The sequence below is a fragment of the Phaseolus vulgaris genome, chromosome 7 (genome assembly GCF_000499845.2).
Source record: "Phaseolus vulgaris cultivar G19833 chromosome 7, P. vulgaris v2.0, whole genome shotgun sequence".
NCBI classification, from domain to species: Eukaryota; Viridiplantae; Streptophyta; class Magnoliopsida; order Fabales; family Fabaceae; genus Phaseolus; species Phaseolus vulgaris.
In genome coordinates, this window is record NC_023753.2 from 23,917,114 (window position 1) to 23,989,202 (window position 72,089).

Below are 72,089 nucleotides of genomic sequence, written 5' to 3' on the forward strand. Positions count from 1 at the left end.
TCACTAATAATCAATGGTTAGGGCAAATTTATCATGCATCATAATGGAAATGGGGTGGAAGTGAAAGAAAAAAAGAAAAGAATAATATAAGAAAGGTGAAATTTATTAAATTAAGTATACATTCGTTTTAGCGGAAGAATTTTGAAAGTTTTTGTTTGAATAAATATAAATACTCAATAAGTGTCTTATAACGTAAGTGTAAAAATTTATGCTTTTATTAAATATTTTTTTTGTTTAATTACACGCTAAAGGAATATATTATATTAATTATTTATGTAGTTTTATTTCATAATTTTAAAACATAATGTTAATTATAATTATAAGTCAGATGTTAGTCATATTTAAACAATTAGTTTGGTTGTTAAAAGAAAATTGTAGAAACAATTAGTTTGGTTGTTAAAAGAAAATTGTAGAAACAATATTTTATTTTAGAATTCTCCTTTTTAAAAGACGCATATAAATAAATGAGTAATTAATAATTATTGATGTTAGACGAAATGTATATCAGTTCCATATTATTATTATGAGATTATTAGGTGCATTTATTTAATATAATTATTATTAAAGTTTGATTTCAAAATTGTTGTAAAACGGTAGATAATACTTTGTTAACTTTTAAATTTTGATTATTAAATTTTATAAATTCGATTTTCTTAAATAATTTTAAATTGAAATATCTGAATAATAACAAATTTTACAATAAAAATACTTTCCCTTAATACAATTTGAATATAAATGAGTTTATACAAACTTTAATTGAAATGTTTGGATAAAAATAAATTTTACAACAAAGATACATTAACCTAATACAATTAGTATATAAATAATTTTATATAATATATCCACAATAAAGTTATGAATAATTCTTTTAGCCTCCAACTGCAATAGTTTATATTATTCTTTATATACATTATTATTTCCTGGATACGGTTTTCTTCCCTGCACATACATTTAAAAACAAAATATCAAATCATTGAATGATGTTCGTTGCTTGCATATTATTACTAAGACATCATCTGGTGCATTTATTTAATATAATTATTATTAAAGTTTGGTTTAAAATTTGTTATAAGAATATAGATGATACTTTGTTAACTTTTAAATCTTACAAATGAAAGTTTTTTTTATTTTTATATTTACTCAATAAGCAGCAACGTGTTTTTAAGATTGTTCTTCAAATGCGGTCTACACATAACAAATAATTTAAAGTTAGTATAATCCGAAAACATAGAATGGTAACTTATGAAAAATCTATGACACACTGCCTAAGAGAACTATGTCGTAATCGATGGAATACTTGTCTTAATTTCTGTGAGACAATCAGGTCTAGGATTACTTATATTTTTCGTGAAGAGAATGCGTGTGCTGATAAATTGACTAATTTAAGATTTATTTATAGAGAATCATTTCATTGGTATAATAGACTTCCATCTAGTCTGTTCTTAGAATTCTTTATGAATAAGTATAGTCTACCTATGTATCATTTTTGTTAACATATGAGTTTTAGTCTAGTCCCCCATATTTTTGTATTTTCTTTCTTTTTTCTTTGTTTTAATAATATTTTTTCATGTGATGGCAGATGATTGTTGTTACTTGAGGTGTCTGCTGAGATGTCAAGTTGCATAGTGATGCCTAACATCAAAACTTTTTATGAAAAAAAATATGAAATGTAGTCTTGAGAAAAGTTTAGATATTTAAGAAATTTTATTTATTTCAAAATTTTCATTTAAGTAGGACATTAAATAATTTAGAATTAGTATTTATTAAGATTTTGAATAATTTAAGAATTTTATTTATTTTAGATATTTTATTTAAATAGGACATTAAATATTTTATTTTAGATATTTTTCCATAAATTTTGTAAAGTCTCATTAAATATTTTCAAAAATATATCAAAAAATATATAAAATATAAAAAGATTAAGTGCAAATTAAAATAATAATATTTTTAAAAAATAATCATGTGGAGTAGTTTGTCAAACCTAAAAAATGTGGAACCTTTATGACATGAATATTTTTTTTTTCATATCTTCATCTCTTAAAAATTATAATTTTTATATTCTTTTATCATTTGATTTAATTGTTATCCCTTCTTATTATTTAATTTTTTATTTCTTTTTTGTAAAAAAATATGAATATAATAATGATAAAAATAAAAAATTGTGTTTTCACTAGTAATAATAAAGATAATAATCTATACATCTATACTGTATATATAGGAGATTCCTAATTATAACTGTTTGGTATACACAAATTTGTTCTAATTTTATCCTACTATCAATATTTTATTTTGGTTATTTTTTTATTTTATAATTACTTAAATTTAAAACTAAAAAAAGACTTAATATTAAATTGAAAGAAATGCTTTGAGAGATGTTCAGTATTATTATTTAAAAAGAATCAGTCAAATTGAATTTTGAATTCAAACTTGGTTTGATGGTAGTTATTTTAATTCTTTTAAAATATAATAGGATTTTAAGTAAGATTCTATAAATATCTAACTAATGCAATTAATTTTTTTTATAAAATTAATAAATTTAAAATTTAGAGAATTTGGATCCTATATAATACTCAAGATCCGTTAATAATATTGTATGTAAACTATATTTAAAATAAATAAAAAATATGTTAGAAAACAGTACTTTATATGGAATACATATATTTTATGTACACATAATATAAATAGAAAAAGGAGCTTTTGAGGCAATACAATGTGATGCAGGTGAGGTGTCTTCATCTTCTTCTACATGTAATAATGCTTTTTCTGGTAGTTTGGTACAAAATATTATTGCTACTGTTTAGTTAAAAAATTCTGACAAGTAAAATAGTTATGGAAATTGCAACCCTTATGTAAAAAAATTGTCTCTTTAAATTTTATAGTTTAATTGTGGTTGATTCAGTAAAAATTTTGCACAAATTGAATCATTAAAAAATTTATTAAATAACAGTTAATTTTTTGAGATAGAAATTAAATAGTTATTGTATTGATTAACTAACATACTATTTTATAAACTAAAAAAATATTGATGTGTAAAATAACTTTTATTATTAATACAAAGTATAAATTATTTTTTAAATTAATACAAAATTTTAGTTAATAACCACTTTAAATTCAGAATTAATCATTCTAAAAATTAATTTAAAATCTAAAGTAGCTAATAACTAAAATAGATATTAATTTATAAACTATTTTATAATTTTTTATTAATAATAAAATTATGTATATTCTTACAAGATTGAATATATCCTCTGAGGGCCTTCAAATTAAATATCTCATCTTGATCCATTTCAGTATAGTGAAGTTACTTGCAAAGAGACTCAACCCTTTAAGTCAAATGTAATTATACTCAATTTACAAATTTAGGGTTAAAACTTTGATTAGCTTTTATCTTGAGTTATCCCTTATGTAGAGCCCATCATACCCAATACTTAACTGCGCTCCTAGTAAGTTTTATCATATTGAGAAATCGAGTTTACTGTATAATTAACATAATTATGTTTTATCATATTGAAAAATCAGAGTTGTCGACACGGAAACCCAAGCAAATATATTGATTGCGAAACTATGTTTAAAATATCTACGGTTACTTAACAATTCGACACCTAATAATACAATATTAATAATTTTTTAATTTATAAAATAATATATAATTTAGTCAATATAATAATTAATTAATTTAGTCAATATAATTAATTTTTGTGTGTTTAAATTTAATTGCTATTTAGTTAGTGATTTGTTATAATTTTTCTGTATAAATTCTGCGTATAACGAGGGTATAAAACTATCTAATAATACATGTCTAGTTTTTCTTTTGGCGGAAAACAATTTCGAAAATTTAAGAAACACAATAATTTTTTGAGTTGTGATATGTTAACATCAGAAACAGAGGTAAATAACATTTCCTTAACAAACTAATAAAACAATATTTTAATTATAGTTAATTTATTTTTTAATTTAAAAGTTTATTATATTATGATGTCAAATGTATGTATTTATTGTATGTAGTGTCAAATAAATCTTTTCCTAATTTTTTAATTTTACAAAAAAATGCAATTTCCTATCTTATTCCTTTATTCATCTAGCACAATAAATATATATTTATTTGAATTTTAGATAACATATAAGTGTGTAATAAAAAATAATAACAGATATGTGGTTGTAATTCTAAAAGCACATATAAAAAGGAGACATTTTTTTTTTCATATTCGATACAAATAAAAAGTAAGGGAGGGAATAATTGATTACATAATTTATTTATTAGGGTATTCAATTAATTTTTAAGATATGGAAAGGTAAAGATAGTTCCTAACAAAAAACTTAAACTTGGTATTGTGAGTGTTTTATATATTGTTTTTTTAAGAACTTTTTTTATATAACTATACTATAAACACTTTCAACATCTATGTTTTCTGAAAAATTTTAAAAAGGTTAAAACTGGAGTGAATGATTTTATAATGATATGAGGCAAAATAGTTTGCTTGTGTTTTGGTGTTCAATTGTAGTTTCACCAACTAGTTGGAACTGAAAGAGATATTGAGTAGTTAGTACATGATATCAAACTTTGTCTTTTCTTCAACAACAATTATTTTATGTGTTTTATACTGCATTTTAAACTTCTTCTGTCTCATTCTAACATCCCATCCCATAAAAGATGATGCCAATTAGAATAGAAGATGGTCACAAGGAAAATCCATAACCCGGTGAAAGATAAAAACTTAATTTAAGCAGCAGTTGAATAGAACTATTATAATCAAACAAGGCGTACCAAACTAACAAAATACTCACACTCTGAATCTAAAGTACATGGATGAGCACAGAAGATGGAGCATTTTTCACCCAGAGTACTCAGGACTTGGGCTCAAGCTCCTGCTGTAACTTCTGCTCCTGCTATAACTCCTGCTTCTGCTGCGGCTTCTTGACCCATAAGGTGATCTAGAGTATGATCCATCGCTATATTTTCTGACCCTTGGTGAGATTGATCTGAATTATAATAAAAATGGTGAGTACAAACACCTTTACATCACAAATTAAACTAATTACATAAGCTAATGTAATAACAACAAAAAAACCTGTAATGTCTTCTTCGTCTTGGAGGAGGTGAATAGTCTGGACTAGGAGAATAGGTTCGAGGCGATCCCCTGTAATCATATGATCGATCCCTAGAGATTGATCAAATTAAAGAAAAAAGGAATCAAACATGGGGTGGGGTAATAATAAACAAAAGGCCTTTTCATATTGACATGAGAACATGAAAAAAAACCTGTTGTTATATAACACAACATTACAAACAACCAAGTGTCTATTTCCTTACCTCCTCCGTTCCCTTGCCCTCATTTCAGAAGGTTTCTTCCTGTTTTCTTCAGCAAACACTACAGTTAACTCGCGACCAAGAAGAATTTGACCGTCCATGTGGTGTTTTGCATCCGCAGCATCAGCTGGGTCCACATACTGGACAAACCCGAAACCTCTTGGATCCCTGTACCATAAAATTCAAAGTCATCAGATACGCTATAAGCATGGTTTAAAAAGTAAACACACCAGAATTAGAAGGAAGGTGAGTTCATTGCAGATATCCACAAATATGAACCTGACTTCGAAATATCACAAGCCACTCTCAATACTCCATAGAAATTGATAATAAAACACCACACGGATGCTAACCTTGTAGAAGCCAAAAAAATAATTGAGATTGAACTCTCTCCAAGACTTGAACTTCTTCACAATGTATTCAAACTCAACCTTCCAAACCTTCAAGGATACTTACATAACCTTGAACAGAACTCTTATTACTTCTTTCTTCTCTTCAACACAGTACTCTTTTTACTTCTTTCTTCTCTTCAACACAGTACTCTTATTACTTCATTTGTGTCTTCTACTCTTTCAATAAAACAACCAAATTCCCATAAAATAATTGGAATATTAATTGCTACTGAGAAAGAAGTGGCAAAACTAAATACTTATGTAAAAGTCACCACAATTTTCTGAAATCCCAATTAAGGCATAACTCAACATTGAAAGTTTCATAGTAGTTTAATATCACTAGCAATTTATCAAAGTGACCGCTGAGAAATCTTTCAACACATAAGGAGCCATGTTTTAGTCAATGAAAAAACACATACCCAGTATAATAATCTCGAGGCAGGTAAACGTCCTTAACAGGACCAAATTGGCCAAATGGACCATGCAGATCTTCCGCCCTGCAAAATGAATAGAAAAGTCTAGCATTAGAAGCAAACTTGCTCAGAATACTGACAAAATGCGTAACCATTATTTCTTCAAAAAATAAAATAATCCAAAGAATGCATGATTCAGCTTCCCCCCAAAAAACCGTTTTTAATAAAGCTTCATCAGGAAACTGGGAGAAAAAAATGTTCAAATTGTACATAGATGTAGTACAAGAGGCGGAAAAACATTTCCTTCCCAGTCGCCCTTTCCTTTTAGCACCTATGCTTCTTCCATTGCATACAAAAGATAAGCCAAAGTAACATGAATGCAACATGGAGAAAGGCCCAATAACCCTCATCCACATTACACACAATAACAACACTGCAACAGCAGCGATAAATAGAATACTTACTGGAAATGCAAAAATCCTTCATCGACAAACATACCTGCAATCTCTGTGAAGGTTTCGAACCAAAAGACTAGTTGGCAAATCCCTATCACGTCCTCTGTAACGGCCCCTAGGGCTGGGACTGCGCCTTCTTCGGCTATAATGCCTTGGAGGTGAAGGACTGTAACTGTAGCTTCTTCCCCTCATATTTAATGCTATTTCACCTACAACCACAGACGAAAATATAATGAAAACACACCACAACTTGAGTACGCCTTGTGTTTGTTAAAAGGTCTGAATGATGCTTATGTTACTCTTAAGACATAAGACACTAATCTTGCTAATGGAGCCTTTACCCAATATAAATCGTATTTTTTCTCTCATCATCCAACAAGAACGGCACATGATGAATAAAGGTAATGTGATGATGAATAGCAAAGCCTTGTTTAATTCTTCAGATAATCAAGGAAATTGGAAGACGTTTCGCAGCAGAAATGGTAGATCTCAAGGAAGAGGAAAAAACAAGTATCAAAACAATGGTAAACAATGCACACATTGTCATAGATTGAACCATACAGTAGAGGAATGCTACTTCAAGTATGGGTTTCCTCAGTATAAACAGAAAGGTGAAAAAAATGAGAGAGTTACAAACAATGTTGTGATGGATAGGAATATCAACGATGAAGAAGAACAAGAAGACAAGTCTGACTCATAACGGGAATCAGTTTACACAAGGACAGGTATATCAAATTATGAAACTTATCCAAGAAACGAAGAATGACTCTGCGCACAAGGTGAACAATTTTGTGAACAACACTTCAAATGAGAACACTGTGAAAGGTAAGAAAAACGAAAACTCTTGGGTCTTAGATACGGGTGCTACAGATCATGTGAATTTTTCTATAAATAATTTTGTTACTTTTCGCAGAATAGAGCCTATTCATATCAGTTTACCAAATGGTTCGCATGTCATAGCTTACTATGAAGGAACAGTAGTGTTATTTGAATTTTTTTTTCTTATATAACGTAATATATATAACATAATTTGCTTTTAATCTTGTTTTTGTGCAAAAACTGATTAAAAATCATAACTCTCACTATTACTTCTGAGTTTTGTCAGATTCAAAAATGCGGAGTCATTGAAGATGATTGGATGTGCTAGGTTGAATAGAGGACAATATCTTATAGATACACCAAAGCATGAAGTCACTGTCAACACTTCAAGAGAGTTGAAAGATCCAGGCCGAAACACTACAAAGAATATTGGGCACCTCAGACTGGGACATCCGTCTGATAAAATCTTACAGCTTGAGTAACATTTTTCCTTATATTAGTTTCTATAACAACAAACCGTGTGATGTTTGTCATTATGCTAAGCAACACAGACTTTCTTTCACTCATAATAGCACTCGTACTAAACATATATTTGATATGATTCATGTGGATATATGGGGGCCTTTTGGGACTGCTTCTATGCATGGTCACAAGTTTTTTCTTACCATAGTGGATGATCATAGTAGGTTCACTTGGGTTTATCCTATGACAACAAAATCTGAAACTAGGAATGCCTTAAGTAGATTCATTACTCTTATACATAACCAGTTTAATACTGCTATAAAAGTCATACGTTCTAATAATGGAAGTGAGTTTGTATGTGCCACATTGTATGAAAGTTTAGGCATCCTTCATCAAACCAGTTGTTTTGAAACTCCACAACAAAATTCTATTGTTGAGAGGAAGCATCAACACATTTTGAATGTTATGCGTAGTCTTTTATTTTAGTCCAATTTGTCTGTTGTTTTTTGGTCCTATGCTGTGACTTATGCCACACATCTAATAAACAGAATACCTACTGCTGTTCTAGAAAATCATACTCCTTATGATATCTTATATAAAGAACAACCTAATTTTCAAAATTTAAAGGTCTTTGGTTCTTTATGTTTTTGCTTCAAGTTTGCAAAGAAATAGATCTAAGTTAGATCCGAGAGCAAGGTAGTGTATTTTTCTTGGATATAAAATTGGTATGAAAGGTTATGTTGTGTTTGATATTCATAATAAAAAAAAATTTGTTTCAAGAAATGTAAATTTCTATGAATCTGTTTTTCCCTATTCTGAAAATAATGACTGTAACAAAGAAAAAGGTAATCAACAAATAGATGTTTTTTATTTTAATTTTGAACCAATTGATACAAATGAAAGTGATCATATTGATCAACCTGAAGGGGATATTATTGAAGAGTCACATGAAGGGAACGACTAAAGAAGGTCTGGTAGACACATGAAGTCACCCAGCTATCTAAAAGATTATCATTGTCAACTTTCTAGTCACATTGACAGTGAACGTCCAACTCATTCTGGTAATGTCATTCATTCTTTATCTCCATATCTTGATTATGACAATCTTAACTACTAAGCATCTTAACTATGTTTTAGCTATATCATCTAATGAAGAACCACATAATTACAATGAAGCCATAAGAAAACCTGAATGGTGTGAAGCCATGAAAAAGGAAATTCAAGCCTTGGAAGAAAATGAAACATGGATTTTGACCAATCTTCCCCAAGGTAAGCAACCCATTGGGTGTAAATGGGTGTACAAAATTAAATACAATGCCAAAGGTGACATAGAAAGGCACGAGACTAGGCTTGTTGCGAAAGGATATACTCAATGGAAGGAATAAATTATCTTGACACTTTTTCACCTGTGGTCAAACTCACCACTGTAAGAATGCTCCTTGCCATTGCTGCCACACAGAACTAGCACCTGAAACAACTAGATGTAAACAATGCGTTTCTACATGGGGAACTAAATGAGGAAGTTTACATGTTACCTCCACCTGGCATCAAGGTCAAAACTAGACAGGTTTGCAAGCTAGTTAAATCTTTATATGGTTTGAAATAAGCAAGCCGACAATGGTTAGCTAAACTTACTTCTTCTCTTAACAAAATTGGTTTCTCTCAATCTGTATATGATCATTCTTTATTCATAAAAAATTCTGAAAACAGTTTTACTATATTGCTAGTATATGTGGATGACATTATTCTTGCAGGAAAATCTATAGCTGACATTGAACAAGTGACACAGCACCTAGACAAAGTTTTTAAAGTAAAAGACTTGGGCGATTTGAAGTTCTTCCTAGGTCTCGAGATAGCTAGATCTAATAAAGGCATTCATGTTTCGCAAAGAAAATATGCTCTAGACATCATCAATGACGCTGGTCTCCTTGCTGCCAAGCCTTGTGCCACGCCTATGATGAAGGATACAAAAAACATGTTTCAAGAAGGAATTCCCGTAAAGGATGTTACTGCTTATCAAAGACTCATTGGGAGGCTAATATATCTTACAAACACCAGACTCGACATAAGCTATTGCGTTCAGTTTTTAAGTCAATTCCTGCGGGCACCTACTTCAGAACATCACAATGCTGCACACCGACTTCTACGTTACATTAAGGGAACTCCTGGATAAGGGCTTTTCTTCCCTACAAACTCTGATCTCCAGCTTAGAGGTTTTTGCGATTCTGATTGGGCAAGTTGTCCACAAACTAGGCAATCAACAATTGGTTTTTGTGTTTTCCTAGGGTCCTCCTTGATCAGCTAGAAATCCAAGAAGCAATCTACTGTCACGATCATCATCCGAAGCTGAATACCGTGCACTCGCTACTCTAACTTGCGAGATTCAATGGCTGAAATATCTTATCGATGAATTCAAAATAAAAATTCAAATCCCAGCTGTTGTCTACTATGCTAACCAATCAGCAAGGTATATAACTCACAATCCAAACTTCCATAAAAGAACAAAGCATATAGAAATAGATTGTCATGTTGTACGTGAAAAACTACAATCCAAACTCTTTCAGCTGTTGCCAATCTCCTCCATTCATCAAACTGCTGATGTTCTCACAAAACCACTTGACCGTGATGATTTTATTTCTGCAATTTCCAAGCTTGGGTTGATAAACATATACCGCTAAGCTTGAGGGGGAATATTAAGTTATTATTTCTGTTACTCTGTTTCTGTGTAACAGAGTCCTTTATATTGTATTCTTTTTTTTCAGATATAATAATAAAAAACAATTCTCTTCTCTTACTTTTCCACTGCTTGCACTGCTTCCACCGTTTTCTTCCATCAGCTCTCTGTCACAGAAGACTAAGCACACCCAAGAAGGTTGCAGTGGTGTGAGTTATAAGGAACACCCAATAAAATCAATCATAATTATTTTCACCCAATACAGAAATCACTTCTCATCCAAATTTCAAAAGCAGAAGATTCAACCACCTTGAGAACTGCAATTTCCAAAACAACGTTGGAGAAGAACAAGTTCAAAACATAAAAAACCTAATCATTATTAATTTGACCCAGAACCGAAATTACCTTTCACAAATTTCAAAAGATTAGAAAAAAGCAGATCCACTGTCTAGAGAACTGCAATTTCCATAACAATTTTGACAGTCAACAAGTTAAAAACAGGAAAAACTAATCATTATTGATTATCCAAATGTAATTGTTGATTACCAAAAATTAATTCAAAAATATTAGAAAAAAGACAGAGATAACCACAATTTCCAAATCAAGAAGTTCAAAACAGAGAAAATTAAATCATGATAATTTCAATTAGGAATAGAATTAGAAAAAACAAAAGATTCCAGCACCTAGAGACTATATATATTTCTCGAAATTTAATAAACTAGGAATTAGCAATTTTGTCACGAACAATGCAATGCAATGAAACGATAAACAACAAGAATCAGATAAAAAAAACTGAAACAAGAAGAATATGAGAGATTTGAAGTTTACCTGCTTCACAAATGGCGAAACAACGGAATCTGTGTTGTAGAAAGGGGAGAGAGTTTGATTCCCAAACCATAAATTCTTTGACAATATTTGTAACCTGACTCTTCTATATTCGCGAAACTTCTCCCAGTGAAAGGCCTGATCCGGTACATACGAGTGCACGGGTTACCGTGAGGTTCTCAGAATGGGCCTCATTACTTCATTGTTTCTTGACTATTTCTTCATGCACCCCACAATTTATTTTTTCTTGCACCCGATATTCTTTGAAATATCACAATTATTCTTGATAATTTTAGGTGATTTCAGAATAGGAATTGCGTAATCGAAAATAAGGGTTCTATAACACTAAAGATTTTGTTATTGTTGATACAAAGAAGAAGGAGATATAATTTATCATTCAAAATAATGAATAATTTGTTTTTTATTTTGTTATCTTTAGAAGTGTTATAGTAAATATGTTATATAAAATAAGACTAACGTGTATTTACACTTTTTTTCCTTTTTCTTTTATCTATTGAGACATCTTTAAATAAGAAAAAATTAAAATTCTAAATTTCAAAACAAATAATAATTCAATTATAACGATTAACTTTAGCAACCAAGTAACAAGTTATTATCAAGTATTTCATAACTATATCAACTTATATTTCTTTATTGAATTTACTATTTTTTAAAATTTAATTAAATTATAAAATGTGCCTACTAGTACACTTTGTAAGAAACATATGAAAAAGGCATCTTAATTCCTGTCTTAAAAATGTGTCCTATGGAATATATATTTTTTAATCTTTATATTTGTAATAATATTTGTCCATTGGTTACCGGAAATCCTGTTCTCTATTTTCAGTTTTTCAGTTTCTTCCTCAGATCTCATCTTGCACCTACTGAACCGCCCTTGTTCTCACCAACCTCCACGGCAGCTCCGGCAACCACATCTGGTTCCCTCCCTATCTCTTGCTCAGGTCCCTTCTTCATTCTCTCGATCTATTCAAATTTCAACTCAGATCTTCTCATTCCGTACCCATTTTGCGATTCTTCCTATTCATTGGATACCTTTCTCTTTTTTTGGGACAATTTCTTCACTTTACCTCCGTTACTTCATTTGCCCCCATTTGGTTTCCCAGATGCGGTTTATTTTCAAAGATAAACCATTTCACCCCAGTTTTCGTTTTTTTTACGGGGTTTGATGTTTTTAGTTTTGCGAATTGCTTGCGATTCCATGATCCATTATAGATCAGTATTTGCACGGAATCCCGTTTCGTTATCTTCAATGCTAAATTCGAGGAATATTTGTGTAAAATTTAAAACCTTTGGTGGCTGGGTTTTCACTTTTCATCAGCTTGGGAATAGGCTTTTGCCCTAGTATTATGTTTTTGTTGATGGATTTACTATTATGCATAGTGAATTGTGTTTTGAAGTTTGATGGGTTGCTTGCTTGGAAGATGTTATATATTTGTGTATTTGGTATTGAATCTTATGCTTATACTTTTGTTATTCCTTCCTTCGTTGTATTTTATTTGAGATTTTCTTTGCCTTTTCTACATTGGAAGTGACTAGTTAACAGAGGATTTAGTTTAGTATAGTTTAGAATATTAGTTTCACTTGCAAATTGTTGTTTGAAACTAACTGTTTGCATTTTGTGTGTGTTGATAGCAGGAATATGCCTTCTCAGAAGGTTGAAACGGGTCACCAAGACACTGTCCATGATGTTGCCATGGATTACTATGGTAAGAGGCTGGCAACAGCTTCATCAGATCACACAATTAAGATAATTGGAGTGAGCAACACGGCCTCTCAGCATCTAGCAACATTGACTGGTCACCAAGGACCTGTTTGGCAAGTAGTGTGGGCTCACCCAAAGTTTGGTTCTCTGCTTGCATCGTGTTCCTATGATGGCCGTGTCATTATTTGGAAGGAGGGTAACCAAAATGAATGGACTCAAGCTCATGTGTTTGATGAGCACAAATCATCTGTGAATTCTATTGCTTGGGCACCCCACGAGTTGGGTCTCTGCTTGGCTTGTGGCTCATCTGATGGGAATATATCTGTTTTCACTGCAAGAGCAGATGGTGGCTGGGACACTGCAGGGATTGATCAGGCTCACCCAGTTGGTGTCACTTCTGTGTCATGGGCACCATCAATGGCACCTGGTGCCCTTGTTGGTGCAGGGTTGCTTGATCCTGTGCAAAAGCTGTGCTCTGGTGGCTGTGATAATACTGTGAAGGTATGGAAGCTCAACAATGGACTGTGGAAGATGGACTGCTTCCCTGCTCTTCACATGCACACGGATTGGGTTAGAGATGTTGCTTGGGCACCCAATTTAGGGCTACCTAAATCTACTATTTCCAGTGCATCGCAGGATGGTAAAGTGGTTATATGGACCGTGGCAAAAGAGGGTGATCAGTGGGAAGGCAAGGTTTTGAATGATTTCAAGACACCTGTTTGGAGGGTCTCATGGTCACTGACAGGAAACATACTGGCAGTGGCTGAAGGGAACAACAACGTGACATTGTGGAAAGAAGCAGTAGACGGGGAATGGCAACAGGTGACAACAGTGGAGCCTTAGAATGTGATTTGCTGGCCTTGTTTATTACTTTGAAAATGGTTAGAATTTTGTTTTGAAATATAGTTGACATCTTGTTTCCCTGCAAATTATACAGTTGATTGATTGTGCTTCATAGTGCTAGTTCCTTGATGTTTGTGATCCATTGCATATTCTGTGATTGGAAGAATGAAGTTCATTAGTTGGAGTTATTTTGAGATTAGAACAAAGTTTTTCAAGTATATAATAAACTGTTGTATTTAATTTTGTCTGCTCATGATTAATCCTTCACCATGTGTGCATAATATCCTCCTTGAGAATTTGGTTTTTAATCAAGGCTGTGTATGGTACAAGAATGATTTAATCTTAGTAACAGACATAATCCGCAGTGATATAATTAAATTTTGTCATATATCTCTCAAGCAACAAAATCTATATCTGTTGCTTGCTCAAGGTTTAATATGATTGTTTAGGCTTAGATTCTTTGGATTTCTCTATGCAGTAGAAGAAAAATTCCCGTTTCCCGTTTTGTTTTTGTTTAGTTAGATGGTGCAGCATTCACATTAAAAATTGATATGAAAATTTAAGAAATAAGCTTTCAAAGCAAAATTCCATTTAGATTCTCTCCTTAAAATTTTAGGGAAATACTCTCTCCTGTAAAAACGAGTGATGAATTCACATGTTTCAGTTTCATAGAAAAGTAAGTATTACGCATTTTTAACACCATGTTTTGTATAATATGAATATATGATGGTAATTACGAATTCATGTTGGTTTTTACCAAATTTTTAGTGAGTTATATATATATTAGACAATTTTTTAACAAAAAATTAAGATGGATTTCATTTGTTTCTTCTTTTAATTGATATAATCACAGAAATGTGGGTTTCTGTTTATTTATTTTTGAAATTTAAAATAAAAATGATATTATTATAAATAGTTAATTAAAACTACCAATAAATAGAACCAAAATTATTTATAGAATGTAACTTTTCGTGATATGATTGTTGATTTGTAACTAAATATTATTTTGATTGTGTGTCAAATAAAAAAAAACAGTAAATGGTAAACAAACTAATTTTTTTTTATATATATTCTAATAACTATATATTACGTGAGTTTTGATGAATATACATGAAGTATTAAAGTATCAAATAATTTTAGATGGATATAATTTTTCGCAATACTTAAGTGATATAAACTTTCATATTTAAAAAAAAAATACATTTTAAAGAAAGTAATTAAAGATATCATTGGTGTGACTTAATTGTTTGATTCTTTCTCACTCTATGCATCTAAGTAAATTTAAAAAATTTATTTAAAAATTAAATTAGTAGCAATGACTTAATTGTTTGATTTCTTCTCACTTTATATATATAAGTAATTTTTTTTAAAAAAAATTAGAAACTAAATTAGTGGCAATGACTATTGAATAAAAAAACTATAGAGTAAAATCTAGTTTTAATTCCCGTTAATATTTTGAATTTCAGTTTTAGTTTCTTTAAAATAAATTGTATCTCTAATTTTAAACTAGACTGATTATAATTTAAAAGCATTTAAATAGTGTTATTTAAACTACTTTAACATCTAAAAATAGTGTATTTTGAAATTAAAAAACAAAAAAGTAAAATAATATAATTTATTGTATAATATAGTCAGATAACATATTTTAATTACTTTGAGTAAAGTTGACATCGAGCCAAATAGAAGGTCGTATGACACATTGTTAATTGAGAACTAACTTTTGAATTATTAAAATAAAACAAATATATCAGATATTTATGTTTATAATATATTAACTTTTGCTTTAAAGATGTTTTAGGTTGCTACCTTTTATAGATATTTATGCTTTAAATATCATATATTTATGTTTATAATATATTAATTTCCTTTTGTATTTTTATAATTCTTAAAGTATATAAAACCTTTTAGTTCCTATTAGAAATAATGTTTTTTAATAAAGATAGCTCCTAACATTTTATATTTATTATTATTTTTTTATTATGACATAGATACTTTTATATTATATCATTGATTTAAATATTATATTATTTATAATATTTAATTTACTATTTCAAAATTATACTTCAATACATTATTAGTACCTGTAGACTCAAGTCAAGTCATTTTGATGATTACACACTCAAAAATCAATTCCTGTCGCAAGATCTAAACAAGATGTCAATTATTTTTTTATATTTATTATCCAAACAAAAATCACATTTAGTTAAAATCGTTTCTATAAAATCACTCTCATTCAAAATGACTTTTACAAATGCATAACCAAGAATCACAAAACCAATCCACATAATCGTATAAAAATTACATGAAAAAAAAAAATTACATGAGAAATGATATCGGACGACCATCACTCAGTTCATGCCGCCACCTAGGTAATAAAGAGACAGTCACGTCACTACACGTGACCGACCGACCCATAACGTTCAAGTCAAAGGTTGACCATGTTAGCAAGGCTAATCTATGGTTAAGGGTGGCTTAATGCAACCCTAAACACTAACCAACTCTCTTAATCTAACCCAACAGTGAAGGTCCATTAAGGTAATATAAATAGCACGCATTTCAAGGAGAAAGGTACGTCATTATCTACAATACTCTTACACCTGAGCACCGACACCCCCACTAACTTGAGCGTTGGAGTGCCTTTTGCAGGTACCACCCCCGCCTGTGGAGCAGGACGACCGAGAGGAGTGAGGTACACTAGGGAGCTTGACCGTATCAAGGAGCTTGGAGAGTGGCAGGTCGACCGAGGATAGGAGCAGAAGCAATAGTTCTCTAGGTCCCAAACCTGTTCGAGAACAATTGGGCCCACCGTGGAGCCCAGAGAATAGTGTGAAGAAACAACAGTAGATAGATGGTATCGACCCACAGTATGGCAAGCGAGAGAATGTCTGAGGCAACAAAGCGGCAATGATGTTGGCTCTCCAGAAGGAGATGGCGGAGATGAAGAAGGCCCATGAAGAGGCAACCAGGAAGAACGAAGAAGAGATCAAGAACCTCCGAGAGCAGAATAGAGAGATGAAGAAATTGGTAGAAGGGGGACCATCCCTTGTTCCAACCAACCAGGTTGGTAGGTCCTTCACCATGGCTGTCGGCCCCCAGATCGAGAGGGAGCCGAAGAACACAAACCTCACCTTGGAGATGGATGGCGAATCCCACCCCAATAAAACGGTGAATACAACAGGCACCGCTGGCCCTGACAGACGTCATCCTTTCACTGATTTTATCATGGACACCCCCTTACCGGACAAGTGGAAGGGGTTCAACAGAGATCGATACGATGGGATGACCGACCCTGACGAGCACATGGATGCGTACACCACTCACATGAGTCTGTACACGACCGACGACGCGGTCCTATGCCGAGTCTTCCTGACTTCGCTAAAGGGAGGAGCCTTAAGCTGGTTTAACAAGCTCCCCCCGAACTCTGTGGATTGTTTCGAAACTCTGGTGGCCAAGTTCGATGTCCATTTCGCAACAAGCCGACCTCACCACCTAACGTCCATTGCCCTGGTCAGCATCCGCCAGGAGAAGGGAGAGTCCTTGAGAAAGTTCATCGACCGTTTTGGAAAAGTCGCTATGAGCATTCGAAACCTCAGCCCCGAGGTGGCAATGCATCATATGCTGACTGCCCTTCGACCGGGTCCCTTCGCAGACAGCCTGTGCATGCAGCCTGCAACAAGCTTATACGAACTTAGGCGCTGAACCGCCAAGTTTATGCACTTGGAAGAACTTCGCGAGTTCAGGAACCAAGCTCAAGCAGAAGCTAATGGTGAGAAGAAAGACGAAAAAAAACGGCAGGGAAGGTCTAGACGAGGTGATTCAAGGCGAGACAATCGTGGGCCTCGGTTCTCATGGTACAAACCCCTAGGGAAAATACTTAAGGAAACCCTTAGCACGGAGCTGATTCTACCACCCCGAAGGGCCCTTAGCTCTGACAACGCCGATCCCAGCAAGAAGTGTCGGTACCATAAGAACACCGGTCACTCAAACGAAGAATGCCAAGCACTGAAAGATAAAATAGTGGAGTTAATTCAGATAAGGCACTTGCGCTGCTTCGTGCAAGGCAGTCGCACCACTAAACGCTCCCCCTGTAGAGAGGAAGCATCGCGGAAGAGAGACCGCACCCTTCCGGGGCCCAAAGATGATGATCGTCGACGAGAACAACGCGGAAGGAGGGGCAATCCTCCCAAGGACGATCGTGGAAGAGGCCGCGAAGTCATAAACACCATCGCCGAAGGCTTTGCCGGAGGTGGGAGTTCCAACAGCGCAAGGAGAAAACACCTGCGAGTTGTTCATCAAGTGAACTTTGTGGCCATCTGGCCGAGGATGCCACCTATAACATTTACAAATGATGACTTCAAAGGGGTAGACCCCTCTTAAGATGACCCAATAGTGATATCGGTCGATATTGATAACTTCACCATCATGAAGACTCTGGTAGATCAGGGATGTTCGGTCGACATCCTCTACTGGAAGACCTTCAAAGCAATAAAGATCCCAGTAGAGGAGATGATGCCCTACGATGACCATGTGGTCGGGTTTTCGGGAGAACGAGTAGGAACGAAAGGTTACATCGAGTTGTATACAACCTTCGACCTGGATAAGGCAAGCAAAACTTTGAGGATCATGTATTTGGTCATCGACGCCAACACCTCGTACAACATCTTGCTTGGGCGGTCGTCCCTCAATAAGCTCGGGGCGAGCATCTCCACCCCTCATCTTGTAATGAAGTTCCCCTCCATGTCGGGCGATATATTGACCATTCACGTGGATCAGAAGATAGCAAGGGAATGCTACGTAGAGAGCCTTCGACAATAGAACCCACTCGACAAAAGGTCACACATAGTTACTCACCCAGGCGTAAGATGCCTGGACGAGGGAGGTCTCCGCGAAGGCATACATTACCGGCCAATCACGCGATCGCCATGGTCGACCTCGACCCAAGAGAGGTCGAACCGAGACTTGAAGCAAAGGATGAGTTACGCTGCGTCGCACTCATCGATGAGGAACGGTACACTAGCATCGGCACGACAATGGCAGCCGCCGACGCCAAGCTAATACATCAGGCCTTGAGAAGAAACGTAGATCTCTTCGCATGGACAGTTGCTGACGTCCCAGGCGTCAACCCAGAGATCATCACCCACCGACTCTCGGTGTACAAGGAAGCGCGTCCGGTTGCGCAGAAGAAAAGAAACCACAGCGAGGACAAGAGGCTGGCGGCTAGAGCTGAGGCCAAGAAACTACTCAAAGCCGGGTTTATCCGAGAAGCCTGATACTCTACCTGGTTAGCCAATGTAGTGATGGTTACAAAGCCAAATGGCAAGTGGCGCATGTGCGTCGACTATAAAGATTTGAACAAGGCATGCCCTAAAGATGCATACCCTCTGCTTAACATCGATCGACTCGTGGACGGGGTGGCCGGACACAGAATATTGAGTTTCTTGAATGCTTATTCTAGCTACAACTAGATAAGCATGCACCCTAAGAACAAGGAAATAACAACATTCACAACCGACGGTGCAAACTACTTCTATGAGGTAATGTCGTTCGGTCTAAAAAACGCAGAGACAACATACCAGAGGTTAATGGACAAGATCTTCAAGGAAATGATAGGCAAGAACGTGGAGGTCTACATGGACGATATCGTTGCTAAGTCCGACTCGTGCGGCCAGCACATCAAGGACTTACAGGAAGTCTTTGATGCCCTCCGGAAGACCAACATGCGCCTCAAACCCCAGAAGTGTGCATTTGGGGTTGAGGGGGGCAAATTTCTGGGATTCATGCTGACTCACAGAGGAATTGAGGCCAACCCCGACAAGTGCAGGGCAATAACCAAGATGAGAAGCCTGGAGAATTTGAAGGAAATCCAACAGCTGCTGGGTCGGTTAACGACGTTATCTAGGTTCGTACCTCGCTTGGCCAAGCGCATGAGGCCCATGGCGCAAATGCTTCGCAAAACTGCAAAATTTAGTTGGAATGAAGAGTGCGAAAACATCTTCACCCAACTCAAAGAATTCTTGTCATCACCAGCCGTCATTCAAAAGCCACGAATCGACCTACTGATCATGGTCTACCTGGCCATATCAGAGGAGGTGGTCAGTGCCGCCCTCGTACAAGATATCGACAACGAAGAACATCCAGTGTACTTCATCAGTCGCATGCTCCACGTGGCCGAAACAAGATACCAAATGTTAGAAAAAGTGGCATTAGCGTTGGTCCTGACAGCGAGGAGGATGCGACCATACTTCCAAAATCACGCCATCAAGATAAGGACTAACTATCCCATATATAAAATACTATTTAAACCCGATCTTGCAGGCCGAATGATAACATGATCGGTTGAACTCTCAGAATTTGACATTCGCTACGAACCGAAAGGTGCCATCAAATCTCAGTGTTTGACGAACTTTTCGGTAGAACTGCCACCACATCCTGACACCCTCACAACATGGACATTATATGTCAATGGGTTATCCAACAAAACCGCGTGCGACGCAGGTGTCGTCCTCGAAGGATCAAACGACCTATTAATTGAACAAGCACTACAATTTGCCTTCAAGGCAACAAATAACTAGGCCGAATACGAAGCCATCCTCGGCGACCTCAACTTAGCTCACGATCTCGGGGCACGCACGGTGACATGCAAGAGCGACTCTCAGTTGGTAGTCGGTCAAATGAAGAACGAATTCGTGGTGAGAGAGCCCTTCCTCCAGTGCTACTACCACACGGTCAACAACTCCATAGCCAAATTCGATAAAGTCATCATCGAGCATATACCTCGAAAGGACAACGAACGAGCAGACGTACTGTCCCACCTCACATCCACCAAAAAGCAAAGTCACCATCGATCGGTAATTCAGGTCCACCTGAAGCAACCAAGCGTTGGAACGGCCGAATGCCTTGCCATCAGCAAAACTGATACTTGGATGAGCCCAATCATCCAATATCTCAAGCACGACACCTACAAACCAGACACAGAAAAAACAACCATACTACAATGCGCCCGATACACTATGATCGACCAAGATTTGTACCGAAGAGGGTACTCAATGCCACTCCTAAAATGCCTCACCAAGGAGTAATCTCAGTATGTGTTACAAGAGATCCATGACGGAGCGTGTGGCAACCACACTGGGGCTCGAACAATGGCAGCCAAGGTTATCCGGACTGGATACTATTGGCCAACCGTTCACGGAGATTGCGCGGAGTATGTCAAGAAGTGTCTCAAATGCCAAGAGTTCAGCCCGCTCCATCATCTAAAACTAGAGGAACTCTACAGTATGACGTCACCATGGCCGTTCGCCATATGGGGAATGAACATCATCGATCCATTCTCACTAGGCAAAGGCAAAACGAAACACCTGTTGATCGTTGTGGATTACTTCACGAAATGGATAGAGGTCGAGCCCCTGGCCGCCATAACTGCCAAGAACGTCCAAAACTTTGTATGGAAGAACATTGTATGCCGGTTCGGAGTACCGAACACGATTATGTCTGATAATGGCCGACAGTTCATTGACCATGGCCTCCAAACCTTCTACGATGACCTTGACATAAAATCCGTTACAAGCTCAGTCGAACATTCACAAACGAATGACCAAGCAGAAGCGACCAACAAGATCCTTCTAAATGAATTAAAGAAAAGGCTCAGAGCTGCAAAAGGATGATGGACAAAGGAACTACTTGAAGTCCTGTGGGCATACCGATGCACCCCCCAGACCACCACACAAGAAACGCCATACAACCTCACATACAACACCGAGACCATGATACTGGTAGAGGTAGGCGAACCATCCATTAGGCGACAACTATTCGACTTGTCCCTCAACAAGGAAAGCCTAGCGGTCGGACTCGACCTCCTTAACGAGCTTCGCGATAAGCGTAAAATCCGCGAAGCAGCGTGCAAGCTTCGGGTGGCAAGAAGATACAACACGATAGTTCGACCGAGAAGCTTCCACAAAGGCGACCTCATCTGAAGAATACGAAGCAACGTCAGGAAGACGAACAACAAGTTCTTGTCCAACTGGGAAGGATCGCTCTGAATGCGAGAAGTAGGAGAAGGGGGGGCATACCACTTAGAGTGGTTATCAGGGAAAATTGCACCGAGGACGTGGAATGCCACGCACCTCAAATTTTATTTCAGCTAAATGAATAAACACAACTCACACACTCTTTCCTCGCCTGGTAGCACCAGCGATCAGAGAGGTTTTAACGAGCCATTTTCTTCAAATAAATGTGCAGATTACAGACCACACGGCTCGGCCAGGACGTACCCTTAATCGGCTTATCCTCCCGAGACCTGAACACGAGTGTTGGCCAGGACGAAACCCCAAACGGTATACCCTTCCAACACTCCACCAAGGTTCGGCTAGGATGTAGCCTTAACCGGCATACCCTCCCGATATCCAAACACCAGTGTTGGCCAGGACGAAACCAAAAATGGTATACCCTCCTAACACTCCCATGGTTCGGCCAGGACACAGCCGCAACCGACATCCCCTCCCGATACCCAATTAGAGTGTATCAGCCCACTCAAATATCACTATTACGATCGAACAAGGCTCCACTCGAACAAGTTATTTAACTTGTGTAAATAAATGATTCGCAATTCACTCATGCACCAAAGGCCGATCGCCGCCTCACCTCAGCTCATTATTAGCACACGATAACTGAGTTCATCAGATTAATTGTCTTAACTCACACCACACCGACCGAAAGAAAAGACTTGCACAAATAAACATCAAATATAGACGGTCGATTCTATTCATTAAGAAAAAGGTGGAGGCCACACCCCGACCTCAAGGGAACAAAAAAGAACGAGCCTAAAAATCTAAAGTCTGAGCTCTAGTCTTCAACATCCTCGATTGAGATAGGCTGGTCGACGCTCTGAAGGTTCTGGATGTCGCCCACAGGTACCAAGTGACCATCAAAGACCTCTATATCTTGGTTAAATTGACCAGAAGGTGGAGGCCACCCGTACAGCACCTCGGCCTGACGGACGACCAGGTCAAAACTCTGGTTTATTAAGACCATGATGTCCTCCATGGTCTTCAAAACTTCAGCCTCGGCCGCCTCCTTTCCTTGACGTTGAGCAGTGGCCTCCTCCTCTAGAAACGCCCCCTGCACTCGGCCGCCTCCTTTCCTTGACGTTGAGCAATGGCCTCCTCCTCTAGAAACGCCCCCTGCACTCGGCCGCCTCCAACGCCTTTCGCAGTAATGTGATCTCCGTCGCCTTGTCAACATCAGCCTTCTCTACCTCGGCCAACCGAACCGCACCAAGCTCCAGCTCCACAACTTGCGAACACAACTTCTTCTCATATATTGTGTTCGCATCAACCGTCTGATGCATGTTGTTGGACGCCTCCTAAAGCTCGTGCTCGAGGTGCGACAGGTCTTCAATGCGCCGCCTACGAGCCTCGGCGCCTCGACGGGTCAGGATTAACCCATGACAGATCATCTCGACGCCACCATCGAGAATGTCATCATTCAACACCCACCCGATCAACTCCACGAGGCCAGGGGGTAGATCAAAATTCATCGCCCGGTGAAACACCTATCACCCCCCAGCAAGGCCAGAGAGAACTCTTCGGCGGCCACCACAGGCACGACAACGACGGTCGGAATGGAGCGGTTGAAATCATCGGTTAGTGGCAATCCCACACGGGTCACCGTTCGGCCCGAATGACAGGTTGGCATTTGCCCAAGAGCCCAAACGGTGCAGGCAATGTCCCCTTCCTCTCTAGCCCTCTTCTTTGAGCTTTTTGAGCAACCCGCCTGGGCAGTATCAGTGGCAGGGGCCCCGCCACCGACGACCGTCCTCTTCTCGTTCAGCTTGTTTCTGAAAGAGCTCAACATACTGATGGCCTGTGGGATTTCTCTCTTAGCAATCTCTGAAACAAGAAAACACGTTAGCGAAGAAAATGCAACAAACGACCAAAGCCTTAAGACATAGAACATACCCTCAAAAACCTCTACACGATCGGTCACCGTGTACAAGGACATAAGCGGCCAAGTGGGAAGCTTCGGGAGGTTATCAAACAATGCAAAAACTTCTCGCTCGCTCTCACTTGGATTGACCGGTCGTGGCCAGTCCTTGATCTCTGGAGGCTTCCTCGTCCAGAACAAGGGAAACCTTGACTGACTGACTTCATCGAAAAAGTAACACGTGCCCGCTGGCTCTACGTACACCTTAAAGAGCTTTTCTTTGAAGTTCTTATAGGAGGCCGTGAAGGCTTTGAACAACACGCTGCCAATCCGACCGACCAAAGAATGCCAACCAACTAATTCAGCAGAATGAGAGGCATATAAATGCAAAATGCAGGAAGAGAGAGGACGCACCCCAAACGTTCGGCACACCATGCGAAAAGCTTGCATGGACGCCCACTTATTAGGGTGCAACTGAGTCGGAGCCACGTTAAGTGCCCGAAGGACACTGGCTGTGAACACATCGAATGGAAGAGACACATGGAGGTCCAAAAAAAGTTAGTTGTACATGAAAAAGAAGGGAGGTTCGGTAGATGACCGCTCCCTATACATGCGGTCCGCCAGGGAACAAGGACCGAAAGCTAACAAGGACTCCCCAGCAGAAGCCTTCAAGACCGAGACCTTATTTAAAAACTTAGCCACCGAGGCGTCCGTATAAAATACGGATGCAACCTCGCATACCTTGGGATCAACCCTGGCAGGTCCCACATGAGGACTCGGCCGCTCGGGTGAGATCTGTTAGAATTTATGGCTTTAAACTAGAGGGGGGGGGTGTGAATGGTTTAAAGGGGGTTTTCGCAAACTTTTTAGTCTAGAATGAAATTCTTTCGAGAAAACTTGATTCAGAATTCAGTTTGCCAAAAACACAAAGCAATTAAGCACAACACCAGAAAAACAATCAGTTGTTTATACCAGTTAACAAATATACAAACTGAAATTAAAGAGTTTAAGGGATAAAGAGATTGCACACACAGTTTATACTGGTTCACTCTTAAACCAAGAACTACATCCAGTCTTCCCAAAAACCACTGGGGAATCCACTAAGTAACCAAACCTAGATTACTTACACACACCACCAAAGAAGTGACCTTGATCCCCTCAAGACACACACTTCCTTTGGCTCAGCACATACACCACGAAGAATGTTAATCTTGACAACCTCAAGAGCACACAACACTTCTCGACTTCACACACTAGAGTTTACACAAAGTACAGAAGGATTACACTTGTTACAGAATGATCTGAAATCAATACAAATGGAAATCCTATTCCACTCTCTCTTGATCAAAGCAATCTTTAACTCTTGAAAACCAAAATCAGTGAAAAACTCAAATCTGTTTTTCTATGATTAAATCTCAGTTCTTGTTTGTTACAAAATCTGAACAAACTCTTTATAGCTTTCAAAGACTGGTCAAAGCATTTAAAACAGGAGTGCATTCAGTTATAAAAACATTTAAAGTTCAGTCAAAGCACAAAACAGTTTTCTGTTATGGTTTCAAAACAAACCGATTGAATGTTTGAATCAATCAGTTGTTTTGGTTTGACAGCAAGTCAATCACCAAAAACAATTTTCAACCTTTCTCAAAACACCTAAGTATAAAACAATCGGTTGTTTCGACAAAACAACAGGTTGTTTTTCACTTAGTTTGAAAAACACTTTCAATTCAAAAGGTTTGAGAATATTTAAGCTTTGGATTCAATCAAGAGTGGATTTACACAGATAATCTATCCCAGATCCTATTCTAAAACACCTCAACAACAGCAAGCACATCTAGCCTTCCATCAAACTCAAAGGATTTGGATTCTTCAAAGCTTGAATACACTTGATTCAACAAGATCGACCGATCTGACGCATTACCAACGTCATTACCCCTCACCTCCTCCACTCGCGGGGCAGCGGTCTCAACCGCCCCGACCGATATGACTTTGTTGGAAGAAGAAGTAGATGAAAAAGGTGAGGACGACGACGACGAATAAGAAGGGGGCTTAAGAAGAGTAGACCGAGCGGGAGAAGAAGAAGTAGGACATGAGCGGGTAGACATGACTAACCTTGAGACGAACGACGAAGGCAGCAAAGATCACTCGGATGCACTCGGGTGTCGGAACTCAATCGATATTAAAAATGCATGAGAGGCCACTGTTCCCAGCACTTATTTATAGCCCGAAGATGCATCGGAAACTCAAACGTCACAAGATCTCAACCGTTAGATTTGCTTGATCCAACGACTCACAACGTTTGGCGCCCAAAAAACCCCCCGTAAATGCATGTCACATCATTCGCTCAGGCACCGTTTGCAGTCACCTCATTCATCATTACACCACCGCTTGAGACCCAACCTTCAGACTCTTCGACTGTACCATCTCTCGAGCCTGGGGGACAACTGTACTAGTACGATCGGACGAATCAGCGAGTTGGCCAGCACTCGGTTCATGCCGCCACCTAGGTAATAAAGAGACGGTCGCGTCACTACACGTGGCCGACCGACCCATAACGTTCAAGTCAAAGGTTGACCAGGTTAACAAGGCTAATCTATGGTTAAGGGTGGCTTAACGCAACCCTAAATACAAACCAACTCTCTTAATCTGGCCCAACAGTGAAGGTCCATTAAGGTAATACAAATAGCACACATTTCAAGGAGAAAGGTACGTCATTTTCTACAGTACTCTGACACCTGAGCACCGACACCCCCACTGACTTGAGCGTTGGAGTGCCTTCTGCAGGTACCACCCCCGCCTGTGGAGTAGGACGACCGAGAGAAGCGAGGTACACTAGGGAGCTTGATCGTATCAAGGAGCTTAGAGAGTGACAGGCCGACCAAGAATAGGAGCAGGAACAATCGTTCTCTAGATTATAAACCGGTTCGAAAACAACAGTGAACCAGAAGTAATACTAATGCATCGTACCCATAGAATGATATTAATGAATTATGCCAAGACTTATAATAAGAAAAATCAATATAATGTTATACACTTACAACATGCTCTTAATAATCCTTTTGTTATTGAGAAATGATATTGTATTACCGTTGTTTCTCATCCTTTTCTTGATCCTCAGGTTATGTTATGCACTACCCTTGCTTTTCATTTTCTGTGTTCACTATCCTCTTTATTGACACCATTTACAGCAGAAGTTATTGTCTTCTCGATCTTCATTTTTGGCAACTTCTTCTGTTCTAGTTTTCTCTTCGGCACTCACTTCTATAATATTATTTGGATTAAGATAAATAAATAAAAAGTGTTAGAAAAATTATGATAAATATAATTAAAATTATATTTTTTTTATTTGATAAAAATATAAATTTATAAAATTACTCTTCTGTCTATAAACTCTTAAAAATTAATTTGATTGATTATCAATAAATTATAATTATTTTTAACTAAAATATTATATTTCGTGATTGAAATATATTTTTGGTAATATATTAGAATTAACTTTGAAAACAATTACAAAGTCATATAAAATTTGATAAAAAATATTTAAATATCTGTAATTATAAATATTTGATAAAAGAAATTTATATTAAAAATTATTTTTATTTTTTATAATTAGTATAATTATTATAAAAAATATTTTTTATTATTATTTATACTTATAATTTTATAATAACTTTTAATTATTATATTTAATTAATTATTTTATTTTTTTAAGCATAATTTTTTGTTAAAATCTAATATTTTTTAACTTTTTTTTATCATATTATATTTAATTATGTAATTTTATTTTAAATAAAAATAAATAATAATTTAAGTTTAAAATATAAAAAGATATCAGAGTAAATTATAAATAATTAATTATATGAATATAGATGTATATATATAGCTTATTTTCGCAAATCTCTTCTAAAAAACGATTGAAATTAAAAATGATTTTACTCTTTTTTGTATTTTTCATATTTTATTGGCTTGATTGTGTTTTTTTGGCACAATAAAACTTTCATTTATATGGCGTAAGAGTTTTCATGAAAAATCCAATTCAAATCTATATATTTGAATTAGATTTTAAATCAAAATCTACATTCTTTATAAAAAGTAATTTGAATTTTTATAAATCTAGATCCAAATATTTGGATTGAATTTTAGATGCAATTTCGTATTTTTTATAAAAATAATTTGAATTATTATAAATTTAATTCAAATTCATATTTTTAAAAATAAATAAATTAAATTTTAAATCTAAATCTATATTTTAAAAAAAATTAACATAATATTAATATAGTAATATGTAAAAAAATATAATAAAATTATAATTTAATAATACCAAAAAATAATACTAAAAAATAATTATTGGACTTCAATTAACCAAGCAAACCAGAAGCAAAGAAAACACATTCATTTGCATTATTAAAAAAGTAGAAGCAAAGAAAACCCATTCATTTGCATTATTAACAAAGTAGCAGCCTCTAAATTTATCTCTCACATTAAATGATAATATTTTATTATTCATTAAACAAAAAATCATTCCTTTAACATCTCAAAATATTAAATATTTACTTAACAATTCAAGATAATAAAATTTTAATTATATTTATTTTCCTATTTTAGAGTGCAACTTTTTGTAAGTGTTAAAGTATGTATTATTTTGGTTTAATTTTGTTGCGAGATTTAGAATGATTGTTATAAATATTTTTTTTTTATATATTTATGGGTGCAAAGAAGTAATGTACGAAGATAGAGGAAGAAATGCCGTTTAGGGTTTGATTGAAAATCTACAACACCTACGGGCCCATTATAGTTGAACTTGGGCCCATTCTCTATTTGGGCTTGTAGTTAGATATGTTTTAGATGTTCTTCATGGTAACCTTCCAAAGTAAAGTTGTTTGATAATGTTAGTGGGACAGCTTCTTCCTGCACCTCCATGATTTCTTCGGGCACCTCCATAAAGTTTTAAAATACCAAAATTATCCTTCGGTAAAAAGATAAAAATAAAAATGTTGTTTGTCTGCTAGTGAAAAAAAAGAAGTTACTTCGTGTGGTGGGGTGCAGCGTGGGGTGCAGTGCTCGAGCTCAAGTGGTGGTGGTCCTTGAAGTGGTGCTGGAGAAGGTGGTTGAGGTGGTGCACGGTGGTAGGTAGCAGCGGTGGTAGGTGGTGCTGGCATTGTCACCGTTGGTGAGGTCGTCATTCTCATACTCTAATAAGTTCTCATTCTCATTCTTCTAACTTAAATAATTATTTCCACATTAGTTAATTCGGTGGATCCACACACAATCTGATGTCTAAGTAAAGCGTTTCGGATCAGATAACTCATGTGCATATCGGATCCGGAACCTGCCAAAGTCATACTTCTGGATTGTGTAATTCGGTACCAAATGAACTATGGATTACGCAATCTGGAAGTGATTTTAGAACTTTCAATATGCCTTACGTATTACATAATCCGGTACTCATTTTGCTATATGAATTTCAATTACGCATTACACAATTCAGAAGACATTTGGAACATCAAACATGACTTACGGATTACATAATCTGGAAGTCATTTTGCTGTGAAAATTTTGACTTATGGATTACACAATCCGGAAGTCACTTAAAATGACTTATGGATTACATAATCCGGAATTCATTATGCTGTTAAAATTTGACTTATGGATTATACAATCCGGAAGTCATGTTTAAGTTGCCAATTACAAAATCTTCAAAAGTGAATGCTATTTTTGTTTTGCATACTTATGTGAATTTATGGAAATTATAATAAAATGAAAATTTATGTTTCATGAATGAAGGTGTAAGTATGGAAGAATTAATGAATTTTGTGCATCAACATGGATTGTTTGAAAGGGACTATGGTATCCATTTTACAACAGATGAGGTGAATAAAATTTCATTTCATTCATGTTTATTGCATTATAATTTGAAGAAGTGATTTTGTAATATTGTTAGAATAACTTTGTGTAGGTGTTTTCTTCGCGAGAAGACTTACTTGAATGGTTCCGTAGGGTTGGTTATGGACTTGGTTTTATTATTGTCATTATTAGGTATGACATAGCAAATGGTAAGTAAGGGAGAAAGACATATGTCTTGTTAGGCTGTGAAAGGGAGGGTAGTTACAAAAAGTATAAGGATGGTTTGGAGGTTAGTGTAACTAGTACTCGAAAATGTCAATGTCCCTTTAAATTGCGAGGTAAACCTGTTGGAAAGGGTCAAGGTTGGGTACTTAAGGTAATATGTGGTACTCATAATCATGATTTGTATGGGTCCGTAGGGTTGGTTATGGACTTGGTTTTATTATTGTCATTATTAGGTATGACATAGCAAATGGTAAGTAAGGGAGAAAGACATATGTCTTGTTAGGCTGTGAAGGGGGAGGGGGGGGGGGGTAGTTACAAAAAGTACAAGGATGGTTTGGAGGTTAGTGTAACTAGTACTCGAAAATGTCAATGTCCCTTTAAATTGCGAGGTAAACCTGTTGGAAAGGGTCAAGGTTGGGTACTTAAGGTAATATGTGGTACTCATAATCATGATTTGTATGATACATTAGTTGGTCATCCATATGCAGGCAGATTAAAAACGAATGAACATTCAATGCTTGTTGATAAGACTAAAAGCATGGTTAAGCCAGGTAACATTCTACGTACTTTGAAGGAGAATAATGAGGATAATATGACAACAATAAAGCAAGTATACAATGCAAGATACTCGTACAAGAGATTAGTTAGAGGACCAAGAACTGAATTACAACAATTAATGATGTTGTTAGACCGTAACAACTATCTTCACTGGAGTACATGTCATGAATCTTCCAATATTGTTAGTGATATTTTTTGGACTCATCCTGATGCTGTGAAACTCTTGAATGCATTTAACATTGTATTCTTAATGGATACAACTTACAAAACAAACAAATATCGACTGCATTTGCTTGAGATTGTTGGTGTAACTTGTACAGGTTTGTCCTTTTCTACTGGTTTTGCATTCTTATCTAGCGAGAAAGAAAAGAACTTTATATGGGCACTACAAAAATTTAGAGGGTCACTTTTGACATCGCATGTGGGGCCTGAAGTCATTGTTTGTGATAGAGATCTTGCTTTGATGAATGCCATCAATATTGTGTTTCCTAAAACAAGAAATCTTCTTTGTCAGTTTCACATCAATAAGAATGTTAAAGCAAAGTGTAAAATGTTGGTAGATTCTGTCGAGGCTTGGGAAGTTGTGATTGATTCATGGAAGACTATCCTTGACTGTACATAGATTGCTAAATTTGATGAGTTTGTGAAAATTTTTGAAACTATTTGTTCACCGTGACCATTACTTTTTGAATATGTGAAGAACGCCTGGATTATCCCGCACAAAGAAAAGTTTGTCAAGTGTTGGAAAAATTTGTTAATGCATTTGTGAAATACAACATCAAACAAGTATATGAATGCCTTTACTTTGTTTAGAACGTGTATAACGTGTAATTGTTTTATTATATTTTATACTTATACAAGGTTGAATCAGCTCATTGGTCTTTGAAACGAATATTACAAAATAGCATGGGAGACCTGTGCTCGTGTTGGGATGCTATCAAGCATGTTATTATACATTCCTCATATATATCTCGAAACCAACTCAATCGTACGTGGATGCCTCGACACTGCCTCATCTCAGCCTTCCCCCGAGCCTCATCCACCCCTAGTAACTCAGCTAAAATTGTTGCAACTCCGTTGTACTTTAAGGGTACATATGTTGGGAATTGACCCAAAATGGGGAGGTGTAAAAGAGATGACACATCATCAAGTGTGATGGTCGTCTCACCTACGGGAAGGTGGAAGGAGTTTGTCTCCCGATGCCACCTTTCGACAAAGGTTGAAATCAATCTCTTGTCACCCACTTCATAACTTATATTGCACAAACTAAACAATCCATAATTTTGTACAAGTAGCTCAATATTAGCATGAGACATCCCAAATTTACGTAATTTCCTACCGTAGGATACCAATTTAAGTTCTCCCCGATCCTAATATAAATTTTGTATATTAAATATAATTAAATAAATTTAAATAATAATTAATAAAGACAATTTAATTGAAGGTTTTTTTGTTCTTACCTCACCCTCCCAAAGCTTAACAGCAACATGGTCAGCAAAATTTACCAGTAAAGACATATCAGAAGGTCCTCCAGGAAACTCTTCTCCCTGGTCTACTTGGTCATCATTCTGTAATCCTTGTTCATTATCATTATCAATATGAACATCATCATCAATCCTTTCCTCGACACCACATCGGTCTCTTCTACGGACGGATGCCGTCGATCTTCTACGATCATGATCCTGAGATCCACCACCTCTAGTTTTAGCCATATCTATCCACAACACAATTTGAATTTCAATTATTTACAAATAATAAATAATATAATCATGAATTTGTGTACATAAAATAAAATTTAAAAAAGTTTATACATAACAAAAACACAAAAACACAAAAATCGCAACTTTGTAAGAACACTACCGGATTACATAATCCAAAACACTAAGTACACAATATACATACCGAAGTATGTAATTCGGAACATGTTGTAAACCTAAACCGGATTATGTAATCCAGAATTACTTAAATACCTAAACTGGATTACCTAATTCGGAATTGCTTAAATAACCTAAACTGGATTACGTAATCCGATATTACTTTACATTCTCAACTGTACCGGATTACATAATCCGATGACTATTATGAAAAAACGCAGGTTTCAAACGGACTACACAGTAGCACAAACGGATTACACAATGAATACCATATTACATAGCAGACAGGTTTCAAAAGCAATGCAAAATCAGTAAAATTAAACTTACTAACCTCTGAAGAGGGCACTTGTGAATGTGTGAGTGATAAAGAATGTGGGGTTTAGAGAAATTTGAGAGATGAAGAGAAAGAAACCTTGGAATGGAAGGGGGTGGTGCGGCGCCGCTGGAAGGAAAACAGAAGAAGACGCACGGTGAAGGTGAAAGTGAAGTTTAAGTTAAATGTTAAAAATACATTAAAATATTATTTTAAATTTTTAATATTTTTACTGAAGAATATATTAGTAAATGTGTTTTTAGTATGGGTTGGGAGAGAAGTAATAGAGGTGGTGCAGGGAGAAGTTGTCTGTTAGTGGTGATGCAGTTAGTCAACTCAAATAGTGGCTTCATGATTATTAACATACGTGGAGTTGAGTTAGTGAATGACAATGACAACGTTAAAATGCTCTTTTTTAAGGACTTTTAGAAGGAAAGAACATGAAATTTTTTATAAATAAAAATTAACTTCATAAATTAAAAAATAAAATAAAATTTAAAAAATTATATAAGTATTTAAAACTAATTTTAATTTTCGCTCTTTTTAAAAAAATTTCTTCTAAAATTTCTTAAAAAAAATTCTCCAAATATATTGGTCCTCTCCTTCTACACCATTACTATTGCTAGTTCCCACCACATTGTTAGTTCTTCTACTGTTTCGCCACAACATTCATTGTTATCTCTGCCCAAAATGTCTACTATTCACTATTATAACCTTTTTTTTATGATTTTTTTTCTCCATTAAGTTGAGTTTTATGTCCAAGGAATGTTGGATACACAAAAGTAATAGACAACAAATGTTAAAAATTTGAAGCCATGTTATTAATTACTATTGTTGAAAATGAATATGGACAGTAAATGTCAGAAAAATTAAGTCATGTATCTTGAGACACACAACTGAAGTTAATGCTCCTTCTATTTTTATATAATAATTGTTTTTTAAAAAGAAATTTGGTTCCTTTTGTTTTTAAATTTTAAATTTTTAAGATGATATATTTTTCCAATTTTATTATAAATTGGAAATTATTTGGAAAGAGAAAATTGAGAAAAAGTATATTGAAATATTTATTTAAAATAATTAAATAACTATACATTATAAAAAAAATTATTACACAAAAACTAATTTTGAGAAACAAAAATAATTAATTAGTATATTAACTTAATAATTATTAACTCAGTCATATATGAACTAGAATTTCTTAATTTAGGAGTCTAATACTTGCTCTTTCTTGAAGTTGTTCTAAATTTCCCATTGTTTTCACATATGTAAGTGGTCTCAAGATGGCACGTGGAAGGGGCTGTAGACATTTCCAATTGAAGAAGTATGATACTATTACATTATACCCTCAAAGCATTCAGAAATGTTATTTTCATTTTGGTGCTCGTATTTTTGTTTACTTCTATTATTTTAATTATACTTATTTAACTTTTTCCAAACTAAGTTCATTACCTCAAAATTGAATTTAATAATTATCTAAAATGTACAGATATATGAAAATTATTAATATTTAAATAGTTTTTATTATTAATAAATAATTTTTAATTTAGTATATATGTAATTAATTAAAAATATTTTAATTACTAATTATTTAAATTTTAAAAGTTAAAATTTCGATAATTAGCTACATACTAATTTAAAAACTGTTTATTAGGTACATACTAATTCTATAATAATATTTAATTTAATTAATATAATATTTTTTAATTTTTAAAATTATTTTTATTCAATACTTTTAATATAACACGTATAAAGAAGCACGAAAATTACAAATAAGTAACGTGGGTAGTGTCATTATTAGGACGAATATTAATTAAAAAATTTTAAAATAAAAATTATTAAACCAAACTTGGCTGAGATAAGCCAATTTTGTCAAAAACAACATTTCTATTATGTTTTTTTTTTTGTTTATTATCAAAATGAATTTAAAGAAGTTATTTTAAATAATCAAATATATTTACTTTACATAAGATTCCCCTAAAAAGTACTTAGGTTAAAATATACATTATAATGTTAACAATATATTTTTTTACTCGGCAATGAATTAATACATAGTGTTAACATGACTACTTGTTAATAAATAGTTCAGTTACATGAACACATTATATTTTATTTATTTTTATTTATTTAACAATCATTTATCTTTTTCAGCAAATGCACTCATTTTAATTTCTCTAACAGAAAATTTTGGTTCCACTGTCTCTTACATAAATTATCCTATTACTATTCATATTCGTACTATATATATAAAAGGAATTCAATTAACACCTGTGCTTCTTATCTTTTATGTATGTTTCTTCCTCTTCTTTTTTTCCTTCACTCTCTTTGGTTTTTAACTTATATATAATAAACATATTTTTTTATTTGTTCACTTCCCTATAGTATGCAAAATATAATGATGTTAACATTTGTCTAATTTTTAATATTTTTTCTCTTTGCACACATCCTCATATTCCCCTAATGGAAGGAGACATTAGCAACCACCATATCCCTTCATCATCCTCACTAATAAGATCCTATCAACAACTTAGGATTCGAAAATGCTACAATCTTAGCAAGAAACCCTAGAAAAGAGTAGTAAACAACATGCATGCAGATACAAATTGGTCACATCAATGGCACACATGCAATGCACTTTTGTTTCCCAAAGAGCCCGTGAATGGAAGCTGAAAGAAGATGATCTTGTTTGACAGATAGTTAATTGGGAGACACGAAGGGAACAAAGTTGAATGGGTGAAATGATGTTATGGCCTGTTGGAGATGGAGTTTTGCTGAAAACCGTAGAGGGTGATATGGGTGGTGGAAAAGAGACAATTTGGATGGAGATAAAAACATTGTGTATGATGGATTACCAAACAGTTTCATAATCCACACGCCTTCAATTTTACATCCCAATGTCCTTGTCTTGATATGAATGGAACACAAATAATTGTCCATGTATTAATTCAACCTACCCCACTTCTATACCTAATCCCCATATTATGGAATATTATTGCATGTGCTGATGGATCCTACTCTCTAGATATCAGTGTTTGTTTCATCCTATTTGTTGCAGGGTGTTAGTTCTTTTCTCAGTTACACAGTATAGTAGCAGCAGTGGATATAACAAAAAATGAAGGGTATGTTCCTTAGTGAGAGCCATTGTGATGTGTGAGATTAACCAGTTTGAACAATTTTTTCTATAATACTGATATGAATGGGATTCATCATCTAATCAATCTTCCTATCAAATTATTTTTAAGATCATGCATCAATTTATTACCAAATGGAAATAAGGAATGAAAAGAAAGAGGGCACTCACATTTCGCCACATATTTTAGAGGAACATAGCATGTAGAAGTTGATCTGATTCTCATGATATATGATTTGACTCCAAACTATAGCAATGATTGTTGGTTGCAGGTTTATAGCGCATTTGATGCCTATAAATGAGTTATTTAATTATTAGACACAATTTGATGCATCAATTAATTGGCCCACTAATCAAATTATTTTGTTTCACTATAATTCTAAGCATGCTAGTTGCTGCTTGTTAGGGAACTTAAGTACTCTCTAAATATTTTATATTTCTTTATATTCCTTTCAAAACAAATTCTGAGACAAAAACTATATTCACAATGACTTAAATCTAGACTGAAAATTCATTTATATTATATCTTCTTTTTACTTTATCTTTGCTTTATTAACTTCAGCTTTTGTTTTTCTCTACTAGGCGCCACTGACTTAATATTCTTGAATAATACCCTTAGAGAATCAAAATCATATCTAGACGATCATTGTTATCAGTAGCTTTAATTAATACAATGGATCCAATATCAGAATATCTTTCAATTGAAGTCATGCTACGACATAAACTCCACATCAAATGATCATTTAACCATAAAAGAAAGTAGAAATTAGATGTCTACTTCGTTTATTAATATAGATAAAAATTTCATAATTATTTTTTTTATTTTTTTATTATTAAGAAGTGAATTTTAAACTTAATTCAACCTTACAAAATCGGTTTATAACACTAAAAAAAATAATGATGGTAAAGTCCCCAAAAGAGCGACACAAAAAGCGAAAGAGACGTTACATGAGACTAGTGCGAGCTTAGCGTTCTAATAGAAATAGAAGTTAATCTTTTGGTGACTATGCATTAGAGACGGTCTCCAATGAGACACAAACTTACAAGGTAGTGTTGACTAAGTCTACATAAAGAAAAATATATTATTTAACTATAGCGCAGGTTTGAGGGACATTAAAATGGATATAAAATTAAATAATTATTAAGAAGTGATCTTTAAGCCTAACTTTAACCTTATAAAACCGGTCTATAAGGTGAGGTTTGTACCTACTTATAAATGAAATGTTCTAATCTCTAATCGGCGTGGGATCTCCAACACACCCCCTCACACAGAGGTTACCAACCTGTGTGTGAGACTATATATTATGGGTGGTCTGACCCGATAGCACCCCCCTCTCGCAGAGGTTACCAACTCGTGCGTGGGACTATATATTATGGGTGGTTCGATAACGACCCGATAGCGAGTGACCTGATAAGGACAACAAACAATCGCTAGGATAGACTTGAAATGACTCTACCATATTAAGAAATGGACTTTAAGTCTAATTCAACCTCATAAAACCAGCTTATAAGGTAAGGTTTGCACCCACTTATATACTATGAGATGTCCTAATCTTTAGTCGATGTGGGATCTCCAACAATAATTAACTTAACATGGGTTAAGGTGACAATAAACCTCCACGTCACCTTAGTGTCGCCTACACCTACGCTAAATGTAATAAAATGTTAACTTATTTTTAACTTGCATCTACTTTGTGTCCTCATTCTAGACTCAATTTTATTCTGTCCCTTAATTTTTTTCATTGCGTCTACTTTGTGTCCCGAATCTAGATGCTAACTTAATTTTATTATTTTAATAATTTTTAGTGTATGTTAAAGGTTTCCATTGTGGACCCAATATTTGACATTTATTTTTGTGTCCAACTTGAGTAGACTTCGCCCACGCTACAAACTTCTTTATTATAGCCCTTGCTTTTTGTTGACGGCTAAAGTGGATTTTTCTTGTAGTGTAAGGTGAGGTTTACAGTCACTTTTATATTGTGAAATGTCATTTTCTTTAGTCGATGTGGAATATCTAAAATCACTTTCCAATCCATCTTATAAATGATGGTTTTAAGTTGTAGGTCAGGAAGGGTAATTATAAGATAATGGATAATGAAATCTATGGGGTTGTTATTTGGACATGGGTTTACAACTACCTGTAGAGTAAATTTTAAAAAAATGGCAGATTAGGCTACTGTAAAAACACCTTAATTCCACCCATATAAAAAATAATACTTATTTTAGGAGAGGGTTCAATGTATAAAATGAGGAATTGGGTTCACATGAAACAATAAACTTTAAGTGCTCTAACTAAGATTCCTATAGAATTTTATAAGAAAAAAAAGAAGGAAATGTTACTTTGACAACTGCATAGTGAAAGAAATTAGTTTACAACTGCGATGTGACACAATGTAATTTCAAAATTGCTTAATTTCATCAAAAAAAATTATTTCTTTCTCCAGTCATATTTGGTGCATGATTGTCAACATATTAATACTTTAAGAAAAATATAAACAATTTTGATCTTCATATTGTATGAAAGAATCATACCAATTGCAATATTCATATGTGTTACGTTAATGCGATTACAAGTTGTGTACTCTTATGAAATTTTGTTGACGTTTAAGTACTCATGAATTATGTTGGCTTACATCTATCAAAAAATTTGTTGTAAAATACATCAATTGTCATCATTTGTAGTAAGATAGATAAATCATGTCATAATTAAATTAAGATTTTTAGGTTGCTACACAATTAAATAGAAAGACTTCCATCCTATTAACTTTTGATCTAATGGTAAATTTTTGATAAAAAATTACTATAAAAAATAAGGTCATGAGTTTAATTTCTAATAGGAAAATTATTAAGAAAAAGATTATTGCACGTTGCATAAAAATTATGTTAACCTGACTAGACCACTTAAATAATGACACCTAGTAGCTTGGAAAACAAGTACAAGACACCTTAAAGCTCTCCCCTCAAACCAATTTTTTTCTTGGCACCACATTGATAGGAAAATACCAACTTGTGAAAACTTACTACATAGGGGTGTACATGTAGTTAATGGGATGTGTGTTCTATGTGGCCTTGATAAGGAGAATGTAAACCATTTATTATTTAGTTGTACAGTGGTCTCTAAAGTGTGGGGTATCTGTTTGACTAGTAGGTTGGAAGGTCCTTTTTTCATACTAATAGGACTAATATGCATTTTATTCAGCATTATCTTACGGGTTTGAATAAGAAAAATAATAAGATTTGGAGATGTATGTGGATAACAATCATATGTGGGATTTGAAACCATAGAAACAAAGTGCTTTTTAATGGAGCAATGGTTGACTAGAGGAAATCTTTATAGTGACACAACTTAAGGCCTAAGCTTGGATAAACTATAAATATAATAAGACAATTTTTCCAATTATGAGTGATGCCTAAATCCTATTGAATGTCTGAAATTTGTCAAGTAATTCACTGATACTTGGTTCTTTATAATATATGTATTCTTGCACTACAAGAAATTCATTAAATAGCAACCAAATTTAGAGACAACAAATAATTACTCAATATATTATCTAAATTAGATACTATTTTAGAGGCTAAAAAATTATTAGTATCTAAAGTAGTTTCTTTTATTGATAAAAAATTATGAAATGGTTTCTAAATTGGTATCTAAATTAGCTACCAATGTTTTAGCTACTAATATTTTAGATTCTAAATTGGTCTCAAATAGTCTTTTAGAGATTAATTTAGAATCTTAGATATTAGTAGATAAAATCTTGGTAGCTAATAGTTAGATACCAATTTAAAAAGTACTTTATAAATTTTTATTAGTAATAGAAACTACTTTAGATACCAATAATTTTTTTAGTCTCTAAAATGGTCTATAATTTTATCTAATAGTAACTAATTATTTTGGTATTTAAAATTAGTTGCAATTTAATGATTTTCTTATAGTGTTGTGGGACATATATGGTCTGGGTTTTTGGGGGTTTATTTATCTAGTTTGGAAATGGTATTGCTAGTTGTGCTCCTTTTGTGTAGGCGCAAAGGATCAAATTCTAATCATATGCAAGGGAAAATGCAACAAAATATAGTTTATTCTTTACAATATGTTTACACATTCTTGGACTAGGTAGCGTGGCCTTATACAATTCATGAAGTCAACATATTGAAGTTGAGAATATTTTTTGATGTGGGAAGAATCATTTTTGTTGTGAGGATTTGTATTTGGATGATCATCTTATGGCTAAGCATTTTTTTGGCGTAGATTTTGAACTTTTATACCTTTTTAAAAGTTCTTTTGTATTTAGGTTGGACTACTCCTAGTACTTATATTTATTACATTTTTTATTACTGATAAAAAATGTACAGACGCCCTTAGGAACCAACGTCCATGTTTAAGTAACAAATGGGGATACTAATACCAATTATACCAAACTTTTTGAAAAATTCAAAGAGAATTAAAATTCTTCTTCCATGGAATGGTAAATGAATTGGAGCTTGCACCTTGCAAAGACGATTTCTGTGTAGAGTGGGGGTGCGCCGATAAGAAAATTGCTTAGATAAAATGGGAAACAGTTTGCAAACCAAAGATAGAAGGGGTTTTGGGTATAAAGGATGTAAAAAGCTTTAACAAAGCCCTTATTTCGAAATGGATGTGGAAACTGAAAGTGGACTCTACATGTACATGGAGAGAGGTGGTATTGTCTAAATATGTAACTGTGCCCAGAGAAGAACTTCTAATCAAATCAAGTCACAATCATGGTGGTGGCGGCGTGATCTATGTAATGTCTGTGAAGAAGGTAAGTCAAAAAGTTGGTTTAATAATCAGTTATCGTGGAAGGTTGGGACCGGGAGCGATATCCTAGTCTGGGAAGATAAGTGGTTAGAAACTTTACCTGTAAAACATAAATTCCAAAGGTTGTATCTAATCTTAGAGGATAAAGGGAAAAGAATCCAACAGGTAGGATTGTGGAATGTATCAAGATGGGAATGGAAATTGAGATGGAGAAGGTTGACATTTGAATGGGAAAGAGAACAACTCACACAATTGGTAATAGATTTGAATAGAGTCAGAATTAACCAAGACTATCTGGATAAGGTTGTTTGGGCAACTGAAGAAGGTGACTTGTTTTATGTAAAATTTGCCTACCAAGTTTTGTAATTGTATATACCCTCTAAAAGGAGCCAAGCAATAAAAATGTTATGGGAAATCAAAGTTGTTCCCAACGCTTTAATGTTGGCTTGGAAGGTCCTAAAAGGGAAGATACCAATACGTGTAAACCTCTAAAGAAGAGGCATTGTCTTACCATCATCTATGTGTCCCTTATGCAATCAGGAAGAGGAGACGATTAACCACCTTTTTGTGGAATGTAAGGTAGCATATAAGGTGTGGTTAATGGTTTAAAAGTGGGTGGGGATACAAGCTGTGTATAGTAATTATAGGAAGCAACATCTATTACAGTTCGTATTGCCACAGTTCAATGCGAAACGAAACTGTGTTTGGAAAAGGGTGCGGGTAGCGGTTGTCTGGAGTATCTGGAATCAAAGGAATGGAGTGGTGTTCAAGGAAGGGAAGGTGGATGGGGAAAAAATCTTTAGTCTTGCATAATAACAAGCTTTGTCTTGGATGAGAAGAAAAATAATGAACTATAATTTCTCTTACTCTGATTGGGTGTTATACCCCTTAAATTGTTTACATTATCTAAGTTAATAAAGTTCAAATAGGTGTTGCTTAAGGTATTGTTGTGTTGCATATTTGAAGTAATGAAGGAGCAAGATTTCATGTTATGGTGGCAGGAAAAGAGAAGAGATTTTCTGGAACCCAATAAAAGGAAGGACGTAGGAATGAGTTTTTTTTTTAAAGGTGGCAAAACTAGAAAGTGCAAGGAAGATAGGACAAAAAAGAAAGGGAGTGCGACGAAGGAAGAATGTATGGACTGCTGCAAGAAATTGCAAAATCCAGATACATCTGGGGGAAAGAAATGGTTTGGTGTACTTAGGCAATTCACTTAGCACAAAAGTCGACCTGATAGATTTATGAATGAGGAATACTGCACAATAACTCAATTTGCACTATTGTTTGCTGCAATTTGGGTCATTCTTTTGATTGTTTTTTTATTTTATTTTGTCCTAAGGATTTAGGCTTCATACAGCTAGGGTCTGTGATAATATTGAGCAATTTACTTTTTTGTTTCTTGTGCTTATTTTGTTGAAAGGCTTAACTAGAAAAGCCTAAAGTTTAGCAGGTGAAATGTTTCTAGTAAAGCAGGGACGTTGCCTGGATTTTGTGTAAGGGTTGGAGCATCCCTGAAATGATCCATTTTATTTCTTTAATTCTTTGCTGATAAAAAAAAGACTACTATTTATATGAACTAATTTGGTGGATATTGTTGTTGGTCTCTTCAATGTCTTCATCTTTATTATTTTCATTTGACTATTTATTTAAATAATCTAAAAGCTAACTTTGGATTATTTTGGTGTATTTGGAATAATGAGATTGAAAGAAATTTTTCTTCTACACCAAGAATGAAATCCTTTAAAAGATTACAAAATTCTTTTGCAGAAATATAATATAGTCATTTTCAATTTATGGTTTTGTGATTTCAAAATTTACATTTAAATTTATATTAGATCATGCAAATTTGTATGTTATAGTCATGTTTGTGAAGATGTTGTTGGAGATCCCATATCGAGACTTTTCACAGTATATAAATGGGTGAAAACCTCACCTTATAAGCTAGTTTTATAAGATCGAGTTAAGCTTAAAGTCCACTTCTTAATATAATATCAGAGTTATCTAAAGTTTGCTATCGGACCATTCATAATATATATAATCACACACACGAGTTGACAATCTCAACGTGAAGGGGGTGTGCTGGAGATCCCACATTGATTAGAGATAAGAAGTATATAAGTCATAATATATATAATCACATGCATAAGTTGATAGTCTCAACACGAGCATGAGTTGATAGTCTCGATGTGATCACGAGTTGACAGTCTCGGCATGAAGAGAGTGTGTTGGAGATCTCACATCGATCAGAGATAAGAAGTATATAAGTCATAATATATATAATCACACGCACGAGTTGATAGTCTCGGCATGAGGGGGTGTGTTGGAGATTACACATCGAATAGAGGTAAGATGTATATAAGTTAGTGCAAACCTTATCTTATAAATTAGTTTTATCAACGGACGGTTGCCCCTCCAACAAGAAAAGATATAAATATGGAAACTTCTCTACCATTTGGATTGAAGACTTTATGGAGGAAATCGACTTTTAAAATTGAGTTATGATTAAATTTATTTTTAATAGTAGTGATGTTTTTAAAGTTAAAATTTAATGCATGCAGAATGAAACCATAAGTGGTATTATATATTTGGGTCTGAAACCCAAAATCAACTAAAATTTTAAGATTAAAAATTATAAAAAAAAAACTTATTTTGGTTATGAAGAGAAAAGAATAATAAAAATAATGATTTTTTATTGATTTATGTGGTCAAACTTTCAACAGTCACATATCAAGAAAGAGAGAGTAATAAAATAAGAATTGAACTAATTAAATGAACAAATATTACTAGTATAATGACTTCACACTTTGATTAAATTAAAGGTTTTAATATAGTAGCATTACAATGGAGATATGACATTAGAACTATGTTTACATCTCATAGCTCATCAATCATATGTTATATGATAAAATATTAATAAAAAAAATAAGAAAATACATACACGAAAAAAACTAAACTCTAAAGTCATGCAAATTATAGAAACCTATATTTAACTAAACCATACATATTTTTGAAAACTAGGTCTAATACAAATAGGCATACTAACCTATTAAAAAAGCTTTATCAATCAAACTCTCACTAGCCAAACTATCACCACACCTATTTTCTTCTCTAAAAGTATGCATAACTTTTAAGGTCATATCAAAATAAAAACTAAGACATATTAATCCTCCTCCTTTCAACTTCCAAGAATAATATTTATCTTAAAAAAAGTTTGTTTAACAAGTATAGGGTCATATTCGAGTCATAGATTGTTATCTCTTCGCTTGTGTAATAGCCAGAATAGTTGTCATTAACTTTAAATCCAAAGTTATTAAAATACCATGATAAAGTCATATAGTCCTAACAAACTCACCTCTTGGACTATGAAAAATACCAACATTATAATGAATGTCTTGAATTACCTCTTCAAGCTCATCAATATTGCACTTGACAAAATTAAAAGACGTTGGGATTACCCATTGATAAAGTACCAAGTACTTGAGTAATAAACCCTAAAAAACTAGTTATTAAGGAAAAAAATCAAACACTTAAAAGATTCCAACAAAAATCTCATACTATTTTATGTAAAACTTAAGTGTAATATGTATTACTACTAAAAAAATCATTAAACAAATAAAAACTAAATTTAGAAAAAAAAATTATTATATTAATTAAATTATATATTATTTTGTAAACTAAAATTTAAAATTATTTTTATTATTAAAAAAAATTATAAACTACTAAGTTGACATATAACATTAACTATCAATGATTTATTAGTTATTTTAAATTTAAATTAATTTTTATAATGACTAATTTATTACTTAGTTAAAATATTGATAGTTAATTTTACATATATCAATTTAGAAACTGATTTATAAACTTTTATTAATAATAAAATTACTTTAAATATCAATAATTTTTTAATTTTATAAAATAATATCTAACTTAGTAATATATATATAATAACTAATTATTTTTAGTTTATAAAATTAATTATCATTTAATAATTTTTTTTAATGTAGAACCTGACATCAAAATTGATGTTTTTTAACAATATCAATTTTATGACTTCCCTTAGTACAATTCATTTAATTATCTCATTGATCATAAAGTTTCATTAATCAGAATTTTTCAAGTCATCAATAACTTTTATCAGTTAATAAAAATTAAATTAGAAACTTAGGATAAATGATAGTGAAAGAAGAATGAACAATGTATATTTTTCAAATATGCAAGACATTAAAAAAATATGGTTCTTCTAGGGACTAATATCCTCTCCAACGTACAGTTTCTCATGCCCTTACTTCTCTCCCCAACCAAAGTGTATTTTTAAACAAACTTTCTCTTATTTTTAAATATCTATATTTTTTGCTTGCATGTTATAAATAAATCTATAAAATAAAAAATATGTATTTAATTTTTAATGTGTGTTAAAATTCATCTATTAACAGTAGTTATAATACCACGAGTTTATAATATATATATATATATATATTAATGATGATGGTATTGAATTGAGTCCATAAGAATAAGACAAGGGCCTAATTTGTGTGGTGGCATTGCATAGTCATTGTCTCACAGATATTCTTCGTTACTATCATTTCTCTTTTTCGTCACGAAGAAACACTTCGCACCAAAATCCTCTCACTTTGAAACTTTGGAACTCCCACAAGTGTTTTTTATTCTCTGAATAACTTTTTCTTTATTTATTGCAGCTTTTCAACTTTCATCCTCTTTCTTTATTTTATTTTTATCATCTTCTTTTTCCATGCATCCAACTTGAGATGACGTGGACACGATTTTGCTTTAGACAATTTTGCTTTTACGATATTGCACATGCAAAAATGAAATAAAGAAAATAGGTTTCTCTTGCAAACGACACTTACTTCATTTTATGATAAAATTATTATTCACCTCATTTGGCTTAATTTTTTTTATTCTATCCTTATACAAAATAATTCTAACAACCCTACATATTACACCTACATACCATCATATAGGTAACAAAACTCGAACCAAATATCTTCCCTTCCAAAAACAAATTAAGAGTATTTAGAAAAAAAGTACCAAAACATACCATCAAATGAAATAGTCACTTATCATATATACATAAAACGTCATTTTGCTTAATAATAAAATTTAACTTTAAGAATAGTTGGTTCATATTACAACATATAAATAATCCTAGAAAATAGCAGCTTATAATTCGATCATGCCCACCTCATTTTGTTAATAAAAAGGGAAATTTCAATGTAAGTAATGTAAATCTTAAAGCTCAAAGTTTTAATAAGTGGCTTTTCAATCCATAAAAGCTTCACCAATAATTTTGGGTTAAATTTATATATCAAATTAAACATAATTTTAATTTCTAATCTCATGCAAAATTATTAAAATTTATTTTCCGTACTTTATAAGATTGTGTAGATGTGAACTTTTCTTCTTCTCACACATATAATATATTTCCTAATTACCAATTACACTAATCCCTATTTCAGATATCAATATGATGCCTTTGGAAACAATAGACATCAAGATTTAAGGAGCCAAGACTCCTCGTCGATCCGTCGCGGTATAAAACGAAAAAATAATATTATATGATGCCTTTGGAAATGAAGCTGTTGTGAATTTAATAAAAAATTTATATGTATTGTACTGTCCAGGTAAGTCAAAGTCATCCAAGGAGAGTTATTCCTGATCTTGAGTCAAGTCGGTCAAAAGGGTCGATCTACATAACCAAATAAGGTTTGGAATTCGGAAACTGACCTGGCCATCAACGTCAGATTGACCAGTCAAAATGATGGTTTTGACAAGCCACGTCGGATTGACCAATCAAGGTTAGGTCACTAACCGTGTTAGAAGGTACACAAAGACATTTCAAAAAGAACATGGGGAGAAAAGGCGAAGAGGGGGAAGAGCGTGGAAAGGATAATGGGCGTGAGGGAGAGCATAAAAGGAGAGGAGAAAAGAGAAAAAGGGGCATAGCCAAGTTGGGGGGAAAAAGGAGAGAGAAAAAAAATGAGAGAAATAGGGGAGGAAGAGTGAAAGATCATATTGGAGTGAGGAAATCGAATTCGAACAGAACATCTGGCGCTCGGCGTGGGACCAGTAAAATCGATCCTGCCGATTCAAAAAGTACCGCACAGAGGGAATCAACCAGGAAGCATGGGTGACACATGCCAAATGACACGAAGGGTGGACGAAACACCCACCCTACAACAAATCATGGAGCCAATGTTGGCGCTACAACACGACAATGAAGAAGTAAAACGACAAGCTAGGGAATTTCGGGAGGAGTGAGACCGATTGCTAGAAGAAACCCAGGCTACAGGAGGAGATTGATCGTTCCAGGAAGGCAGTAGAGGATTCAGTCCAAATTAATGAAGATTTGCGCAGAGCAAATGAAGAGCTACTCATTATGGAGGAGTTAGTCCCGCCTCATTTTATTACTCCTAAGATAACGCCCTTCACAGGGACAAAGGACCCTGAGGGGCATCTGAAGGCTTTTTGAGCCAAAATGATCATATCTGAAGGATTTGGTACTGTACGGTGCAAGATGTTTGTTGGGACACTCATGGGGACTGCACTTCAATGGTTCAACAGAATCCCAAATGGTAGCATAACATCATTTTAGGAGTTCTCCAATATGTTTAAAGAGCAATTCTCGGCCAACAAGATCGAACTGCCTCATCTTGCCGATCTATTTGATGTATGACAAAGAGAGGGGGAGTCCTACAAGGAATATATAAACCGTTTTTGCATGGTGTCAGTACGACTTTGAAACCTGAATGAGAAGATGGTGGTGGATGCATTTGTGAAGGGCCTTCGAGCAAGTTTGAACAGTGATTCATTAATTCGACATCGGGCCGAGTCAATGGAAAAAATTCGGGAAAGGGGAGCTGTTCATATTGAAGAAAAAGAGATTATGAGAAGAAAAAGAAACAATGAATTGTAGAAGCAGGGAAGATACAAGGATAGCTCACATAGTAAGAATCAGAAAGAAATTGGGTGTGGTGAGATTGCTAGCTAAGAGTGACTCGCTACTCATCATAGGACAGTAAGTGGATCTTACTAAGCTAAAGATCCCCAACTAGCATCATATCTTAGGTATGTGAATATTCTGAAAAAGGTTTTTCTACTTTTGAGTTAATACATGTGCCAAGGGAACAAAATTCCCATGTCGACCTCTTATCGAAGTTGGCCAGTTAGGGAAAGGGAGGAGCCCATAGAACGGTGATACAGGATACCTTGAGGTCACTTAGGACAACCGCACAGTTCAACCCGAAAGAGGGAGAGTTACAAGTGGAGGTTCTACAGGTTGTGGCCAGGGACACCTGGATGACCCCCTACATCCGATATATAGCCAATACATTGCTTCCGCCAAACCAAGATGAAGCCAAACTGATAAAGAAGAACATAAGCCGGTATGTTATGATAGATGGACACCTATTCAGACATGGGTTTGCTCATCCATTGCTCACTTGGGTAAGTCATGACCAAGCAGGAATATTGACCGAACTCCATGAGGTAATCTGTGGTAGTCATGTTGGGGAACGAACACTAGTGTTGAAAGTGATTCGGGCTAGGTATCACTGGCTGACGATAAGGGAAGACAGTATGAACTATACCAAAAAGTGCGAGCAATGTTAAAACCATGCACACTAGCATCAAGCACCGTTGTAGCAGCTACGGTCAATACATAGTCAATGGCCTTTCCATACATAGGGAATTGACATTCTCGGCCTGTTTCCCCTAGCAGCCCGATAGGTAAAGTATCTGATCGTGGCTATAGAATACTTTACTAACTGGATTGAAACAGAACCTGTCGCAGTTATAACAACCCACAAGGTTCGTAACTTTGTCTGAAAGAACGTGGTGTGCCATTTTGGCGTTCCCAGGAAAATTATTCTAAACAAAGGAACGCAGTTTGCTAGTAGACAACTAAAAGAGTTGTACGTTGAACTGAGGATCAAACAAATTTTTTGCATCTGTTGAACATCCACAAACCAACAGATAGGTTGAGTCAACTAATAAGGTATTGTTACACGAATTGAAGAGGAGGTTGGAGAAAGCTAAAGGGAGGTGGCCTGAAGAGATTCCCTGAATCCTGTGGTCGTACCACACTACCCCTCAATCAACAACGAGTGAGACTCTTTTTTGTGTATGGGACATACCTAATGATTCCATTGGAAACAATAAAGAAGTCACATCGGGTACTTATTTTTTTGGTCAAAGAATCTGACTAGGAGAGACATGTAAATCTGGATTTGCTGGAGGAAATCCAAGACAATGCTCGGATAAATTCTGAAGCACTCAAGCGAAGAGTGGAAAAGGGCTACAAGTCCAAGGTCAATCCCCAACACTTCAAGGTAGCCGATTTGGTGTTAAGGAAAGCCCACCCTTATCAGATGGAACACAAATTGTCTCCCAAGTGGACGGGTCCCTACCGAGTTGTGAAGGTACTCGGTAATGACACTTATCGCTTAGAGACTCTCGACGGCGGGCTGATCCCTTAAACGTGGAATTCCACAAGCCTTAAGTTTTATTTCAGTTAGATTATGTTTTTCCTTTCATTTTCTATTTGCATTTTTACTTGTTGTTTTTTCTTTTCAGTAAAGTATGTTGTATGGAACAAGTTTGGTTTATTTAATAAATAAACAGGTGCGACAATACTCTTTTTTTCCCAAAAAGGGGTTTTTAATGAGGTCGACCTCCTTTGAAAATTTTGTTACTCTTGTTTCGACATTCTTTACGATTTCGACGAGGAAAACCATTCGCCAAACCTCTATGATTGGATCAAATTGGTGTTTCGACGTTCTCTACGATTTTGACGACTTAAAGCATTCGTTGAACCTCCGTGATCGCAAGGAATTCGTGTTTCGACGTTCTCTACGATTTTAACGAGTTAAACCATTCGTCAAACCTCCATGATTAGACTGAATTGGTGTTTTGACGTTCTTTACGGTTTCGACGAGTTAAACCATTCGCCGAATCTCCATGATCGGACTGAATTGGTGTTTAGACGTTCTCTACGATTTCGACGAGTAAAAGCCATTCACCGAACCTCAATGATCAGACCAAATTGGTGTTTTAATGTTCTTTACGTTTTCGACGGGTAAAAACCATTAACAGAATCTCCATAATTGGACCAAATGGCCATTTCAGCGCTTCCTATGATTGGACAAAAAAGAATTCCTCGTCGTGTGGCCATGCTTGGGTTCTGGCTTCGGAAGTTCCAAGACCAAGCCCCTTATCCGGGTGTTATGAGTAAAACAGATCAGTTAAACACAATTATATGTTAACATCTTAGGGGATAGAAGTTTGGGAGCTTTTAATCGTCTAATCATGGTTGCAGAGGGTTTTTTCCTCGTGAACATCAGGGTTTAGGGAATAAGTCATAAATGCATAGACAAAAATAAGTTTAGATGAGTTACATACAAAACGTAGTGTTTGTCAAAATCGCACACACATAAAGATATTTCGAACACGTTGAATAAAAAATAAAAGACTTAGAAAAACGGTATAAGGAAATCCTTTAAGACGATTCACATCAATTTCCCATTCACCACATCTTTGCAAGGGTCCATTAAGGAAAGATCCATATATGGGTAAACAACGACTACCTGTTCCAAATAAGAGTTGGCCACATCGTCCTTAAGGAGTTCAATTCTACTCTCATGCTGACTCAGTCTTTTCCGGTTTCCTTCGTTCTCATTTTTCGCTCGGCAAACCTGGTTTTCAAGTTCCGACTATGCCGACTTGAGTCGCTCATTTTCAGAACGAAATCGCACCATTTTGGAACGAAGTCGTTCCATTTCTTTGGTTTCCTCTTGTAGTCGGTTGACCTCCTTTTGGAGATCGGCTACTTGACAAAGCCTTTTCTTCGCTTCCAGTGCATCCTCAGCGATTTTGACACTTGCCATGCATACCAAGGCGACCAAGCAGATTTTTGGCATCCTTGCAAAGGAATTTGGCTTTAGAGCTCTTTAACATCGAAATGTCTTTCTCCGGCAGGTACTAGGTGTGGGTTGACATGTGAAAATATGCATCCCATAAACTAGGTTTCTCTTTCTCACGATTACCAATACTTGGTCCGGTAACCCCTATGATTTCCACCTCGGGACCCTTAGCCTCTGAGCAAGAGTGTTGGGAAGCAATTGGGCCTTCCGACCGTTTCCTTTTGAAACCTTATAAAGTTTGTTCATCATGATTGGATTTGACTTGGACACCATCGGGATTAGTAGAGTTCGCCCTTGAGGCAACCTTAGAGGCCGCATGCATTTCATCCGATTAGCCAGTTTGGCTTTGCTGATTGAAGATAACATTTTGTCTACAAAAAAGATAAAGACCATTACACATGTATATAAGGAAGAAGTACATTTAAAAGTCAGGTAGAGGGATCAAAGAAGGCAATATATCGATGTAGGTTTTTAGCGGTTCAGGGTGATTTTCCTGCTGCTGATAAAAAAAAGGGTGATTTTCCTGCTTCAAGATGGTGGAGGTGTTGAAAATAACTTGTAAATTTTCCAAAAACTCGCATACACCTCGCTCCATTAGATTGTGTTGGGTAAGCTGGCGAGTACTTTGAAAACGGGGTTGGCAAGACCTGTATAAGGGAAATCCGTTCATTATAGTTGGACTCTTATGGAAAAGTCAGACTTCTACAAAACATCCTTTAAAATTCTTGGACGGAGACTAATATAGGGAAAGCAAGCCTCTTCCCCACAATTATTGAGGGAAGACTAAAATTGTTTGTTGGAGTTTTTGAATTAAAAAAAATAGAAAAATACGTTCAAAGTTGGAGATATTCCAAACTGGAGCAAAGAATGGCAAAAGCTCGGATAAAGGCCCAACTGTTTGGATGTTGTTGGGCTGGGGAAGCATTTAGTTTGGTTAGGATCACTTTTCGAAAACAATTAAGGGAAGGGAAAGACGCAACTTTATGAAGACGATATCATAGAAGAAGCAAAAAGGACCAGAGGAGTTGCAAGATTCATCCTTACAAATCGGTTCATCAGGTTCACAAGAAACAACTCTAACCAAGTTCTCGTCGATCCTGCTTAGACACCATGACTAACGAAAATCCCTAATTTTTTCACGAGTAATATATATGGAAGTTTCCCTAAGCAAATCTTTCTTAGCCCAAGGGTAGGCTGCAGCGTAATCCATAGGGAAAGAAAAGAGAAAACTAGCAAGAACAGACTATTCTAGAAGAGGACTTAAACCGCGAGAATAGGTGCAGATAAACAAACCAAACAACCTATAATTAAACCAGAGCATACACGAGCAACAATGGCGAATGCGTATCTAAGAGAGGAAAGCTAAAAGGAAATCACCGTAGAGTGAAGGGTGTGATGGCAGCCAGAATCTTGAGCCACCTGAACTACGATGGTGAAGAGCACGAGTACAAAAGTTTTTGAGTAAGGTTTTAGAAATGCGAGAATGAAGGGGAAAGAGAGAATTTGTTGAGCCATGGAGGAAGCCCAAACGTTTGCATCAAGGATTGTTAGTCAAGTGACACGTAAGCTACACGGGACACAATCGTGCGGTCAGGAAGGAAGGACGCGTCTTGTCGAAGTGATTTTATCTTCTCTTGAGAAACGTAAACGTTTTTTCAAAAAAGGTTTACCTCGATTGGACACATGCACAGAGGCATTTACTGTTCGAACAACTTAATCGGGTCGAGAGCATGCAACATATTCATTTCAAACATAACTCCTTTCATAGGCAATAACCTCTTCGTCTAGCTCGGCTTGGCTCTGCTAGAGGTTAGGGGTTGTGTTATTCCTAATCTTGAGTCAAGTTGGTCAAAAGGGTTGATCTGGATGATCAAATAAGGTCTGGGATTCGGAAACTGACCTGGCCACCCATGTTGGACTAAGTAGTCAAAATGCTAGTCTGGCAAGACATGTCGGGTTGGCTAATCAAGGTTAGGTCACTAACCGTGTTAGAAGGTGCACGAAGACATTTCAAGAAGGACGTGGGGAGAAAATATGGAGAGGGGGAAAAGCATGGAGAGGATAATGGGCATGAGGGAGAGAATAAAAAGAGAGGAGGAAAGAGAAAAAGGAACAAAGCCAAGTTGGGGGGGAAAAAGAGGAGAGAAAAAAAAAGAAATATTAGAAAAAGAGTGAAAGATCATACTGGAACGAGGAAATCAAACTCAAACCGAACATGTATATTATTTGATTTATAATAAACGTGATAATGTGAAATCACAAAAAATAATCTATGAGGATATTAAATATAAGTGTAGGTAAGCATGAAACAGTCATGCAGTTTATGTGTTTGCCATTTTGGATGCTTTTGAGTGGATTGAACCAAGCTACTCTACCAAAATTTGATGGTTAACTTATTTGATTTTGACGTTTGATCTTTTAATTCTTATATTCAGTATATGTTGCGTCGGCAAAACAAGGTAAAGAAAGTAATTGAAAAGGTAAGACAATGGTCAAATATAATATTTAGTTTGAGTTATTTTATAGATATTAAAATTATATCAAGTGACTTTAGTATGGTTGTCACATAGTTATGTTTTTTTTAAATATTGTATGATCCATATTTATATTTTTATATCATTAAAATGAAAACACTCGTTAATAAAGATTATCATATACATCATTAATGCAATGTATAATATACACAAGGAGAAAAAATGTTAAATAACATCCAAACAAATTTGGTTACTTATAGTATTAAAAAACTGAAAAAGTATAATCTAGTTTATTTAATCTTATATTTGAATTAACACATTGAGGAGGTAAGGTAACTTACAAAGTTGATATTCATAAAGTCTTTGACACTCCGAGTTGGAGGCTTTTATTATTAGTTTTGACACACTTTGATTTTCACCTCTTGTTTGTCGGTTGGATTAGTACAATTCTCCATTCAACTATGTTTTCTATCTTAATAAATGGCAGTTCGGTGGCTTTTTTTCCTTGGAATAGAAGTGTCAGACAAGGTGATCTTTTGTCTCCTTTAATTTTCTGTCTTGCAGAGAAAGTTCTTAGTAGAGGTATCTCTAAGCTTGTTAATGATAAGAAAATTTTACATATGGCTTGTCCGCAAGGTTATCTCACTCCCTCTCCTATTTTATATGCTGATGACATATTTGTTTTTTGTATGGGGGATATTAAGTCTCTTAGAAATTTGAGTATTTTTCTTAAAACATATGATGATTTTTCTGGTCAATATGTTAATAACTCTAAAAGTAGTTTTTTCACCATGGATAATTCTGCAAGATTTTTCACCAAAATTCAATGTATTCTTTCTTGTAGTCATGGTTGTTTGCCTTTCAATTATTTAGGAGTGTCAATCTTTGTTGGTGCTCCAAAGTTTCGATTTCTTCAACCTTTGGTTGATAAAGTCAAATTAAAGCTAGCATCTTGGAAAGGTAAATCTCTTAGCATGATGGGTCGGATTTAGTTGGTCAATACGGTGATTATTGGATTTCTAGCTTATAGCTTTAATATGTATAAATGACCTATTTCACTTCTTAACCAAATTGAGTAGTGGTGTCGAAATTTTATTTGGACTGGTGATATTCTGAAAAAAGGCATAATTACCGTGAATTAGAATACGATTTGTTCTCCTTTCGAAAATGGAGGTTTGAATATTATTAATTTTCGTCATGAAAATAATGCATATCTTCTTAAGTTTGCTTGGAACTTTGCTTATAGCAGCAGGCCTTGGTCTTTTCTCCTGAAAGCCAAGGTTCTTAAATCCAAATACGAGTTTAGAATGGTTTATAGAACCTCATCTCTTTGGCCTGGAATTAAGCAATTTTATTCTACTATACTTGATTATACTTCTTGGACTGTTGGTACAAGTACTTTTATTAATTTCTGGAATGATAAATGGTGTTCTACTACTTCTTTAGCAAATATTGCAGGGTTTTCTGATGGTGCTAGCATTTCGGATACAGATTCTCAGTTTTGGACAAGTTGTGATTGGAATATTCCCTTGTCTTTACAGCAAATGCCTCATTTTTTAATCATATCATGGTTAGGGACGAACATGATATTCCTAATTGGATTCTAGATGAGTCTGGTTGTTTCACTCTTAAATCGGCTAGAATTTTTTCTTGGAACCAGGAGTTCCATGTGGTTGGGGGTAAATTCATTTGGTCTTCATCTATTCCGCCTTCCAAAACTCTAGTACTTTGGAAATTTTTTCATGGGTGGCTTCCTACAAATCAACATATTTAGAATAAAGGTTTTCATATATGTTCTATGTGTACGCTTTGTGCAAAGCATGAGGAATCTATTCAACATTTATTTTTTGAATGTTCTAATGCTTTGCATATTTGGAGTTGTGTTCGACAAATTTTTCTTACTTCTCATTTCTCTAATAAGGATGATCTTCTTTATTTTATTAAGAGTGATGGTAGTCCTTTGGTTAAATTGATTAAGCTTGTTGTGATAACTTTTTGTATTTGGATGATATGATGTATGAGGAATTATGCTAGATTTCAGGATAAGATTGAGGTTTATAGGGATATTTTGGTGATTAAAGATTTAGCTTGTCTAGTGAGAAATTCGTCTAAAGCTTTAATGAAGAATGATATGTTGGATTTCAATGTGATTAAGTTTTTTGGTATCAATACTCGTAGTGGTAAAGTTCTTCGTACTCTTCCCGTTAGATAGGAATTTCCCTCACCAAGCTTGGTTAAAATGAACACTGATGAGGCTGTTAGGGGGTATCCCGGTCTTATTACTTGTGGAGGTATTTTCCGTGGGAGTATGGGGAAGTTTATTGGTGTTTTCTGTACGTTTCTTGAAGTTCATACTGTTATGGTTGTTGAGTTTTATGGAGTTATACATGCTATGTAGGAAGCTCAAAAGATGGGGCTTACTAATGTCTGGCTTGAATGTGATTTTGCCTTGGTTTGTGTCGTATTTACTTCTAGGACTAATGTTCCGTGGATACTTCATAATCGATGGAATACTTGTCTTAATTACTGTGGGAAAATCAGGTTTAGGGTTACTCATATTTTTCGTAAAGGAAATGCATGTGCTGATAAGTTGGCTAATTTATGATTTATTTTTAGAGAACCATTTTATTAGTATAATAGGCTTCCGTCTAGTATATTCTTAGAATTCTTTTTGAATAGGTATAGTGTACCTATGTATCGTTTTTGTTAGCATATGAGTTTTGGTTTAGTCCCCCCATATTTTTGTATTTTCTTTCTTTTTTTCTTCTTTTAATAATACATATATGTGTGTATGTTTGTGTGTTTTTCCATCTCTATATTTTCACTAGAAATTGATTTTAGTCTTTAGTTAAAATTTCAGACTACTTAAATCTTTGTACTATAAAAATTATTAAAATAAGTTATTCTAACACTACAAGAAAATCATGAAATAGAAACCAATTTTAGAGAAAAAAAAATAGTTAGTTGCTATAATGACTAAATTAGAGACCATTTTAAAAACTAAAAAAACTTTTGGTTTCTAAATTAGTTTATATTATTGTTAAATAGTTTCTAAATTGTTATCTTATTAACTACCAATGTTTTTGCTACCAAATTTAGAATCTAAATAATTGGTAGTTAAAACTTTGGTAGCTAATTAAATATCAATTTAGAAACTATTTAACAATAATAGAAACTAATTTAGAAACCAATTTTTTTTAGTTTCTAAGATGGTATCTAATTTAGTCACTATAACAACTAATTATTATTATTTTTTTAAAATTGATTTCTATTTCATGATTTTCTTGTAATGTAAGTAGATAATTATGTTAATATATTTGTCACGTGACAAATAAATTTTTAATGTAGAGTTTATTAGAACATTCACGTTAGCTAGAATTCAACACAAATTAGAGACTTTACATTTTTTTTCACATAAAAAAAATATCTTTTATATACAAAAATTTTAAAATATTTAAAAATATATTATAATTAATATTTTTATTTATATTAACTCTAATTTTTTACATAAAATAAAAATATTTTAAAAAATATATTATAATTAATATTTTTTTGTTTATATTACAAAAATGTATTATAATAAATATTATATATAAAGTATTTGATATAAATTATTTTATACAAGTTTTTCAAAAAAATTTAAACTTGTACATAATTTTATATGTGTTGAAGCATTATAGTTAGTTTTTACTTCTTTTATTAGGTGAAAGTAATTTTGTCTTATATTCAATATTTAATAAATGATAACAGTTTATAACGTTTAAACACTCTTTTAAGTACAATATTAATTTTATTTTTTTTATATTTAATATATATTTGTTTTTATAATACGTAAATTAGTATTTTATCTTTTAAAGTAAAATAAATTTATTATCATTTAAAATACGCAAATCAATATAACAAAATTATCTCGTTTATTCAAGTATGATATTTTATTTTAAATTTAACTGAACATATTTTAAGAAAATATATAAAATAATTAGTATATAATATACAATAAGGAAAATATAAAAACTAAATAATATAACCAGAATAGTTTACTTTAATAAATTACAAGAGTCCAAAATTAATTAAAATTTAAACTATAAATAATTCATAATGTACTATTTATCAATTAATTTAAAATAAACCTAATATAAAAATATTAGTTTAACATATTAATTTTTTTATTTTATATTTTATCAACCCACTTCACACAATTTTATTAAAAAATTTATAGTTATATAAGTCACTAATACCCTAATTGTAAATTATTTGTGATCAATATGAATTATGATAAATAAATATATTATTTTTTTATATATTTTGAACCTTTTTAATATAAAAAATTTATTATATGTAAAATAAAGTTAGAGTTAAAATTATTTTTAATCACTAAACGTTTATGCTGATATAGACAATATTTTTTACTGACGTTGACATTTTAATAAACTCTAAATTATATTTATCATGCGACAAAAATGTTCACGCCTATTTTACTAGTAACATTCTAATAGTTTTTATAGTAAATGATCTAAGTAATCTAGAATTTTGATTAGTAACTAGAACTAATTGTATGTAAAATGTATGGAAAAAAAATATTTAACATATATATATATATATTTAATTAAATCAATATAACTTAAATTAAAAGATATTTAATAGATGGTTTGTGTGGTTGGAGTGCCCTTTCTACATCTCTATGAGTAGAATGACATTGTTTGCTGAAATTTTGAGATTAAGGCTTAATCATTCATGTCTATTGATTTTAATTCATTTTTTTTCTTCTAATTATCCTCTTCATTTCTCTTATGTTCTTATACAAAACATTTAACAACCATTTTATATTTTCCTAAATGTTCATAGGAAGAGTGCAAGATGAACCAAATTGTTAGACCTATATTGAGAGAAAGAGTTAAGTATTAAATCAGAAGACTAGATTCTCTCATTGGAGGAATCACTACATTATAAATAATTTAATGAGTTCAATTTTAAATTTATTTATAATCTTGAGCAAATTCTGCCACCTTAACTTAATTTACCTTCAATGAGAATAAAAACATATAAAATTAAATAGATTGAGGAAATAGAACATCTTTGTATGAATTTCAATTTTGAAAGCTTTCTATTATTAATTCTATCTCAAATATGTCGCATTCTTTTTTAAATACATGATTTCATTCTTTAATTCTTATTTCACAAAAAATATTCAATTTGCATTACTTCATTTCTTCCTTTCATTTCCTATTAAACTGTAACAATTACAAAATTAAACCTATATCTTTATCTGTTCAATATTATTAGTTGAAGATAATAATGTGCTTATCTTCTTTTTGACATATAATTGAAAAAGTGAGAGTAACATGTATTTAATTGTCTATTAAAGTTTAATTCATGATAATATTACTTTAGATGTAAAATGAACCATGTTGAGAAGTAATAGACTATGTGTACACTCAAGGTTTTCTATCACGTTATTCGTATCCTTTGTTTTTATCAGAACTTGGGAAACTGGTGAGGGATGTGACTTTCCTAATTCATTGATGCTGAGGCTCCTAAGTTTCCAAGACACCACCAAAAGTTCAATATGACCCATGAAAGAAAAAAAAAATGCTCCTCACCAAAATGCTTACATATATTTAACATGATTCTGCAATACTTTTTTTTTTTCGTTTACGGTTAAAGAGTTGTCATCAATGATAGTTTGAATAAGTTTTTTTTCTCTTAGTCTACTGAGGTGTATTTTGAGAACAAAATTGTGATGAAACTCTGAGTTCTAAAGCTGACAATACATCGAATACAGTGATTAACCCTAATGATGTCATCTTAACGGATTTAAAATTGAAACATTGACGCTTTCTGGGAGCTTGTTCCCTTAGCTCTCGACTGAGTGACTTGTTCTGATACACTTAATCGTCTCACGTCACTTAAGAGTTGAGATTAAAAGTAATTTAAATAAGTTTCTCTACTTAGTCCATCAAGATATCTTTTAAAGACAAAAGTGTAATGAATCTGTAAACTCCAAAACAAACAATAATGTAACTATTGACCATAATAATATAATTTTAATGGAATTGAGGTTGAAACACTTGTTAAGAATATTTATTAATTTCTTAATGGAATGAATGGTTGATCATGAAAACTCACATAAGAAGAAAAGGAAGGTTGGAAGATAAGGGGTGAAACATTTTGGGAGGGACAATCTGATATTTTGATGGAGAGAGCTATAAACTTTTCTTGTTTCGTCACATTTAAGCACAAGAAAAAGGCTTTCTTAGATTGAAGTACATTTTGGTTTTTCCTTTACTTTTCTATCATCTTCCGAACAATGGAAGGTAATATTTTCTATCATGATCTCTCTTTCTTTTTACTTATTTCAGTTTTGTACCGAATAAAAAAAGTTTGAAAAAAATGGCATTTTTAGAAAGTAAACAAATGGAGGAAAGTTAAAAAAAAAATACAGGTGTAGTATTACACCCAAAAATGGAGATGGTTATATTAGTGAGTTTATCCTGCTTAACATAGTTTTCTGTAACAGTGTTACTGTTTTTAGAAAGCCTTCAATATTAATTTATTAGTTTTTCATACACAGTCATTCAATTTTATGTTTTTTTACTGAGTACAAATGATCCCGGTTAGAAAAAAAATAGTCCAATTTTTAATATAATATAACAATTTAATTAGATTAGATCAAATTTATTTATTTTATTTAACCTTCCAACTTAATTAATAATTTATGGATATGAATAATTTAATTGAGTAATAAAAAATTGAAATTAAAATTTTGAATGCTTTTTTGTTCTTATAAACTCGTAATAATAAATAATACACATAAATTATAATTCTCAAAAGACTTAATTTTTTAATGGTAATCAAACAAATAATAATTATAAATTTATTTTATAACTCAGTAAACAATACTTTTTATGCTAATAATATATGTTATGTTAAAAATATAATCTATTTTTCACAGTGAAATTGTTCCATGTAGTTTGACTGAGTTAAATTAATCATATTTGAAACTTATATATATATATATATATATATATATATCCAACTTAATTATAATTAGGTGCATTAAAAAAAAACTCTGTAACATATCTTCCGAATAAATTATTAATAAATAAAAATGTAAACATACTAAATATTAAAAAAAAAATATGCATTAATTATTCAAACAAATGAGTTTGTAAAACAAATAAAGTTATACAACTAAGTAAAACATAAGTAATAAACTTCCTATATGCAATATATACAATAAATACTTAGGTTAGTTGTGTTAACTTTTTGAATGAGTAACATTATATGATTATATAACATTAGAATTGCAATATAAATAAACACGTATATTCTAATCAAATAGAAAAAATATACATTTTATTCAATTTAACAAGTAAATATCATATGAAACTCTTAAAAGAACATCATGGTAGCTTTGTGCTTCAAGGAAATCAGAGCAAGCAACAAACAACTTGGAAAACAACTGCGTTTTAGTATTGAATGTTCTCTTTTCTGAATTATGAATTAATATAAGTTATTGTTATCTTCTATTTTAATATTAGTAATTTAATTTGTTTTTGATACTTATACTTATGTGTTGAGCATATAAATTATTGATATGAGATTCAAAAGTTTGATTAAAATCACTTCAATATATTAAATTGCAAGGAAAATGTTTTAATATGTTGATTTTTTTCTTAATCCATGAATTACTGGTGGGTTCGATAAATGTATTTCAAATTCTAAAGAGAGATTTGCGAAGTGATTCTTAGAATTAGATATGATTAAATTTATTTAATATAGCAAGATTCTTAGAGTAGGTCTTGTTGAATTAATTTTCTATAACGTAATGTTGAAATATATGATTAAGTTAATTATTATTATTATTAAAAATTATTATTAATAAAAACTACAGAGAAAATTTTATATTGATGATATTAATATTATCAAAATTTAAACTATTAACTATTTAAATTCCAAATTAGTTATTATTACATATTTATTATTATATCTATTATTGGTTTCAATTATTAGTGTGTTTAGGGTGAAAGAAAGAAGAGAAATATATTATTAACAATTGAAGATAAAAATAATTCAAGGATTAAATTTTTTTCCCTATATTATAATAAGAAATTAAATTTTGTCTCTACTCAAAATTTTAGATAAATAATAAGAAAAATATTAAAATGAGTCCTTGTCAGGAGATAATGTTAATGTTTTTTAAGTGACAATCAATGAATAATGGTTCATGTCAACATGAAATTTAGGGACTAAAAACCAATTTTAATTTTATATTGTGTAACATAATTTTTTTTATATTATATTAATATAATTTATATTAAAAATCCAATTATTATATAAAATAATAATTTAATAATAACTTTTTTAATATAAATAATCACGTAATATAAAGTTTTGACTAAAAATAAAAATCAATCTTACATGGTAATAGAATGAAGAAAATATTTGACTCATAATTTAAAAAATGAATACTCTATAGTTTTGTAAAATATTAATTTTCTAATTTAACCTACTTCAATCATTTCGTTTTTCTTTTTCTAAATATTGTGGAAGATGTTGAAGCTGGCACGTGGAAATTTACAAAATTGGAAACATAATGAGTGAATAGTTTTAGCATGATTCAGAAAATTGACGGTGAAAGATGAAGAATAATATATGAAATTTCAAGTCAAACAAGGAGGAATGTTCGCGAATTTAGATATTTGCCCTTGAAAGGTGAGACAGTGACTTGAAAACAACCAAAGTGAATTGGTTTCTTCTACGTCTAAAACACATGCATGAATCTAATTAACTTTATATTTTTCTTAATTCCATTATGGATTAAAAAAATACTCCAATCTTCAAGGAAAACACACCGTATCACGTTTTCATATAAAAAATTTAGAGCACTACCAATTTTAATTTCTCTATGTAACTCAACCGAGTTAATAATATAACATGATAAAATACGTAGCAAGAAGACAGTTACAATTAGTGTTAAATGAGTCAAAGACACTTTGAAACACATTTTCATAATATCAGGAAGTCACTATACAGTACACATGTTTTGACAATCGGTTATCTGATCCACGTGAATATGAAGACCCAAGTCAACCTATAAAAGAGATTTCTGAAAGGGAAAAAAAGTACGTTTTTGAATATCCTAAGAGAATATACTAATCACTAGCACTGACTTGAGCATCGGAGTGCAACCACGGGTACTCCATCGACCGGCGAAATGCACGCGAGAGAGGAGAAAATTTGAAGAATTCAAAGACTATCAGCACAACAACGAATTGTGTATCAAGTGTATCGATATGTTTGAATATTGAATGTATTTATTAGAGTTTTATTCAAGCATCACAATCTGGATTAAATTATTAATCAAATTTTGCTTAAGAAATATGGAATCGAAATATAAAAAAAAATGAGTGAGGATATATGTTTGATAGTTGAACTCTGAATTTGTTTTGGATGAGTGTCTAAAATACTACTTTATTGTGTTCGTAATCATGGTTGAGAATCGTGAAATGATTATTAATTTGAAAATGTGGTTCCCACCTAGAATTAGGTCATAGGTTAGTTTTCGTAATCAGGACCACTATAATCTTGATTATAAACAAATTGCACGCCGTTCCATACATTTTCAGAAGATTCACCTTCAATATCATTTTCTTGGTAAAACCACTCGTCTCATATTTGTTAGCTGTCACAACTGTTTTTTCTTCTAATTACTCTTTAATCTAATTACAACAAAAATCGATGAAAACACTTTAAATTTATTTTACTATATGATACCAGAGAATAACTTAAGCTTATCAAACTTACTAATTCAAATCTCATCAAATTATAATATTATAATATAACTTAAATTAAAAATTCGTTTGTTATTTAAAAAAAAAAACTGATAATTTTTTATTTTTTTTAATATAAGTATTCAGTAGGTTTACAGTTTAAATTAAAAATAAAAACCAAATTCACATTACAATACAGGAGGATAAACATATTTAAATCTATAATTCTTATAATGTATTATAATTTTATGGTTTTGCCAAAGATAACTCTAATTTTCCTTTTGCACGTTTTAATTAGAGAAACATATATAAACTTACAAGAATAAGAATCCATGGTATAACTATATAAATAGTAGGTCAGCTCTATCACTATTGTGATGATTGATGGTTGAACAAACCATTAACGCCACTATTTGACCCGAATTAATTTGGTTAGGTAAATGACTTGATTCTTGAAGGATAAAATGAACATCAATTTTGTTAACCACTTAGAAACCTAAACAAGACACCATTTCAAATTCATTAATCGCCAACTTTTTAGTTATAATTAATTTTCACTTTGAATTCCAAACCTATATTTCTTCTTCATGAGTTGGTTATAAAGTGAATTCAATTATATTATGTAAAGCCTTGGTTCACATGAGAGTACCAAGTGGTACTTGAGTCCTAAAAATTCCAAATCAGTTCTGCAGTGGTCACCTAGTGAAGGGACTGCCAACACAAAAGTTAACAACAAACATTCCCCACCTTTATATAACACACCCATTCCTCATCAAAATTTTCAAGAAAAACAAAATCTACCCTCCAACCAATCACACCACTAAAACCCAGTTACCTTAATTTGATCACTGATCACTGTCTTTTACTTGTACAGTATTTTATGACAATGCTATCATTTTAATCTTTGTCCCTTTAGGGTAATTAATTAGTTAGTTCAAGTATGATTTTTTTAAATAAAAGCTTTCATGTTAGATATCACTATGCAACTTGGCATCTGTGTTATGCTGACACCTCAAGTAACAACAATCATTTGTTATCATATGAAAACAAAAGTGTTAAAAAAAAATAAAAAAATACGGGGAACTAGACCAAAACCCATATGTTAACAAAAAGATACATAAGTCGACTATATATATTCATAAAGAATTATAAGAACAGACTAGATAGTAGCTTATTATACCAATGAAAAGATTCTCTATGAATAAATCCTAAATTAGCCAACTTATCAGCACACACACATTTCCTTCACGAAAAATATGAGTAACCCTAAACCTAATTTTCTCACAGTAATTAAGACAAGTATTCCATCGATTACGAAGCATCCAAGGAACATTAGTCCTAGCAGTAAATGCAACACAAACCAAAGTTGAATCACATTCCAGCGAGACATTAGTAAGCCCCATCTTTTGAGCTTCCTTCATAGCATGTATAACCCCATAAAACTCAGTAACTAGAGCAGTCTGAACTTCAAGAAACGCAGAGAAAACTCCAATAAATCCCCCCATACTCCCACAGAAAATACCTCCACAAGTAGCAAGACCAGGATATCCCCTAGCAGCCCCATCAGTGTTAATTGTAACCCAGCCTGGTGAAGGAAACTCTCATCTAACAGGAAAAGGACGAATAACTTTACTAGTATGAGTATTAAAACCAAAAAACCTGATCACGTTGAAATCCAACATATCATTCTTCATTGAAACTTTAAATGAATTTCCAACTAGAAGATTTAAATATTTAATAACCAAAATAGCCCTTGAAACCTCAATCTTATCCTGAAAATGAACATAATTCCTCATACACCATATCATCCAAATAGAAACAGTTATCACAACAAGCTTAATCAATTTAACCAAAGGACTACCATCACTCTTAATAAAAGAGAGAAGATCATCCTTATTAAAGAAATGAGAAGTAGGAAAAATCTGCCGAACCCAACTCCAAATACGCAAAGCATTAGAACATTCAAAAAATAAATGATGAATAGATTCCTTGTGCTTTTCACAAAGCATACACATAGAACAAATATGCAGACCTTTATTTTGAATATGCTGATATGTAGGAAACCGTCCATGAAAATTTTCCAAAGGACAAGAGTTTTGGAAGGTAGAAGATATGAAGACCAAATAAATTTACCCCAACCACAGGGAACTCTTGGATCCAAGAAAAAAGTCCTATCCAATTGAAGGGTGAAACGACCAGACTCATATAGAATCCAATTAGGAATATCATGTTCTGCCCTAACCATGATATGACTAAAAAGATGAGGCATCTGCTGTAAAGACAATGGAATATTCCAATCACCACCTGTTCAAAACTGAGAGACTGTATCCGGAATGCTAGCACCATCAGATAATCCTACAATATTCGCTAAAGAAGTAGTACCACACAATTTATCATTCCAAAAATTAATGAAAGAACTTGTACCAACAATCCAAGAGGTATAATCAAATATAGTAAAATAAAACTGCTTAAGTCTAGGCCAAAGAGATGAGGATCTATAAACCATTCGAAACTCGTATTTTGATTTAAGAACCCTGGCTTTCAAGAGCAAAGACCAAGGCCTGTTGCTATAAGCAAAGTTCCAAGCAAGCTTAAGAAGATATGCATTATTTTCATGGTGAAGGTAATAATCTTCAAACCTCCCTTCTCTAGGGGAGAACAAATCGTAGCCCAGTTAATAGTAGCTATACCTTTTTTTAAAATATCACCAGTCCATACAAAAATTTGACACCACTACTGAACTTGCTTAAGAAGAGAAACATACCAGTTATACAAATTAAAACTATAAGCTAGAAGACCTGTAATCACCGTATTGACCAACTGAACCCGACCCATCATGCTAAAAGATTTACCTTTCCAAGAAGCAAGCTTCAATTTGACTTTATCAGCTAAAGGTTGAAGAAAACAACCCCTTGGAGCACCAACAAAGAAAGGCACTCCTAAATAAGTGAATGACAAACAACCATGACTACAAGAAAGAATATGCTGAATTTTGGTGACAAATCTTGGAGAATTATTCATGGTGAAAAAAATACTCTTAGAATTATTAACATATTGACTCAAGAAATTACCATATGTTTTAAGAAAAATACTCAAATTTCTAAGAGACTTATTGAACACCCTGAATCTTAGGAATAAGAGTTACCACATTATTGTTCATTCCAAAGAGAACCCAGTTTTGTTTAAAAAAACAGTTGGACAACATTGCAAACATCTGTCCCAATAATTTCCCAACAAGAATGATATAAAACACCACCAAAACCATTAAAACCAGGAGCACTATTACCATTAAGGTTAAAAACAACATTCTTGATTTCCAAAAAATCAGGACATTTAATCAATATCATATTCTCCTCAGCGGAGACCAACTCAGGAATATAAGTACTAATAAAATCTTCCATATTGCTTGTATCCTGCACATGAGAAATAGACTCAGCATAAAGAGTTTTATAAAAGTCCAAAATATGTTCCTCAATGAGTATAGGATCCTAAATAACCACATTATCAATCCGTAGACGATGAATTCCATTAGAATTATTTCTCCTTTCGACCACATCATGGAAAAAAGCAGTATTTCTATCCCCATCTTTAAACCAAAGCATCTTAGCCCTTTCTTTCCAAAACAAATATTGATAGCGAAAAACCTGATCAAGCTTTTCCTTAGCGAACTTTTCTTGACAGAGAAGCCCATCAATATCAGACATACTAGAAGTTTCTAAGGTTAGTTGAATACTAAGGAGAACTGCTTAAGAAGAACTGCATTGTGAACATTACCAAAATAATTTTTATTCCAGTCACGGAGCTCAATTTTCAACCTTTTTAACTTATGTTGCAAAATAAACATAGGACACCCAACAACCTTATTATCCCAAGAATCATGAATAAGCTTCATACATGATTTGTCCTGAAGCCACATAGAAAAGAAACGAAAATTGCTAACCTTCCTTGGAGAATTACTAGCAAGACTAGCAAGTATAGGGGAATGATCAAAACAATTTTTAACAAGAACTTGATAAGTACAAGAATCCCATTCATCCAGACACACCTCGTTTCTTAACGTTCTATCCAATCTTGTATGTAACCCTCTCCTTCCATTACACCAAGTATAACAAGTTCCAGTAAAAGGCATACAAGAAAGATCATTAGAATTAATCCAATTAAGGAATTCATTACAAGAAATCTGATTATGAGTCACCCCCCTTTACAGTTATTTGCCAAGAGCACAACACTAAAATCTCCCATAATACACCAAGGCTCTATGAAGGAACTAAGATCCCTCCACAAAAACCGTTTAGCCATGTATGTGTTAGCATCATAAATACCTGTAAAGCTAAAACATTTATCATGCAAATGGCAAGTTACAGAAATAAATTGTTCATTTACCAAGAAATTTCGAACTAGATTAGGAACTGAAAAACACCAAAGCTTAGCAACTTTATTAACAATAGGAGACGTAGCCACCAAATGCATATTAAAAGATTTGAAAAGGACTTCAAAAGCATCAGTGTACGACACCATATGTTCAACAAGAAAAACCAGAAAGGGTTTATGTAATTTAAGTAAACTAATCAACATCTTCACAGTTTTGTGGTTTCCTAGTCCTCTAACATTTCAGAAAAATGAAGAGACCTTCATTGCGACGTTGTAGAGAGAACTGTCTAAGTAGTTTTTTTGAATTTACCAGTCTCCTTAGGTGGTCTCCCTGGTTTTCTTTTAGTGCAAACTATTTCCTCCCCAATATCACTAGCATCCTCTCCCATCTCATTAGGATCAGCCCAAAATTTTGAAACAACATTTGTAGTTTCCAAACCATCAAGAGAGAAAAAGTGATTTTGTAAGACCAACAATATAACTTTAACATCTCCAAGAGGTTTAGCCTTCCAAGGGGAGGTATGAGGCGAGGAAGATGGTACAGTTGCAATAGAAAAGACCTTCACATGATGACCATCAATTAGATTTTTAGTTGGTATGTTAGAACCTACATGTGATTTAGCCCTCCTAGGAGAGGTAGGAAACAACGGTACAACCACAAGAGCAGAGACCTCCACATGATGATCACCAATAGGAATATATGGATCACCTCTCACATTCGTAGATTCCAAACCCTCGAGAGAGTAAAATTGATTTTACAAGACCAACAATGGGGATGGTGCAGTCACAATTGCATAGATCACCACGTGATGGCCATCAATTGGAGTATTTATTGTTATTGTAGAATCTGCAGGTAATTTAGCCCTCCAAGGAGAAGTGGGACGCAACATAGATGGTACCGCCACAAGAGCCTAGACCTCCACATGATGATCCTCAATATGCGCATGAGACTCTGAGCCCTTCGCTTGCATAATAGTAGGTAACATCCCTTGTTTTGGGAAATATGAAGTGTAAGGGGACAATCCTTGCCTGGATTCATGATCCGAGGCATCCTCAAGAGGAGGTATATCAGCAAAATCATCCTCCCCTCCTCCTGGTTTATCAGAAGCAAGGTGGCCCAAGAGGGGCCCTACATTAGCCCCGCCAGGAACTTCGATGTTCGTGGGGTCTACCACGAGCTTCGACTGCAGATATTTCTTCTGATACTCTTTACGTTGTTTAAGAGTCGCGGTTCTCCCTGGTTCCGTTCATAAGAAATTATCTTCTGAGAAGGTTTATGTTGAGGCCCAGGAACATAACCCTGATCATGAATCACCCGACACTGAGCAAGTTCATGCCCAATCATCTTACAGTGAGAGAAAAAAGGAGGGAGTCATTCATATTCCACACCAACTACAAAAGTATAGTATGGACATTCAACCCAAATATGATCGGGAAGAGGGGACAACATATCAATATCCACTAGGACTCTCTCAAACATACCGCTATTCTTTCTCATAGTACTCTTATCCAAAGACAAAGGAGTATCAAGACCTCTGATGATGGAAAAAATCTCCCTTAGTCTCCAATAATCCAAAGGCAATTTGTGGATTTGAATAAGGCCTGAGCTTTGGTACTCTTCGTAGTAGCTGGAACAAAGTCTATTGTCCAGGAAAACAATCTTAAGAAACCCGGAGATAACTTCAAGGAACCCATTCTGAGGCTCTTATGTCTTCTAAAGAAGCAATCTCAAACTCATTAAAACCCTTTCCGAGAAGGATTGCTTTCCATGGTCCAAGAGCCTCCCACATTGGCTGCAACTTTTTAGTTAAATTCTGGTGTGTGAGAGGTTTATCTCCCTTATAAAGAATAAACTGACCATGTAGATGGATCTTGCAATCCTCAAGGCCAACCAAGTAATCTGCCTCATCGATCCAGACCACAATCATGTCTCCCTTAATATAAGGAGTAGGTAACTCGGACAAAGGAATGTCACATGTAGTTCCTAAAGCCTGAGCAAAAGTTTTCCTTTGGTTGGGCATAACATATACGTTCTCATTCGGAGATACTTTGCAATCCTTCAAACAACTCCATGGGATAAGGAAACCCTTAGAACCCTCCGCCATTCCCAACGGCTAACAAGTTGCCACCAAGAACCGCACCGTGCACACACCGCACACCAGCCGCACCAGAACGCCGCACACTCCAGACCATCGGTGCACTACCGCCTCCGCCCAAACTGTCGTGCGTCCGTCGCGCACTGCACGCTGCCGCGCTCACGCCCACCACAGGTCGTCACGCGTCCAGCAATAGCCAAAGGACGCGTGCTCCGTATAGCCAAAACTCTGCGTCGCGCGTTTCCGTGCAGAGTTACCGCCCTGGTATTAGATTAATAATTAAAAAAAAAATTATTCCAAACCTATTTTTTTCACTTTTAAATGAAGGTGTTCTATAATATATATATATATATATATATATATTTACTTCATTAATTTTACAATGGAAAGATTCATCACACCATTAACAAATCTATATAATAAGTTTTTGGATAGTTATGTTTTGTTGAATTTTATTATTTATAAATTAGATATTATTTTATAAACTAAAAATTATTTTATATTTATATTATTAATAAAAAATGTTATAAAATAGTTTTCAATTGGTATCTAAATTAGTTATCAATATTTTAACTACTAATATTTTAGATTCTAAATTAGTCTTTAAAAGACTAATAGAGATTAATTTAAAATATAAAGTAGTTAGTAGGTAAAACTTTGGTAGTTAATGGTTAGATACGAATTTAGAAACTAATTTATAAATTTTTATTAATATTAGAAACTACTTTAGATACCAATAATTTTTAGTTTATAAAATGATTTCTAATTTAGTAGTAACTAATTATTTTAATTTCTAAAATTAGTTTTTATTTAATAATTTTTTTTAGAATTATTATATTTTCCAAATAGATGTATATAGAAAGTGTATCAATGTATAATATACGTGGTAAAAATAAGGCAATAGTTTGGTGTAATTGTTGATAGATAGCCATAATATATGAAGTAGCAAATTATATGAAGCATATCTCTCCAATCTAATTATATATAAACAAAAGGCATGCATTGAATGAATATACATAAATATATTTTCCATAATATTCGTTTTTGGGGAGATTGTGTTTTAACCGTGGTTTACCTCATTAACCACTTACCTTCCTCCATTCTGTCAGATAAAGCACCCTTTCTACTACTATACAACCAAGTTCCATATGTTACACATTTACATATTTTTGGCAGCCCATGTTATGCAATAGTGAATCATTCCAAACACAAGATCCTCATGCTCGATGGTGCATCTTTATTGGATATCCACCTAATCATAAAGGCTACAAATTATATGATCTTGAAGACAACACTGGTTTTGTCAGTAAGGATGTGGTTTTTCACGAAAGTATTTTTCCTTTTCATGAAACAACATCACCCTCACACTTTTTTGTCCTACCAAATTTGGTCTTTGATTTAGACTGTCAAAATTCTACATTTCCTACCACACAATTGACTTCACCAACTTCGCCCAGTGAGCCCATTACCGAACCCATTCCACCCATTGAACTCATTCTACCCATTGATCTTATTCCTGAACCTATGACCATTGAATCTCCTATGCCTAATTCATCCCTTGATATTTCTACACAACCACTTCTACATTCTACATGTGTCAAACATTCTCTTGCATGACATAAAGATTACTTGTTGCCACTTTGCACCAATCAGTCTACTCCTAGCCAAGGTTCTCTCCCAAGTACACGATACCCCCTTTCTCATTTTATTTCTTATTCCAACTTATCTTTTGCTCACTCCACTTTTTAGCTAACATTTCTACACATAGAGAGTCTTCATCATATGATCAGGCCATTCTTTCTCCTCATGGAAACCATGGAAGCTGAATTATTAGCATTGATAGAAAACAACACCTGAAGCATTATTTCATTACCAGCTAGCCACAAACCCATAGAATGTTGATGGGTTTATAAAATAAAATACAGGTATGATGGGAGCATCAAACAATATAAGACACGCTTAGTCCCCAAAGGCTACACACAACTGGAAGATATTGACTATATTGAGACTTTTTCTCCTACTGCTAAACTTACGACATTACATTATCTTTTGACTGTTGCAGCTGCTAGAAACTGGTTCACCTACCAACTTGACGTACAGAATTCATTTTTGCACGGTGACCTTCATGAAACTGTTTACAGGGAATCCTCTCGGATTTCGCCGACAGAGGGAAAATATGATTTTTTGGCTTCATAAGTCTTTGTATGGATTAAAACAAGCATCTCGATACTGGTTTGCTACTTTCTCTAAGGTTATTAAAAAACCAGGATATATTCAATCCAAAGTAAATTATTCTTTATTTACCTAGACTGTTGGATCATCTCTAACAACTGTCTTGCTTTATGTCAATGATATACTTTTAACAGGAAATAATGATGTCAATATCAAACATCTCAAGGAATTTTTGCTCCAACATTTTCTAATCAAGGATCTTAACACCTTAAAATATTTTATGGGAGTTGAATTTTCTCGGTCTAAACATGACAATTTTATGTCTTAGAGAAAATATACGTTGGACATTTTGGACGATATAGGTATAATTGGGGCAAAACTAGAGAAGTTCCCCATGGAGAAAAATTTAAAACTCACTTTTACTGATGGTGATTTATTACATGACCCAAACAAATATCGCAGGTTAGTTGGAAGATTCATTTACCTCGTCGTCACAAGGTCAACTATTGTCTATCCAGTTACAACTTTAAGCCAATTTATGTAAGAGCCTCGCAAAACACACTAGGATGCAACACTATGGGTTCTGAAGTACATCAAGAGAACACCCGGGCAAGGATTATTACTTCCCTCTCATAATGATCTTGAGATTAAAACCTATTGCTATTCAAACTGGGGAGGATATCATATTACTTGAAGATCAGTGAGCGACTATTGC

The 72,089-nt window shown here is 33.7% G+C and overlaps 2 protein-coding genes and 1 long non-coding RNA gene across 7 annotated transcripts; 1 reads left to right on the forward strand and 2 right to left on the reverse strand.

Moving 5' to 3' along the window:
* Window positions 1-4,693: 4,693 nt before the first annotated feature.
* LOC137828723 (serine/arginine-rich SC35-like splicing factor SCL33) lies at window positions 4,694-11,559 on the reverse strand. 5 transcript variants are annotated; one of them, XM_068635410.1, is made up of 8 exons: window positions 11,352-11,425; window positions 10,929-10,979; window positions 10,645-10,840; window positions 6,612-6,777; window positions 6,120-6,197; window positions 5,312-5,476; window positions 5,070-5,159; window positions 4,694-4,980 (listed from the first exon to the last, which is right to left on the reverse strand). In XM_068635410.1, exons 4-8 carry the CDS (start codon window positions 6,758-6,760, stop codon window positions 4,833-4,835), a joined length of 630 nt encoding a protein of 209 aa, XP_068491511.1. In that variant the 5' UTR covers window positions 6,761-6,777; window positions 10,645-10,840; window positions 10,929-10,979; window positions 11,352-11,425; the 3' UTR covers window positions 4,694-4,832. The 5 variants fall into 5 exon arrangements, with proteins under 5 accessions (XP_068491511.1, XP_068491510.1, XP_068491512.1 ...); XM_068635409.1 differs by lacking the exon at window positions 10,929-10,979 and having other exon boundaries at window positions 10,645-10,703; window positions 11,352-11,463; XM_068635411.1 differs by lacking the exon at window positions 10,929-10,979 and having other exon boundaries at window positions 11,352-11,430.
* Window positions 11,560-12,073: 514 nt separating this feature from the next.
* On the forward strand, window positions 12,074-14,154 carry LOC137828724 (protein transport protein SEC13 homolog B-like). Its single transcript, XM_068635413.1, has 2 exons — window positions 12,074-12,310; window positions 13,005-14,154. Exon 2 carries the CDS (start codon window positions 13,009-13,011, stop codon window positions 13,912-13,914), a length of 906 nt encoding a protein of 301 aa, XP_068491514.1. The 5' UTR covers window positions 12,074-12,310; window positions 13,005-13,008; the 3' UTR covers window positions 13,915-14,154.
* Window positions 14,155-30,521: 16,367 nt separating this feature from the next.
* Window positions 30,522-33,325, reverse strand: LOC137828553 (uncharacterized). Its single transcript, XR_011083908.1, has 3 exons — window positions 32,665-33,325; window positions 31,920-32,173; window positions 30,522-30,947 (listed from the first exon to the last, which is right to left on the reverse strand). It is a non-coding gene; the product is annotated as an uncharacterized lncRNA (long non-coding RNA).
* Window positions 33,326-72,089: the final 38,764 nt, after the last annotated feature.

What these genes read in the sequence shown, in the direction of transcription:
- LOC137828723 (XM_068635408.1), bottom strand. Translation starts at nt 11,421, where the DNA reads ATGGTTTGGGAATCAAACTCTCTCCCCTTTCTACAACACAGATTCCGT. An exon ending in TTTCGCCATTTGTGAAGCAG is followed by an intron (nt 6,778 to 11,351) that starts GTAAACTTCAAA and finishes CTGTGGTTGTAG; the next exon opens with GTGAAATAGCATTAAATATG. An exon ending in CCTCGAGATTATTATACTGG is followed by an intron (nt 5,477 to 6,119) that starts GTATGTGTTTTT and finishes TTTATGGTACAG; the next exon opens with GGATCCAAGAGGTTTCGGGT.
- LOC137828724 (XM_068635413.1), top strand. Translation starts at nt 13,009, where the DNA reads ATGCCTTCTCAGAAGGTTGAAACGGGTCACCAAGACACTGTCCATGAT.